We start from the raw sequence: 65,712 nt of genomic DNA, 5'->3' as shown, positions 1-65,712 counted from the left end.
AATTTTAGGTAAACCATCTGTCTAACAACATAATATGTAAGTTCTTTGTGTTTCTAGTCAGAAATAGAAATTGAATAGACCTACAACAAGTAAGGATATTAAATCAGTAATGAAAATTTCCAACACAAAAAGTCCGGAACAAGAGGCTTCAGTGGTGAATTATACCAAATGTTTAAAGATCGAAATGACAATCCTTCTCAAACTTAGGAAAAACAGTGAAGGAAGTACTCAAAAGGAAGAAAAAGTTGTGATCATCCTAAATTTCCACATGTGATTATTATAATTAATTTGAGCTCATGAGATCAATATATTTAGAGATGTACAAGTAATAAACAATCCATAAGATCCTAGGCAGAGAAATAGGTAAATATGGAGAATGATCTTTTAAAATAGTGATCTTGACCTTTTGTTTTTTAAATTGCCTTTAAGAAATTGTTGTAAGCCACAGACCCTCTGGGGGTGTGGGGGGGGGGGGAGTGATACATGAATGCACCTATATACAGACATACAAAATTCTGCATGCACTTTGACAAATACCAAATAAAAAAATTTGTGAAAAAGTGTACTCTATTTTAAGAAATGGGTATAATGCTATCCGAAAAATGAGATTCTTGGAAGTTTTAAAATGACAGTATTCTCATGATTGGAGGCACCACATTAAAGAGGAAAGGAAAAAGAATTTGGAGTCAGATACATTCGCAATCATTCTCTCTGAATGTAGGCACCTGACCATTCTGTTTCTTTCTATCTAAATTAGAAAAAAATAATACCTATCTGTCGCAGACTTCATAATGTTCTGGCAGTTCCCCTTGAATCTCTCTCACATTTTCTGGCATCCTTTCCCCAGTTTCCAACTCCTTTTGTTTCTGGTAACCAGCTCCATCACCACCACCTGAGGCACCTGAGGCCCCTGACACCCTGCTGTGGAGGACCCACCCTTGGCTACCAGACCACCTTTGTCCATAGGCAGAGAGAGTCGAAGAGCCTCAGTGTTTATAGACAACCTGGGTAGCCCCTAGCCAATGACTGATGATCAGGGAGCACATGGTGGATAAATCTGAGTAGCAATTTATAACCCAGGCCTCTTCTGTGGGATCAGGATGAAGCATTCTCTGCCAGACAATTCTTGAAATCCCATCGTTCTTTGATTTCTTCTCCTCTGCCATGCTAGCCCCACTCCTTTACCTTCCTCTGCTTGAAACACTTTTTCATAAGTCATTTTTGTAAATGACTACTTGACTCATGTTCTGTTGACATAAGACATCATATTATAGGGTTCATGTGAGAACTAAATAATATATTACTAAAGACAAACCTCATCCAGTGCCTGGAACAGTAAGCTCTCAGTAGAGATATCTAATATTTTTATTCTGGAAATTTATATTTCTTTCCATGATAATAGGCCAGGAAAGAAATGCTCTCTCTTTCATTGCAGAATGATTCTGAAACATCTTTCTTCTTGCCTAGATAGAATATTTCTGGGCTTAGAATGATCTGGAGTGATCATACACTATGAAACTTTCTTTTGTAAAAACTCATGTCTCTTCTAGTTGTTTTTTTCTGTTCACTACTATTACTTTGTAAATATAAAAAGCAGTTCTTTTATTCTGTTTTCAAGTAATAAAGTTCATACTGTTGCTGCTTTCAAATAAAAGTAAGTTCAGTTATGAACTAACAACAAAGCCCAAAAATATGTGAAGCAAATACTGATTTTGACAAAGGTGCAAAGACCACACAATGGGGAAAGCACAGCCTTTTCAACAAACATTGCTGAAATATTTGGATATCTACATGCAAAAGAAATCCCTTCCACATGAATTTAAAACTCTCCTTCACATTCTAGGCAAAAATTACCTCAACATGGATCAAATAATTAAATACAGGAGCTATAACTAACAATTCTTAGCGTTAAACCTAGGTGTATATCTTCATTACCTTGTATTAGGCAAATATAACACCAAAATCACAGGCAACAAATGAAGAAACAGATAAATTGAACTCCATTAAATGTCTGCATTAAAGGACACTATTGAGAAAGTGAAAGACAACACACAGCAACGCAGAATATTTGAAGATCATCTATCTGATAAACGTCTAGTACTCAGAATATAAAAAGAATTCTTGTAAATTGTAGTAAAAAGCAATAACCCAATTTAAATTTAGGCAAAGGGTTTAAATATTCATTTCTCCAAAGAAGATATATAAATGCCCAGTAAGCACATGAAAAGATGCTCATAGTTTGCATTAGGGAAATGGAAATCAAAACCACAATGAGACAGCACTTCACTCCCATTAGGATGACTATAATTTTACCAAAAGAAAAAGAAGTGTTGGTAAAGATGTGGAGATACTTGAATCCTCAAACATTGCTGGTAGGAATATAAAATGGTGCAGCCACTAGGAAAAAAAGTTTGGCAGTTTCTCAAAAAATTAAACACAGAGTTACTGTGTGACCCAGTAATTCTACTCCTAGGTTTATACCCAAGAGAATTGAAAACATATATATTCACACAAAAACCTGTCTCATTTGTTCACATAAATGTTTATAGCAGCATTATGCATAATACTAAAAGTGGATACAACCCAAATGTCTATTGACTGTTGAATAGATCAATACAATTTGATAGATTCCTAAAAAGGAATACTATTCAACCATAAACAATGAAGAACTAAGACATGCTATGATATAGATGAACCTTGAAAACATTCTGCTAAATGAATGAAACCAAATATAAATGCCATATATTGCATGATTCCATTTATTTTATTTTATTTCTTTTGACTAAGTATATGTTCATTGCTTTTTTATTGAAGTATAGTTGATATACAATATTTTACTGGTTTCAAGTACACAACACAGTGCTTCAACAGATATCCATATTATTCAATCTTCATCCCAACTATTGTAGTTACTATCTGTCAACATAAATAGATGTTACAGAACCATTGGTGAAATTTTGCATGCTAACTCACATTATGACTGAGATTTTTGTGCCTCTAGATTCCCCTCACCCTCCCAACCCATCCACCCTAACCCCTCCCAGTAATAAAACAGTAATCTAGTTTCATTCCCCCATGGTAACCACTAGTCACCTCTCAGTGTCTATGAATCTATTTTGTTCATTTTGTTTTGTTTTGTTTTTAGATTCCACAAATAAGTGAAATCATATGGTATTTGTCTTTCTCTGCCTGGATTTTTTACTTAGCATAATGCCTTCTAGGTCTATCCATGTTGTTGCAAATGGCAGGTTCTTTCTTTTTTATGGCTGAATAATATTCCATTGTGTGTGTGTGTGTGTGTATGTGTGTATGTTCCACCTATTCTTTAGCCATCCATCTGCTGATGGACACTTTGCTTCCATATCTTGGCTATCATAAATAATGTGGCAATAAACATAGGAGTGCATATATCCTTTTGAATCAGGGATTTTGTTTTCTTTGGGAAAATTCCAAGAAGTGGAATTAATGAGTTATAAGGTATTACTATTTTTAATTTTTTGAGGAACCTCCATACTGCTTTCCACAGTGGCTGTACCAACTTACATTCCCACCAACCATGTAGGAGAATCTCCTTTTCTCCACATCCTCACCAGCATTTGTTATTTCTTGTCTTTTGGTTAGTGGCCATTCTAACTGATGAGAGGTGATTGTTTATTGTGGTTTTGATTTACATTTCTTTCATTATTAACTATGTGGAACATCTTTTCATGTGTCTCTTGACCATCTGTATTTCTTCTTTGGAGAAATGTCTATTCAGGTCCTCCACCCATTTTTTAATCAGGTTGTTTTTTTGGTGTTGAGTTATAAGAGTTATTTATGTATTTTGGATGTTAACTCCTTATTGGATAAATCCTTTACTAATATATTCTCCCACACTGTAGGCTGCCTGTCTGTTCTGCTAATGATGTCCTTTGCTGTACAGATGCTTTTTAATTTGATGTAGTTCCACTTGTTCATTTTTTTAATTTTGTTTCCCTTGCCCAAGGAGATATGTCCAGAAAAAAATTGTTCATGGATGTGTTCAAGAGATTTTTGCCTATGCTTTCTTCTAAGAGTTTATTGTTTCATGTCTAATGTTTAGGTCTTTGATCCATGTCAAATGTATTTTTGTGTATGGAGTCAGATAGTAATGCAGTTTCATTCCTTGCACGTACCTGTCCAATTTTCCCAACATCTAAAAATTACTGAAGAGACTGTCTTTTCCCATCATATACTTACAGCTCCTTTATCCTATATTAATTGACCATATATGTATGGGTTTATTTCTGGACTCTCTATTCTGTTCCATTGATCTATGGGTCTGTTCTTATGTCAGTACCATACTGTTTTGATTACTGTAGCTTTACAGTATAACTTGAATTCAGTGAGTGTAATACCCCCAGCTTTGTTCTTTCTCAGGATTGCTTTGGCTATTTGGGTTTTTTTGTGGTTCTATATGAATTTTAGGATTATTTGCTCTAGTTCATTAAAACATGTCATTGATACTTTGATAGGGATTTCATTGAATCTTTAAATTGTTTTGGGCAGGATAGCCATTTTGAAAATATTAATTCTTCCTATCTATGAACATGGGATAGATTTATATTTATTTTTGTCTTCTTTATTTTTTTCTCATCAGTGTCTTACAGTTTTCAGAGTACAGGTATTTCACCTCTTTGGCAAGGTTTATTCCTAGGTATTTTGTTCTTCTGATGCAATTGTAAATGAAGTTGTTCTCCTGATTTTTTGCTAGCTCAGTGTTAGTATATAGTCATACAACAGATTTCTGTGTATTAATTTTTTATCCTGCAAATTTTCTGAATCCAGTTATTGTTTGAATAGTTTTTTGGTGGAGTCTTTAGGGCGTTTAATATGTAGTATCATTTCTTATGCAAATAATGACAGTTTAACTTCTTCCTTTCCAAGTTGGATGCCTTTTATCTTGTCTGATTGCTATGGCTAGGACCACCAATACTGTGTTGAATAAAAGTAGAGTGGACAACCTTGTCTTACTCTTGACCATACAGGAAAAACATTAGCTTTTTGCCATTGAGTATAGTCCATCTATATGAAATGCTCCAAATAAACAAACCCATTGAGACAGAAAGTAGATTAGTGATTGCCAGAGGTTCAAGGTAGGGTATAATGGGGAATGACTGTTTAATTAATATGGAATTTCTTTTTTGAGTAATGAAATGTTCTGGAATCTGTGGTAATGGTGGTGAAACATTGTAAATATACTAAAAACCATTGAATTGTACACTCCAAAATGTGTAAAATGGTGAATATTATCTCAAAAATATATTTTTTAATAAAACAGTTCAGGTTATAAAAATACAACAATCTGCTACTTTGTTACCTGATAAGAATACTACTTTTTCAGATTTTACTATAATGTTAATTTAACAAAGTTTGGACAAACTTCTCAGACTTATTTTTAAAATATGAGCTATCTGTTTTTGCTATTGTCCTATAAATTCCTGCTAATTATGTCTCTATTCTTTCTTCAATTTAATTTCTTTCCTTCTTTTTTTTGTAGGATGAGAAAGGGAGATTGAAGAGGAGAAGAGCCAAGAAATGGCTAAAAATGAGGGAATAAATTTTAAAAAGAGAAACATTAAACATACCCTGTTGTTCAATGCTTAGAGCCAGATTAATGGCTCATGTCTCCACGTGGGCAGAATACCCAGGAAAGGGTAGCTATAGCTAGATTACATCTGGGCAGTGATCAGGGCCAGGAAAGGGAGTGTGCATTCAGAAATGAGGTGAGTGGCATGTAGTAATGTTACTGGAAGAAACAATCAGCATTGCCTATTGACCACTGGACAGGTTTTATAAGGAATGGAAAAGTTATCTCCCAGATTACAATCTTTAGGAGCTATCAAGAAAGATAAGAATCAGTTTCTATCTATAATAATTGCTTAGCTAGTGGCTCTGACCCCTTGCCAGAACTCAGTATAGTCATTAAACACAGTTACCAGACAATTTCATGAGTAAGAGCCACCTCTACTATGAAAGTTAGACATGTGTTACATGTGTTTTAAGTTCAGAACAGGAACTTCACCTTGAATTGAAGCCCAGAGCTAATAAGTCAGCCTTGAAACACAAGTGTCTCTATAAGGAGATTGCTGCTAAAATCTGTTCAAGTTTCTAGACATTTCAGTAGATTTTCCAATAATGAGATGTCCTTCTAGTCTTGTAACTCTCCATTCTATAAACCCAGGTGAGTGACTGATACTAATATGTTTATTTGTTGTTCAAGATAGTTTTTAGAAAGTTAAAAATGCCAGGATAAAGAGTTCATAGGTCATATTCTCTTCAATTTTTTCTAGATGAAAATTATTTCAAAATAAAATTTTAAAAGCTGAGTAAGTTTTTTACCTTTAGTAAAAGTTGACCTATAGTTGTTTGTAAACAGAAGATATTTACATAGTTCTAAGGGTACATATGTACACATAAAATACATTAAAGCTAGGGGAAAATTTTTTATTACAATGTTACTATTAAAACAGAGAAAGTATGCTTATATTTTTTTAATATTCACTTTTCTAGTTAAAATTCTACTTTTTATTGAAAGTTACTTTGTTCAACCTTAACATCCAGTGGCTCCAGTAACCTTTGCCCTTCAGGTAAAACTAACTGCTTACCTCTCTCTCCATTTCCAATAGAAGATAGTTTAATAGACTTTTTTTAGATTAATCTAAAACTAATTGTATATTTGCAATAGTGAAGAAAGAAAATAGATTTGGTTAGTCTGTGTGCAAAAGTAAATAATATACTGCTTTATGTGTATTTGAGAACTGCTTTTTATATAGTTTTATAATAAATGCATACAATAAATAGCAAAAATATGACTTATAAATCAAATTAAATATGAGATGTATTTATCAAACAGCAACTGATACATAGTAGATACCTATTAAATATTTGTTACAAAAATGAGTGGAAAGTGGTGGCAACCCTCCATCCTCTCCTTCATTCAACCAAAAATAATTTACCATCACCTGGGGATCTAAGCATAAATAACACATGATTCCCCTCCTTTCAGTACTTTCTAACTCTAATAAAACAGCTCCATAAAGTTTCTGGCTACAGGGGGGGATGTAATTTTCACAGGCATACCTCTCTTTCTACCCTCACACCCAGAGAATTCTTTAGTTGCTTCTTCAAAATGAGGTGTCCACACAGAGTGTAAGCAGAAAAAGATATTCCAAGTATGAACCCTAAACCCGCTAAACAAATTAAATATGTTTGAGGGCTAAACAAATTCTTCTTTATTTTTGAACTTTTTAATTACAGTATTAAATTTACCAAAAATTTTCCCAGTGGCCTTGGGGTTGAGGTACCTATTATTCCAGATAATAACTTATGTAACAGATATGCTACTTTACTAAGCATTAAATTTCAAAACATAATGTGTAGCCTATAAGGTGAAGACAATAAACTGCCTCATGTCATATCAGTGCCCATTTGGGAGAAATGAGCAAAATTAGAGTGCCTTTCATTTCTAATAGTACAACAAGGCAGATAATTGAAATTAGAAGACATATTGCAAGTATAAATTTCTAGTCATGTTTTCTACTTCTATGGATAATATAGAGAAAATTACATCATCCAAAATTTAAGACATGCAAGATTTATTGTAAATTTGTCCTTAACTTTTTATAATCTATAGCTGGCTCCAAACATGCTTTTCTTCTCAGTGTACTTCTGTCTACTTCTGTCTATCAGTGCTTAGCTGTGAAATGGTTCCTTTACTTAGAATACTTGTTCCATGAATATTGAAGATCATAGCTTTTATTATTTTTCTCAGCCTTCCAATTTTTTGTATTTTATAAAACTGGCATGTAAGTTTGCTGATTATAATCACTTTGCTGTATATAATAATTTGACTAATAATCATTAGTAATTTTGGTAATTGGGTGAATATTGTTTTTAAATATAATACTGAAATCAGTAACTCTTGTCAGAAGTCATGTAACTTCCTGAAGCTAAGATTAGTTTTGCTTAAATCACTGTTTTGTAACTTATCACTGAGTTCAATGGGTAACTATACCTACTAACTACAGGCTGTGGTTCTAAGATCATGTGAACAATGAATTTATTCCTCATGCCTCACTCTGTTTGAAAGCTTTAAAATCCAATATATCATCTTTACTGAACAATTTATCAATTGGAGGAGTTGAGTAAATGCTACTCTTTCCATAACATATTGCTCTGGGTGCCCATAGAGGGTAAGTAATGACAGAATAGCATCATAAATACGTAAACATTAGGTCAAGAGGAAAGATAGTTGATTATATCTAGTGCAAGGATTAAAACTGTACTTCTTGAAGTTGGACCATCTGAATCAGAATTACCCAAAGTACAGGTGAAATATGCAGGTACCCTCCTCAGAACCAGAGAATCACTGCATAAAATGGATTATATCAATACAGGTCACATATCATAAATTTCTCACATCAGACAAGGAAAATTGGCTTTAGAAGCTGTGAGGGTGGATAATGTGTCCCAGCCTAAGCCACAGTCTAAAATCTCAGGGTTGTAGTAAAGTATGCTTTCAGGCAGATGATGACTGAGCACTGGCTCATTCAGACAGGCAGTGTGGAGGAGAGAGTTCGAGGAAGAAGGAGGGCAGTTGAGGAGTGACAAGGCAACCACAATCTTTCAGTAGCCTCAATAGTGTTTTCCTGACTTTTCATACCATGGCACAGCAGAAAATGATAATGATATATCCAGCATGCTGGGGTAAACAATAAGTCTGAACAGAAGGAGACCAGAGACTTTGAACAAAAGAGGCAGGCAGTCTATGTCATCCCCATGGGGACACCCTGTTAGGAAAATGTTCCAGGAAACATGCATCACTCTCTCTGTGAGGGTGTTCATCACTAATGCGTTTAGCAAGGCCTGGCCATGGATTCTGTCTTCTCTACTTTGAAGAACAGGGAAGCTAACACCAAGAAGTCTCTGGGCCATTTCTCTAGGTCCCTGTAAAGGGCATGGGATAGTTTCTTCATTTTCATAGTCAATTAATGAATAATATTAAGTGGATATAGTATTACATGTAGAATATTTTACTTAATTACTGCTTATTTTTACATTTGAGTGAAATAAATAATTTAATAATTATTGTATTAGAAAACAGGTACAATTTACACATCTTGTTTTTTCAGTGAAATTTCAAGAGATTATTGTTATTCATAAAATAACAAAATATAGTTTGATATAAAATAAGAAAATGCAAAATTATGTAGAAAGGTGATAAAACCCATTTTTATCCATAGATGAAAATAGTTTGCTGATCATGTGGGCAAAAATAAAACAAAAACTAATGCATCTCAGTTTAAAAAAATAAATGAAGGTGGGGAGGAGAAATAAGAGAGAAGTCAAAAAGCGGCTTTTATAAGACCAAAAATGGCTAAAAACATCACATGATTACTATTTCAAATAAAAATGCTTTTTGACCATTTTCCCAAATTCTGTAGTACTAAATATGTGAGTTGGCATATATTATAAATCAAACTATGCTGTATTTTAGCAATATATCTTTCAACATTAATTGGATGCATTAAAATAAAATATGTAACTTTGAAAATAATAGATCAACTTAAAAAAATTTAATGGCACACAGTACTAAAAGTAAACTATACTAACATTTCCACTAATATGGAAAGCAAATAATTACATATGATTACGTATTTTGGGTTGATCTATCTGTAATTTTGTTTGCTCATGTATCCAGAAATCCAGCTCATTGACAAGGAGGGCAACATAAAATCAGATGTAAAACTGAAATGCATATTAACCCTATTCATAAACGGACAGTAAATTGGAACTAAGCTTCAGTTTTATGAACTAAATAAATAACCACTTCATCCTTATAGGATAGCTATTATACCTACTAATTTATAAGTTAAATCACATCAAAAAGGTCATTAATTATCTCTTTCTAACTATGGAGTAAATTTGAAGGGAGACATGAAATACATAAAAGTTAATTGGTCCCTCCAGAGATAGTAAGTCAATTATCTAGGTCATTATATGACTTGCTGGTGGACCATATAAGGCAAATTAAACTAATGGAAAATTCTCCTACAATAAGTTTCCATTAAATAATCTATGGATTGTTAGCTGCCTTCAACATTCACTTAGCATTAGAAATAAGAGGATCTAGGAAGACTATTAAAAAAAGGAAATTGCAATCGGTGAGACAGGAAGTGATTAAGGTAAAATGAAGGATTTTATTAGAGTCAGGACCATGGTAAAGATTATTTCAATTCTGACCTTGTTGTGGTGTATTAATAATTACAGGCCTACAGAGAGAAAAAGCAATCCCATGGTGCCAACAGTAAGCATATGTTGGACTGCTGATTATTTTATCATTGCTTCAATGGGAATTAATCCAAATTTTAAGCTAGAAAATTTGGTATACTCATGAAAAATTGTGGAAATATGAATGCATGTCATAGATAATGAAAATCTAAGTTTAACTGAAAAGATTGTAAAGTGATGTTTTTTAAATTCACGATCTTCCAGTTTTATTGATTCATTACACCAAAGAATGGAAGGATATGATGTCTTCACTGCTTCATTCAGTGAGCAGTGGGCATGAAGTACTCCTCATATGGTAGTTTTGTAGAAAACCTTGTAGAAAATGAGGCCCTCTCCCTGTCAAGGATGTACGTTAACTCCTGCGGTGGGAGGACACATCCAGGCTTGCTAAGGAAGCAGGCTGCCTAGTCTCACACAACAAAACGATCTCTGCACAGCAGATTGATGACATCCAAAGAGAACTGAAACTCAAACTTTTCTGTGTGCAGTCCTGAGGTACAGCAGGGAAATAAAAATGGTGAAACTATGGAAAATGAAGGAAAAGGGAATGGAAAAAAACAGAAGCTAAGTGTTTGCCATATTTGAGTGAAAATTAAAGACCCAGAGAAAATAACCAAGATAAATGAGTAGAATTTAGCATAATTGGAAAAAAAATGTGTGGTGGAATAACAGCACATTGAATCCTCTGAGCTAGAACAGAGGTGTAAATTCCTCAGGAATGAAACAATAAATGTAAAACATTTATCCATATCCATATCATTAATGGTATATAACACTGCTCAGGACTGGTACTCAATATTCATTATAGAAATCAATTAACTTACTGCATTTTAATAATAACACATCATATATGAATCACTTGATATTATGTACTGGGTACTGTAGTAAGTACTTTTGTGTTATATCATTTTATCCTTACTGATTCTATGAGGTAGGTGCAAATATGACTTTACACAGGTGAGGAAACTGAGACTCAAAATATGTAAGTGACTTGCCCAAGGTCTTGTGATTAGTACATGGGAAATAGGAATTCAACCCAGAACTACTTGATTTAAAGGTTCTTTAAATCAATGGTCTTAACCAGTACAAAACCAAGCTTGTCAGACCTACCAGCACAAGGACCCAGTCTTTCTCAACATGCTTAGGTTTTCAGCCTTACCAACCCACATCCCTAAGCCCCCTTTTCATAGCAAATATTTTATAATATTCTCTTGACTATGCCAAAAAGGAATGCATGGATAGCTACACACATATATTTAATCAGTGTAATAAACTGGCTCTAATATAAAAACTAAAAAAAGGTAGTTAATAATAAATAATATACATTTTAATAGATATAAGCTCAGGCATGACTACACTAATACAGTGTATTAAGAAATCTGACATTTACATCTAAACATAATCACTATGAATGGAACAGTAATACAGGCAGAATAACATTAATGTGGGTTTTCTGGTAACTAAATTACAGGAGAGGTACTGCTATTGGTGATGTGATTTTCTGAAATGGTTAGCAACTATTGTTAGAGTTTTATACAAAATGTAGTGGTTATATTAACATTAAACAAAGTATAATTCAGGACAAGGCATATTATCAGGGATAAACAGAGACATTTCATGTTCATAAAGGGGGCAATTCTTTAAAATCTAATAGGTATGCATCTAATTACAAAGTTTCAAAATTCATGAAGTAAGAGCTTAGAGAAGAGAAGAAAGCGTCTACAATCATAGTTAGAGATTTTGACATTCATCTCTTAATAATTGGTAGAACAATTAAACAAAAAATTGGTAAGGATATAAAAGATCTGGTCTAAATGTTATTCACAATTCATAATACTCAACAACTCTATACACATTTTTTAAAGTGCATGTAGAACATTTACCAAAATGTTGAGTTATTAAGAAACAAATTGCAGTGTATTTCAAAAGGTTGAAATCTTACAGAACATGTTCTTTGAATGGAATTAAACTAAAAATTGTTAACAGTAGGATTTCTAGAAAATCCTCATATATTTGGAAATTAAATAACATACTCCTAAGTAACACATGGCTCAAAGGAAAAAAACCACATGAGAAAAAATATTCTGAAGTGAATGATTCTTAAAAACATGATCTATCAAAGTTTGACTGTGATCAAAATTTGTGATATTTAGCTAATGCAGTATTTACAGGAGAACAGTTTTAAATGCCTACAATAGTAAAGAAAAAAGGTTTAAAAATCAGAGATTAAGTTTCCATCTTAAGAAATTATCTAAAGAAAAGAAAATTAAAACCAAGTAAATAGAAGGAAAAGTATAATAAAGGTATGAAGAAAAAAATCATTTCAATAAAAATAAAATTAAAAAATGTTCAAAAAGCTGATTCTTCTAAAAGAATAGTAAAATTTATAACTCCCCAGCAAGAAGGCTTAAAATGAGAATGAGATAAAACACAAATGATCGATATCAAGTATAAAACAGAAATACCTCTAAATATAGCAAAATGATAATAAGGCAATATTTATGAACTTCTGCCCAACAAATTAAAAAAACTGTAAGAAATGGACATGTTTCTCCCAAAACACAAACTCATGAACACAGATTCAACAAGGAATAGAAAATCAGAAGATGCCTATTTTATTTTTAAAAATTGAAATCACAGTCAAAAACTTTTCTATAAAGGAAACTTGAGATCTGAATGTTTTCATTATTGAATCCAACAATATATTAAAAGGATGATACATTATGACAAAGGACTTTTATCCCAGGAATGCAAGGATACTTTGACATTCTAAAATCAATCAATATAAATTCACTACAGAATAAGAAAAACAAACATCTCAATAAAGGCATTTGACATAATCCAGCACCCACTCATGTAAAAGTGCTCAGCAAACTATGAAAAGATGTAATTTAACTGGGCCCAAAAAGGAAAACTATTGGAGAAATAATGAATGGAAATAGTTGAGACAATACTTTGTCTATTGTCTCACAAAGGGAATTGCATTGCTAAGATTCCTTTTCAGTTGGGTTTACTATCAGTCACAAGGAGGAGGAGGAGGAGGACAAAAATGGTGATTGCATTCTATTTGTAAAACTGTTAGTTCCCAGGATTCAAAGGGTTGCTTAGAATATCCCAGCTCAAAAACATACAGCAGGGAAGATGTCTGCCCATTCAGGTAATTCAGGTGAGCTCATGTTTTATATATGTTTTCTCCCTACAACTAAGCTAAACTTACTTCTAGAAGACCCATATCAGCTTGGATAACAAGACCTTATGAATTCAAAGCTAACTCATTTACTCAAATATTCAACAAATATCTACTGAATACTGAGTATGTTCTAGGCACTTGGGATTCATCAGACAAAAAAAGATCTTGCTCTTGAGGAGTTTGTATTCTAGTCAAGAAGACGATTCAATAAAATTATGAAGAAGTAAATTAAAAATAGGTTAAAGGAGCAGAAGTATGCAAAAAAGTCAAAACAGGATAAATGGAATCAAGAGCGCCGTGGGTGGGTGGAGGGGAATAATTGATAGCAGTAAATACGGTCATCAGGATAGGCTTCACTGAGAGGCCTCATGGAGGCGGGGATGCTTGAGCAAACACTTAAGGGAAGTGAGGGAGTTAGCTCAGTGGCTGTGTGGAAGGGCATTATTCCTGCTGGAGGAAACTGCTAGAGCCATTAGCGGGAACATGGCGAATTTTTTCCAGGACAGCAGAAGGCCAGTGTGGTAGTCGGTGAGTGAGTGAGGGAACAAGAGCAGAGCACTAAGTCAGAGAAGTCCTAGGGACAGGATCACATGAAGCCCCGAGGGTCAGAGTAAGAACTTTGGGTTTACCCACTGCAGTTCTGGGCAGAGAAGAGACATGATCTCTCTTACCTTTCAGTGTTCCCTCTGGCTACTGTGTTGAGAATGGGCTGCAGGGGAATATTCGGTTATCTATTGCTGGCTTAAAATGTACCCCAAAATGTAGTGTTTTAAAACAACCACCATTTCATTATACCACCGCTCGATTTCATGAGTCAGATATTCAGGGAAGGCTTAGCTGGGCAATTCTTCTGTTCCATGTGGCATCAACTAAGGTCACTTAGTGATATTTTGGTAGTGGAAGGGCTGCCCTCGAAAGTCCAAGATGGCTTCAAGCACATCCCTTGTGATTTGGAAGATTGAGTTGAGACTATCACCTGAAGTACCTGCCCACGGCCTTGCCAACATGGAGGTCTCAGGGTAGTTAGATTCTGACGTAGAGCCACAGGGCTCCCAACCTGTTTCAAGGATCAGAAAGTGGGAAAGACCCACTTCTTAAGACTTGGGCCTGGAGATTGGCATAATCTCACTACTGTGATATTATAGAAGTCAAAGAAATTGTAGCATCAGATAAAATTCAACAAGAGGGGACCTAGGTCTCTCATTTCTCAATGAAAGGAATGTCAAAGAATTTATGGCAAGCTCTGCTGTCTGTTCTCTGATCACAGATTATACTCCTCCCCCCCTTGTAAAATATCTCCTTCGCTCCTCAAGTCCCTAAATGCATCATTTCCTCATGGCACCAGGCTCAGGTTAAAGACCAGAATCTCATTGTCTAGATAAACACTTTCCCAGCCTCCAGCTTCCTCCAGCCTATGACACCTTTATTTAATCAGGGTAGGGAATCTGCTTTGACATCATGATGTATTTTTTCAATTCAACTTTATAAGGCAAATACTTCATGCTTGGTTGCCTCCCAGGCTTCATCTTTGTGTATTCTCCTTTATCACAAGTCCAACACTATCAACTGGAAGTCTTGGCTTTAAGACTATTGTTTCTGTTATGAATTTCTTTAAATCTGTTTTTTTAAGTCTATTCAAAAACTTAGTGTTGCCAGACAGGCTCTGGTGAAAAACTTGAGGTAGAGAGGCCATTTGGAGCTGTTGCAATATGGACCCAAGATCCTGCTTTGGACTATTAATGATTTGTTATTTTGATCAATGATAATGCTAAAAATGATTTCTTCTTCAGGTTATATTTACTCAATCCAAAACATAGTTAAATATTCTGCCATTTACCATATCATAAAGCTCTTGAAAAGGTTCTCTAATGCTAAGTAAACACTCAGTACATGTTAATCATTATTAGTAGTACAGTATAGCTTAAAAGCCAGGAATTTTCCATTCTTTCACTAATTGAATAATAATACCATTGTTCACAATCACCAGTAGGTGGGGATGTTGAACAGTATTTTTCTAGGTCATCACAAGTCTGTTCCCTTAAGCAGGCCTGTGAATAAACATCTGCGCATATTATATAATCTCTTTTTAATGAGAAATTTTTTCAAAAATTATGAATAACATTTAAGGGTTTCAAATTAACAATACAAATTATTGGATTTGGCCTAGAATGGGAAGTCTGGAGCTCCTGGAGGAAGGCCCTCTCACTGCACAGGAGCTTCCTCCAGGCTGTTTAGGGGGACTCTAAATCAGCACCGCCTCTCAGTTTTGGACTATGTGCTTTGAGAATGGATTACAAAATATAAATGGTGAATAAGTGCCTGTGTCTGACCTATATGCTGAAAATAAATACTAGAGCAGAGCCTGACTCTACTAATTCTCCTTTTATTGAAAACAGCTATTGATGAGTGCTAAATTAGGTGCTTTCCATACTTGGCAGTATTTAATCCTCTTGGCAGCCCTAGGAAGTCAGTATTATTAGTCCTATTAGAGAACTGAGAATTTAAGTTACTTGGCTAGATCATTCAACTATTAGGTGGTGGATACAGAATTTTAACTTAGCCGTGGTTGACGCTCAGGTTTTGCATTCTCATTTTGCTTAATAAGACATCAAAATTCACTTACTGATTTTTAAAAGACAAACTAACTTAAACATGTGCACTGTTGGAACCTCAAAATAAAGTATCTAACTGATGGTCTGTCTTGTTTTGTCCTGGGGGTCAATTCTGACTAGAGAACCTAAAGATGAAATGAAACTAACAAATAATATTCCCCAGCGACCAGCTAGGACATTCTCCTACAAATGGAGCTTCAGTCTCACCATGGGGTTTTGTTGGCATCTGTGGAAGCTGCTGAATCAGCAGCAAAAGAGCAATGTTTTCCTGACTTTCCTTAGACTTGTCATTCTGACCTAAATGGGACACTATTTTTCTCTGATATGCTTTAGGGGATGACAATGGAGAGGAGTTTGAAAGACAAGATACAGACATTGTTAGAAAACACTGCGAATTCATATGTATAGCAGAATTTATTAAGTACTCCTCAAATAAAAAAGAAAAAGGGACAAACCCCATTTTCAAATGGGCAAAACGCTTAGAACATGCACTTCATAAGAGATATCTCCAAATAGTTACATTTCTCTAGGATGAATAAAGGCTGAGAGGTGAGGGTGGGGATGGGGGTAGGGCATATCTGACTATTTACTTTGACCCAGTGTTTATTTAGATAGAAAATCCTTATATCAAAGGACAACTGTGAACATCTTAAGGAAGTTTGGGAAACATTGACCCAGGGCTTTTACTCTTTTTCTCTTCCTCTAGTAGCTCACATAAAATTCTCTTATCAGATTTTCCTAGCACCCAAGCTAGGATGTTATCAGATGCCTGTCTTTTACTAGGATTCTATCATTCACTGAATTTAAGTGTTTTGTTTTTCTCATGTCCCTTGGAAGATTTTCTCTCAAGTGGAGTAAAGTTTTTTGTTTATTTTGTAATCACAAGAATATGCTTTCATCATCTCTTGTTTACTAAGGCAAGTTACAGTGGTTTTAAACTAATCATGAAAGTGAAGTATGAAAATATACTAAGTGATAGTTAACAGTTCAAAAGTTGAAAAACATCAACTCTTATTCTTTTCCTGTTTTCCCTTTACTGTCTTTGAAACCTCATGGTGGGAACTCTTTGATCTTCAGTATTTTCCAATATGGACATATTCTGTTATTGTTAAGTAAACACAAAGACAGGACCGTGAAGTTCAAAGGAAATGTTTCAGGCCCACCTCATTAAAAATAATATTTACTATATGTAAGAGAAAAAGACAGTTTGCACTTTATCTTTTATCCCATTTTATTTGAATATCCTAGGATAAATATAATAGTACAATAATATTGAGAAATATTATATAGTTTTCTTGAACTTTTATCTACTTTGAATTCCAGTCTTTATAGCCAAGTAATTTGATTTGTTGAATCTTGCCTGGTATATCTGTGGATGGAAATTGAGAAAAGAAAAAAATATGAATTTTAATGCTGGCAATTTTTCCAAGTAATGATATCGGCAAATTTTGTTGCTCTACTTTTAAAATATATCCAGAATGTGATTACTTACCACTATTTGAACTGTTACCAGAACTTATCAGAGCCAGCATCATCTTGCCTGTTACTGCAACAGCTACCAGCTTGCCTGAACTCTGTTTTCAACAGACAAAATGATCCTTTAAAAATGTAAATCAGAACATATCACTCTAGTATACAAAACTTTCCAATAAATTCCATTTCAGAGTAAAAACCACTGTCCTCACAATGATTTTTCAAGGTCCTCATGATACATTTCTCCTGTTGTTTCTCAAATTCATCTCTTACTATGTCCCCCTTGCTCCCTTAATTCCAGACACACTGGCCTCCTTACTATTCTGTGTGCTCCTCCTCAAAACCCTGCACGCACTTCTACCTGGGTCACTCTTCCCTCCCACATCCACAAGCTTCTCTCTCTCACCTCTTTTAAATTTTTGGTCAAATGTCATCTTCTTAGCAAGGCCTTGACTAGCCGACTTGGCTGACCAAAATTCCAACTCAACTTTCAAATCTTCTATGCCCCAATTGCTTTACTGTTCTTTGTAAATTTCTCAATATCTTCTAATACATTATAAAACACATTTTGTGTAATTGTTTGTCTCCTCCATTAGAATGTATCTTTCATGAGGGATAGGTTTTTTCTTTATCCTATTCACTACTATTTCTCCAGCATCTAGAACAGTGCCAGAGACATAGCAGACAGTAAGTGTTCATTGAATATGACTATATTATAAGCATGGTTAAATATATCTCCTTCCTAAGAAAGGAAAGGATCTACAGGCAAATGAAAAGTAACTTGGAGTAATTGGTCCATAGTTGTCTGAGGCTTCTTTAGATAAAGCATGTATGTGTCTTGCTAATGGATTTCAGGCTCCGACAAGTTCACTATGGATTCAATGAGACTGAAAAATGACAATGGAATGTTATTGAAGTGAAAGGGTTTATACTCAACTTTATTCCCACAGTGGCAGGTCAATCACTAGAAGCGAGTCTGCATGCAGCAAGCCAGGTCTCTCTGCTCCGCAGCCATCTCAGTCTTTGTCCTTGGTGCTGCCACCACTCCAGCCTGTGATCTCCTGCAGCCTTAGAGCCCTGCAGCTGTGTAGCAGCCATGCCACCATGTTAGCCAGAGCACTGGGCAGAGCTCTTTATATAGAGTCAATAACAATGTATTCCCCACATGTGTGTAGTGAGATAGCCAACCAGGGTCAGGTGAGAAACCCGGCCATAGGAACCTTCACTTTATCCACAGCATGCCTCAAAATAGAATTGTGAGTATTAATAGTTTAAGCATTGACTTGCTACATAATAGGCTTACCTTTGTAGTACCTTGAGAAATTTGATAATATAGGCATTCCTTAGAGATATTGCTAGTTCATTTCCAGAACACTGCATAAGCGTATATCGCAATAAAGTGAGTTAAATGGATTTTTTTGGCTTTATAGTGCATATAAAAGTTATGTTTATACTATATTGCAGGCTATTAAGTGTGCAACAGCATTATCTTTACGAAAGCAAACTACATACCTTAATTAAAAAACATTGTATTGCTCAAAAATACTAACCATCATCTGAGCTTTCAGTGAGTCATACTCACTAACCACTCATCACAAATCACCCTAACAAACATAATAATGAAAAAGTTTGAAATTTGTGAGAATTACCAAATTGTGACACAAAGACTTGAAGTGAACAAAAGCTACTGTGAAAATGGCTCCAACAGGCTTGGCTGGTGTAGGGCTGCCACAGACCTTCAGTTTGTAAAAACACAGTATCTGTGAAGCACACAAAAGGGGAGCACAATAAAATGAGTGAGCCTGCAGTCTATCAGCACAAACCTATGATTCAACCTCATTTCTTATTTCCAACTCTCATTTCCTATTTACAGATTTAAAGAATTATATATATTTATTTCTATAGTGTTTTAGGAAAAATTTATGGATTCAAAAAGCTAAATGAAACTACTGATCAATTGACTCTAATCAACAAGTATTCTACACAGCAGTCATAAGTAAAATTATCTTTCTAAATTAGTTATCTGTTACCCTGCCTTTTTCAATCATAATACAAAATTTCTACCTGTTTGTCTTCAATAGCTCTCTTATCTCATTCTACAAGTAAACTTTGAAAAAAAACTGTCAACGATTGCTTGCCTTATAAAGCAGCCAGATCTGGAATAATTCACCAACATAGTCTAACCAAAGTTGTCTGACTTTGTCTGAGGGATTAAACCTGTTGATTGCTGGAATCTCAAGGGAGAAGACCTGATCTTGTCTCTTACACAATGTCTTATTTCCCACTCAAAACAGCCAATCTCTTATTTTTGCTTATTTTAATGTGAAACCTGTAAAGGCAAATACTCCTATTCCTGATCAATCCTGTAACCTTTTCATTGATAACCTGTTCATATGACAGTTTCTGAGTTTGTTGTCTAATTACTTATCATACTGATCGTTTACTTTGCCTCTTCCTTGCTGCTGAATTGAAACTAAGAGCTGTAATGTAGCACATATAAAAAATTATTTATCCCTAAAATACAGCCATGTGAAACCCACAGCATGAACTGTGAACCTGATGGAGTATGTTGAAAACAAATAACAAGTTGGGAGTGAACATTCTGTTGGGCCTACAGTCAACCAGGTGCTTACTCTATCACCTCATTCGGAGTGGAGCGCAGAGAATGAATAAATAGGGAAGCAGGTGCCACTGATTCCCCAAACAAATCTCCATTCTAATATCACAAACTGGAGAAAACCAACGTGAACTCAGAATTTCTGCCTTTAGTTTCCGAAGAGTCTTTGCCAATACCCAGCTTTCAGAATTCCTCCAGGAGCTGTGGACTCCTAAAGTGGCACCCACCCAGCTAAGAAGGCCAGTCTAAGCTGTAACCACCCATTTCTGCACTGTTCCAATGTACTCATTCATTTGTTCAATGAGTTATTGAGTCTACCATGGGGTAGGCTCTGTATAAGATACTGGCTATAATTTTCTGATAGCTTTAAAATATTATGGTAGAGATGGGGGTAAACAAACAACAGTGACAAATACCAATAAATGCTTTAAAGAAAATTAGTGATTTTTCTAAGGAAGTGACATTTAAGCTAAAATCAAATACAGAAAGGTTGAAAATACTCTGGTATCAACATCTGCAGAGTAAAAACAATTATTTTATACTTGTTCAACTTTGAGCCCATGTGGGGAAAACGGGAGTTCCTATGACCAGGATCCTCACCTGACCCTAAACTAAATGATGTAATTGGCCTCCTGCTAGCCTAAAGCTTCCACACCTGTAAGCAATGAGCTATTATTAACCAAGTCACTATATTAAAAGCTCTGCCCAGTGCTCTGGGTGAATGTAGAGATGGAGGTGAATTGTGGACCTGCAGACTGCTGGATGTAGACATGATTCTAGTGTTTGATTTACCACTGTGAGAATAAACCCTTTTACCCCAAGAATGTTCCATTGTCATTTCTCGGTCTCACCAAGTCCATGGTGAACTAGAAGGAATAGATTTATCACCAATGTAAGCATCTGTTGTATGCAGAATGTTTATTAGGGAATATGGGGATACAGGGACACAGTTTGTAAATTCCTGAAGAAAATTTATTTTATAAATTATGCATTATTTATTTACCATAGGAAAAAAGAGAACTAAGGGGTTGGACTATGTCTATACACATCAAAAATCTGATTGAAAAGTGAAGATTTCACTCAATCAACTTGTGTCAATAGCACTGGAGTAGTAATTTGGCAGATTAGTTTTACCACTAAGTTTACAATTTAGTTTAATCATAAAAATGGCTTTCAAGCATATGCAACTTGGTATACAAAGGACTGAAACCTCTTACTTTTTAAGAACTCCACTAAAAATAAAATATAATTTGCCATATTAGAGATTCAATTAATCTATAAAAAGAAGGTTGAGGCAATGATTGGATACAGGGGTAGTGCCCTTTAAATTTTTATTTCCTTGCCTGTTGTTTAATGATGAGATATAAAAATAGTTTCATAACTGGAACAGAAACAATAGAGCTAAGGAAGGTGATGAAATGCTACATTACTACTCTGTGAGACTATGAAACATAGATCTAAATATTAACCTAAAATTATAAAGTTCTCCCTTTAAGCAGGAGAGGGGGAATACATGCATACCCTCAAGTTACAACAAAATAATTATTATTAACAGTGGAATTTTTGTACAGTTGGTGGGGAAAAATATAAAGAGAATGGAATTAGCTTTGAAATGAACTGTTTAGTCCTCAAGTAATAAAATGCTATAGCTTGCTTCTGCTGCTTAATTTTACCAGAAAGCAACTACCCTTCATTTCACTTTTGTGGCATGTAAGTTAAGTAGGTGTAGTCTTATTAGGGTAATGATCTAGTTGTGCTGTACTCTGAGATGGCTGAGGAATGGTCTGTGGTAATAATCCTTTACTCATATAATCTTCTGACTGGTAGTATTAAATGTGATATGTATCAAGCAAATGATGAAGTTGTTGGTGGAAGGTAAGTAAGGATGATCTGAATTATCGGTGGGTAACAACAAAGGCAGGATCATTATCTCAGAACACATTCCTGCGTTTCCTGGGAAGCAAAACTTAAATCTAGTAGACAGTATTTCTCAACTTTTCTGGGAGTAATAGAAGCTTTTGATAATTTGGTAAAAGTACCAAATGCTCTCCCCAGAAAAATTCACATATGCATTTTCACTCAAAAATTTCATGCAATTTTAAGGGTTTCATAGACTTCCATGAAGTCCATCCATAGAGCTCCTAAGGTACCCTACATAGGATAACATCCCTTATGTCATACATTAAATTAATTACCTAGTGTTAAAACTATGTATTACATGAAAGATTCTAGAAGAGAAATTTCAGTTATGGACAGGAGTACAACAGAGAAGATAGTGTATTGTGGTGTAGAAATGTTACAGTGATAAATGACAACTCAATATGGTATCAACAGTGATAAAACACTGAGCAAGGTGGGCAAGTACAGGGAAACAGGGTTTACCTGATAAGGGAAAGCTTGCAAGAAGATGTAATATTGACTCAATTATTTTTAATCTTGTTAACATCTATTCTGATCTTACTGATAGATTTGAAATTCAACTAAATGAAGTAAATTACTTAGCTATGCAGCTAATTGAGTCCATTGGGGATTTAGGCCTTTGCCATGTAATTTTACCCCTAGCTGAAGCTTTGCTAAACTCTGATTTGGAATACAATATTGTATTTCTAGCACTCAGTAAACCATATGAATTGATATGTTGGGTTTTGCAAGTGAATGATGATTGTAATAGACAATAAAACAGGCCGACCACATCTAGTGGGTACTGTGTCCTGGATTACCTTACTGGCGCTAGCATCAACTGTAAGCTATTGATGACTTGTTAAAATCAAAATGAGCAATATATTTTTAATTTGTTAAATATGTCACTGAAACATATTTTTTAAAACAATGAATCATGAGATGCACAAAGACCTAAGAAACCCTATTCCAGCCAGCCTACAAAACCTTCCATCAGGTTGAAGAGGTGCTAGTTAAGCACACGAAAATTAGGAAGCAGTAAGAGGAGTAAGTAAACATGTAAGACACTAGCACAATAGGCGTCAGCGAAAAGTGCCTAGTATGGGAGTCATGGCTCAGCCCTTTGCTGTTATGTTCCTGAGACTATAACCTCTCCTGTTATGACCACTTGATATGGGTTCTTGTGAAAGAGAAGCACTACAAACATAAAAATGCATTCAAATTTAATGTTGATTGAATAGAGCGTAGTTTTGGTATTGTACTTTGAATACCTGCTTGCTTCAGCTGAATATATATTTATGCATGCAGCCCTGAAAGAAAAAAAACCTGAAGGAGACTGACAATGTGGACTCACGGGTCAGAGCTCATTCTTAAACTCTTGTTTATTTTCTGCTTGGGCTGTAGATATTGGCAAACACCTTCATAACATTGGTGTTGGCTGCTTCTCTCCTTTCAGGAGGCACTCTGACCTGTTCTGTCAGGCTGGCTCTGTGTGCAGGCAGAGTAGTCAGCTGCCTGTGAAGTGTGGTCCCAAGTTCCCCGGGACCCCCTGCCCTGCTGTTCCTCCCCAGCTCCTCTTGTTTAAATTGATTCCTTTGTTTAAATTGAAATTCCACTGTTTAAATTGATTCCTTTAATTTGGAAGATAGTTCTGTTTTTAAAACCTCATTGCAGATGCAAATGGCACTGAAAACAACTTTATGGCATCATCATTAGTATGAAATTTAAGGAAGTAGGAAAAAGGTGTGGAGTTGGGGAGAGTAGATGGGAAACTATGAAACTGTGGTAACAGGAGGGAAAACAAAAGTGCCAGGAGGTGAGAGGCCTAGATATTTGCTAGAGTTCAGAGGCTAGGTTCTGTGCCTCTGGTCCCAGAGTGCCACTGACCCAGTCTTCACTGCAGCCCTTTTACCATGGGGAGATTCTTCCCATCATTTGTGCTACCAACTAATAATGACAGCAGAAAGCATCCTTACCCACTGATTATCCATCCCTACTGTACTTGTCCAAGCAGGGCAGTGGCATCCTTATGAGAATTACCTGGGTAGTGTTATCACTTCTGTACTGTTTCCTCTGGATAATAACGAGATATCTCTTCACATAAATAAAGTAACAAAGAAATAAAGAATCCTGAAATCAAAAGTAAGAACAAGCTAGTGCCATCAGTAATTAATCTCTCAAAATTTCTTCAAGAGTATGAATCCTTAAGAAACAGTTGTACAAAGTTAAAAAAAAACCTTTTGTAATAGTAGCAGTTATTACTGTCATTTTTAGGTGTTTTTAAAAGCAGAAAATATGTGGTAACTGTAGATTCAAAATTATGGCTACAAGTTTTGTCCCTAGTCCAAAATTAAGTCTTGATAATAATCAAAACCACAGCAGTGAAACCGGCAGAATTCTGAAGTAATTAATACACTGTAGCTTCCTTCAAGCTTAACTAAGCAATGGATTTACATTAAAGGGAGACAATAACTAGCCAGTGCTACTATCGCACACATCATCATTTCTATCAGGCCTGCATTTAAGATCTTTGAGAAAGGGCTCTGCATGATGATTTAGCCAACTGTACAAAGCATTCCCAATTTAGGAATCAATAACTTTCAGTTCGGCTTCGGGAAGGAGAAGGAGGGAGCTGCCATGGTCTGAATGTTTGTGTCTTCCCAAAATTCATATGTTGAAATCTAACCCTAAAGATGATGGCATTAGGAGGTGAGCCCTCTGGGAAGTGATTATTAGGTCATGAGGGCAGAAACCTCCAGAACAGGATGAGTGCCCTTACAAAAACAGTCTCTAGAAAGCTATCTTGCCCCTTCCCCATTGTGAGGTTTATAACGACCTCTCACTAGAACTTTGAATCTTGGGCTACCTAACCTCCAGGACTATGAGAGATGAATGATTATTGATTATAGGCCACCCAGTCTATAACAACCCTAACAGACTAAGATGGGAGCTGATTATTGAGTGCTCTCTGGAACACAGGAACTTTACAAATTGATTGAGCTCAAGTCTCAAAACATACCTGTAAGATAGAAATAGGTTACCTAATTTATTAATGAGAAAATTATTGTTCAGAAAAGTTCATTAAATCATTCATGATCACCTGCTAAGGGCTGGGCCGAGCCACCCAGTCTGTCAGCTTCCAAAGTTTGAGTTCTTTATGCCACATGACACTGCATTTTATAGGACAAGGTCTTTCAAAACCTTTTGTTTTCCTACCTTCAGAGGACTCCTATGTAGAAAAAGATTTTCCAACTTAGATTATACTTCTTAAAATAAGAAAATGTGGTTTGTCTTCAAGTTTTTCCAGATAACAAAGACCTAAATATTGTTAAAATTACAACCTAAGACAAATCATCAGTATAACTTTTGTCACTGATTTTTCAAATAAAGGTCAGATCTGAACAGTATGATAACATGAAGTTTGTATATTCAAAATCACTTTGAGTTGTTTAATTCCTATTATATACTTTTTGCTGGACAATTTTTTGAATTTCTTATTCTTTAGTATATTTTTACCAAAATCATCTTTGAACTTGTAATTACAGAAGACCTTGGAGGTTATCTGAGAAAAGAACTAATTCATGAAAACATACATTTATCCAGTTGCACACACACACATACACAAATGAATAATAAGATGAAGATGGGTAAAATGCAATTGCTGAACATCTGAAGAGTCTTCAAACTCACATATATTAAACTTCCTGGACAACTGAAGTTAACCGGTCTGGGTCCTAAGAGGAAATCCTGCTACTGGTAAAAATGCTGAGACTTAAGGAAACATTTGACTGTAAGAGCTATGACTTCTCTGATGTTCAGTTGGCATAACCCCACATGTCAATGGGACTACAGCTAAATACTGTAATAGCCATTGTACTCTTATTTTCTGAAATTCTTTTAATGAGGCTGATACCCATCAAACAAACTGGGTGTATTGAATTTGCATCTTCTTTCCCAAGACATATTCCTTTTTAATACAATGTTTGGAAAAGATTTCAAAAAGGTAAAAACTTTAACTTTTTCTGAAGAGTACCTAAGTTACTGAGGTTTATGTATGCTCTGTTAAATTCTAAAAGATATCCAGAAAATCATGTTAGTTTAGATTCCTAAGCATTTAAGAAGATATAGCCTGACACTAGTTATAAATTTGTAAAACCTAATTCCACAAACAAGCATATAAATGTCAGTGATCTATGATAGACCTTTCTTATTCAATGCAAGGCACTGTATCAGGCAAGTTTCATCTCAATTTGAGTGTTATCCATCACCACAAAAGCTGCTTATTTTAAATGTGTAAACTGGAAGTGATAAATACCTAAACTTACCTGAATTTCAGTTTTTTAAATAGAGCTTTTATGGGAAAATTAAAGCAGGGAGCTATTTTTCTAAATAGTTAATAAACTACATTGAAGTTTTTGTGCCTTGAATATGATACCTTTGGAAATAAAAATTGTCCATTTCTGAAGTGGGAAAGCTTTCCTAAACTGCTCCCTCCTGAAGATTCTATGTCCCTCAGAAGAAATGCCAGCATGACTCAAAGCCCAGTGGAGTGAAAGAGTGCTGTCACACTGAGAACCTGTGTTTCTAATCCTATCAGCTTCTTCCTGGCATCACTGCGATCACATGTCACCAACAATGGAGTAGCAGAGTCTGATCTATTCCTATTGGAGAAAAATTGTTTGGACTATCATCAAGTACCTGAATACTGAGTGTTTTTGGCCCTTGACACTGTCCTATACCTTACATGGTGTTTATAGGTGAAATAGGATACATGTTGTTGGTACTCTGTGAACTTTTGGATTCCTAAGAACTTGCACAAAGTGAGCAAATGAGAGAGGAACATGGCACTATTGATTATACTGATTACCTACTTTACTACTACCCAGTCTTGCCAGACCCCTGATGATTTTGTGGCTGCCACCTCCCCGGGACACATCATGATTGGAGGTTTGTTTGCCATTCATGAGAAAGTGCTGTCCTTGGGAGTCTGTCCTAGACGACCAGAAATCCAGCAATGTGTCGGGTGAGTAAAGCCTCAAAGGCCACATTTAGACTTCAAGATTATACAGTGAGATTAGGGTATGCAACTGTTTACTTGTATTAATATCTGAATTTTAATATAATTTAAACTCATACATATACATTTTAAGATGTATATAGTTAGTATTGCAATCTTTCCTTAAAAGAGTGATATGTTAGCACTCTATAATCAACCTCTAAGTGCAGAGACAACAAATGCATTTCATTATATATTTATTTGGCCTTCTGCCTAAAAAGGAAAAAAATCCCTGAAGTCACTTGAGAAAGCCCAGTTAGAGCACTGTAGCCTGTCCACCAAAACATATTAGCACATTTATATTTCTATCAACCACAACATGTATTTTATTGTGCACATGGATCTATTATTTAATTCTTATATAAAATAAACTACATTTCAATTTTTCTCTACTTTAACATTTTTGTCAACATTGTATTCATTTCATTCTTAAAATAGTTTAATTCTTTCATGATAAATTTAAGACCTTAATTCAACTCAAAGTATTCTTCCTTAATGTGCACTTTACAGTGTGAAAGCCAGACTACAGAAAAGACATTAGAGCCAGTGTATTATGGAAAAGCAAAGCTGGGAGGAGGATGTTACAGATTTTATTTAAGGAGAGCAGGATATTTGAATTCTAACTATAGTTTGGAGACAAACTGATTTTGTAGACTTAGGTAAGTTTAAACTCTTTGCGTTATAGTTTCCAGTTTTCTCTTCTCTCATTTTCTTTAAAATAAGGGCCTGGATAACTTCTGTGGACACAAGTAGCATCACCTTCTGTTGTGATGGCAATGTGATCCCCATGCTTCCTTCTAACTTTAAAATCCTGATTTCTGTCTTGATATTTTTGTATGTAAGTTCAATCTATTTTGTTTTCCTCCCTTTTTTTCTTTCTTTATCATAAAGGGTCCACCAAGCGCTCTCAGAATAAAATGCTTTCAGATAAAATGTGATCTCACATCACACTAAGATTCCTTCCTGGCATTCCCCCAGAACCTGGACACTTTGAGCTACTGTAATCTTAATCATTGATTATCAGGAATGCCAATGAACAGTACACAATAATTAATGAAGATTTTCAGAACAGTAAACTGGTACCCAAAGAATGCATATTTGAAGTCCTAAATCCTAGGCCAATAATTAAGGATGGAAAACACTAAAAAAATCATTTGATCCTGAACAAGGAAATAGCTGTGACTTGAAACTAAAATAATTCATTTTATTTAGAAGGCTATTGGGCTTTTACCCAGAGCCTATTTTATATATAATTCTAAAAGTCTTACTAACCTGGCTTCCAACTATAATAGACTAGAATAAGAAAAGTAAAAGAAGGCTGAAAAGCAGATACTTGAACAGCAATAAAATGCTGACATCTAACAACAAAAAGAAACAAAAATCAGACACATATTCATACTTTAAAATACTAAACCGAGTATTCAAAATGTTCTCAAAATTAATCAAGCAAAGGTTAAATCCTGTTCCATAGACTCCATCTGAGAGACTGCAGGTTCCCACATACGCTTCCCAAACAAACTATTTTTAAATAAGTTAAGTTTAGACTTTCAAGAAGTAAGCATTACTGATCCAGAAATTGTCTATTATAAAGCAGAGATGCAAATAAAATGAAATATCATGTCTGTGAAAGACTTATGTTCTGATTTTAAACTAACTTGTTTCTCAACAGCTTTGAAATATCAAATTTTCTTCAAACTCTTGCCATGATACACAGCATTGAGATGATCAATAATTCAACACTATTATCTGGAGTCAAACTTGGGTATGAAATCTACGACACTTGTACAGACATTACACTGGCGATGGCGGCCACTCTAAGGTTTCTTTCTAAGTTGAACTGCTCCACAGAAATCATGGAGTTTAAGTGTGACTATTCCCACTACATGCCAAAGGTTAAGGCTGTCGTAGGTGCTGGCTACTCAGAAATAACCATGGCAGTCTCCAGGATGTTGAATTTACTGCTCATGCCACAGGTAGGTTTTGCTCTACCTTTGTACATTGCTTTTGATCATATACTTTATTATGAAAGGATCATGGTAGCCCAGGAAATTAGGGAGTTGCTTTTACTTTAACCTTTTTTTCTCTTCAGTCAAAGAAAGGAGGTACCCTATTATGCATAGTAGAGTGGAGAGGACACTAAGGGACCAGTCAGCCTTCAGTCTCCCTAGTTTCTGACAGTTTTCAGCATGATTTGGATAAGACAGAAACCTCTGAGGACCTCAACTACCTTGTTTTTGAAAAACAATCAGGTGTTATGTACAAAACTGAGGAGATGGTGAGGGGTAAGGAGGAATGGAGGTCAAGGAAGACTTCTTAAGGAGGTGACATATAGCCTGAAACTTGAATGAGAAGCAACAGCCAAAGGAAGATGGGAGAGGAGAGGAGAGTATCTATGCTGAGAGAGCAGTGCCTGAAAAGTTGGAACATCCGAAGCACAACAGAAAGGTCAATATGGCTAGATCAGGTGAGCAGAAAGGATCATAGTAAGAAGTGCGTTTGCAGAGGTAGGCAAGGTCTGGGTCATGGGGCATCTTGAAGCTGTGGAATGGTTTGCATTTTATTCTGAGTATGATGGGAAGGCTTTGAGCAGAGACTGTGGTACTACATATCTCCTTGTCATGCAAGCCAATAAACAGGAAATAAGCAAAAGGCCTCTGAAAGATAAGAACAGATACTAGAGCAGCCTGTACTGTCTGGCACATTATTCAAAGTCAAGGAAGTTCCCTTGGCTTTCATGTATATATAATATGTGTGCATAAGAATTCAAAACATAACTTCTGGAGCTACAGTAAGTAAGAGCATATACCCATCAAAGATTCTGAGAGTTCCATTTTATTATAGCCCAATGAAGTTGATAATGAAAGTTTAAGTCCAAAATGACAGAACAAAATAATTATTCCCCCAAATATCTGAGATAAGGCTTTTCTGTCACAATTTCCAGACCCTGTATAATGCTAGTTAGGTGATAAATAAGAAAAGTAGAACATTTTGAACAATGATTACTTGCAATAACAGTGTAATTTCTATGATAGACAACACCAAAGAAAAGGGAACTCTCCACAGGGGACACTGATTTTACAGAATCTCAAGTCTCACAGTGTAGGGAAGCATAGCAATAAAGGTATTAGGAAGGAAACTAAGACTTAGTCAATGTCCACCATGTGCTAATATTCATTTAAGTGTTTTCCTTTACTCTCCACAAGAATCCTATCATTTCACAGGTAAAGAAATGTTAACTAACTTTATTTGTTAGTTAACTAAGAAATTTATTGCAGTCAGGATTCTAACAGTTTGTCTGACTCCAAAGCCTTTCCAACTTACTATGTGGAGGCTGTAAATAGAAAAAAAAAAAATTCACTGAGCAAATGACATAGTGCAATTTCAGCTGTGGAAGGTTATCATTCTCCCTAGAATAAAATTACAGAAAACTTTGCATACATTAGGCAGGTCTCCCACAGCGCTGGTGCTTATTTGAGTAGATCAGGGGTCAGAAGACCATAGCATATGGATCAAATCTGGCTCTTGATCACTTCAGCCATCAAGCTAAGAATGATTTTTACATTTTGTAAAGGTTGTAATAGAAATAAATACAAAAAATATGACAAAGAAAATACGTAACCAAGAAAACTTAAAATATTTTTATCAGGTCCTTCAGAAAAAGTTTGCTGCTCCCTGGCGTAGATGATGAATTCATCTAGATGATTTATTTTACCTAGAATAAGCACCACCAAAGTTGTCAATTACACAAAGTTTTGAACATACTAGTTGTCCCAAAATTCATTTTGCTTATTTCTCCAGCTGCATTTTCCTGTACTTATCTCTAAGTATTTAAACAATATCCACTATTGGCCGTAGCCTAAAATAAAAGATAGATATAGAAGTGTAGATGGAGATACAAGAGAGAACCTGAATATTCAAAGGGCTTCTACTATGTACAAAACAAAATGATTGAAGTCCAATAATTCTAAACAGTTACCAGGTACTAAATATCGTGATTTAAGCTATTTTTAAAGTAGTGGAGTCCACTGAAGGGGAAGGATGGGTAAAGCTAGAGATTTTTAGGAAAAGATTATGGAAGTTCACAGGAATCATGGAGAAGAGCATCTACTATGAACCCCCCTGGAGCTCATCAACACCATAACTAAAAGATTCTGTCAATTTCCAGGTGAGTTACGAATCAACTGCAGAAATCCTAAGTGACAAAATCCGTTTTCCTTCATTTTTACGGACTGTGCCCAGTGACTTCTATCAAACTAAAGCAATGGCCCACCTGATTCAGAAATCTGGATGGAACTGGATTGGCATCATTGCCACGGATGATGACTATGGACGACTGGCACTCAACACCTTTGCAATTCAGACCACGGCAAATAATGTGTGCATAGCTTTCAAAGAAGTTCTCCCAGCCTTCCTCTCAGATAATACCATCGAAGTCAGGATTAATCAGACGCTTGAAAAAATCATAGCAGAAGCCCAGGTTAATGTCATTGTGGTATTTCTGAGGCAATTCCATGTTTTCAGTCTCTTCAGTAAAGCCATTGAAAGGAATATAAATAAGATCTGGATTGCTAGCGATAACTGGTCAACAGCCACCAAAATTACCACCATTCCTAATGTTAAAAGAATTGGCAAAGTTGTTGGGTTTACTTTTAAAAGAGGGAATATGTCCTCTTTCCATTCCTTTCTTCAAAATCTGCACATGTTTCCTGGTGATAATAACAAGCCCTTAAATGAATATGCAGCACTGTTGTCTGCCTGTGCATATGCCAAGGATAGTGATTTGAGCCAATGCATTTCCAACCATTCTCAGGGGACTTTAGCTGACAAGGCTGACAAGGATATAAAAAGGAACTTCTCTCTGAGAAATGACTTCCTGTGGGATTACACTGAGCCAGGACTTGTTCACAGTATTCAACTTGCAATGTTTGCTCTTGGCTATGCCATTCGGGATCTGTGCCAAGCTCGAGACTGTCAGAACCCCAGCGCCTTTCAACCATGGGAGGTACTGACTCACACTTCCAAGAAAATCCCCCTACCATCATTTCCTTCCTTGCTTAAAGTTGCAAACATTTATACTAACTGCTCTTAATTATTTTCGTTTTATAAGTAGACATCTTCAGTGTGTGAATAACCTGCATTTCTCTCATTAGCTCTTTGTCCTTGAGAGTGATAGTTGTTATTTTACCTTGACCTATTCCTCTGACCCACCAAAGTTGTGTTCTTTTATTTTCCACGATTCTATTGATAGTGTTATTTCCCTTGAGTTATGGATTTGTACCTAATCTTACAGTTTTTCAGTGCTTCATATGAATTCCCTCTTTTAGTGCTCTTAACAGAAGGCTATGTGTGTTTAATGATCCTTTTTATTATTTCTAAATATTATGGATGAGGAAACTAAAGCTAGAAAATACCAGAAACAACTCTTCTGACTCTGCCCTTTGCTTTTCATAGAGTCTATGATGGCTTGTAGTCGCAAAGCCTCCAGATGACTCTTACTGAGGGCACACCCTCTAGGACTCCAGTCTTCTTCAAATTAATGTTATGAGGTCAGTCATAACAATTCCTAGAATATCTCATGTTTAAAATTACATATGAATTGTGTGTAAAAGAAGATTTTCCCTTTTTTCTCTTTGTTTCATTTGTAGAAATTCAAACCAAAGCTTAGTAGCCCTATTTAAGTGAAAATTTTCCATTGTTTTTTTAAGTGCACATAAGCTAGGCATTTAAAAGCAAACTGCTGCCTCATATGATGATAAATTTTACTCATTATGAATACACATCTCAATAATGTGTATTCAAAGCCAAACTTGTCTACCCTGAGGCAGAATCATGTTCCAAAATTATATTTATTACAAACTTGTAAGGGAAAAGAAAGTAAAAGGGAATAAGACCCAATTCTTCTGATCAAATAAGTGAGTATCCAAGACAGCTTATTTCTACTTTTGTCATTTTTACTTTTATCACCCACAAACATAAGCTCCAAGGGCTAAGGAGATCAGGTTACATTTGGGTGGATCATGTGATGGTCATAGGATGTTTTAAATCACTTATTTTAAAACTAGTTTTCACCTTGTAAATGTACAGCAAAAAACAGAATGGAAAGATAAAGACTAGAGATTGGGAATTTTTTCATTAAAATTCTCTTTTAAAAATATATTTATATATCTAATAATTTTAAGATGCCTATTTGAAAGCACACTATTTATAATATAAACCTTTAATGAGGGAGTGGTAAAAACTATAAAATAAGTGGACACCATAATGAAATCACTACATAGAATCTGAGGAGTAAGAGATTGAGAAAGAGTAATGAAGGGAAAATACACTGTCATAGTGAATAAGATAAAAGGGAAGAGATATAAAAAGCCTCATAAGGAAAAAAAATGCAAATAGCAAGAGATATTTATCCACTGAAGATCTAGGAAAGAATTTTAAATCAAGAATAAGTCTCAAACATTCTGGGGAAAAGACTTGAGAAAGTATAATCTTAGCAAGATCTTCTAAAATGTTTAATTTAAACACTAGGACCCTGGGCTGTTCTTAATTCCCCTGGGAGACTGGTTGTCTAGAAACAAACATAAATAGTTTGGAAAGGAGGAATAGGGGAGTGACTTGTTCCTTTGATCACAATGTGAGTGAGCCACATCCAGATTCAGTAGGAAAAATAATGCAAGCAATTGCCTTTTTATGAAGAAATCTCCAGACATATTTAAAAGATCAGCTATATTTAGGGTCACTAATCAAAGATACATTCCAAAGATTGTTTTGTCCCTTGGCAAAATTCACTAATATTCAAATGATTCTTTCTGAATGATTTTAAATTCAAATAATTATAAAGAAGTTAGTTTTTCCTAATATTTGAAGATAATCCTTACTTTGGCTCTATGTTTGGTGGTCTGTGAGCAGTATTCAGAGGCAGCATAGTCATGCTTGTTAGATGGTTAATGTTCCTCTCTAATGCGCAAGAGGATACCACCTCTTTGTTGTGACCAGTGATTTTGGTTTTCATTTTTGTTTCCCTCTACTTCTGATCATATACAAGGTAGTAAGAGATGTATGTGGGTTGAGAGAATGGTCTAATAGAAGTCAAACTTTTCTTCCTACAAATATTTGTTGGATGTCTCAATGTCTAGGCATTGTGTTGAGTGTTGGAAATATTATGGAGAACAATATTCTCCCTAAAGGAGTCACCTGTCTAGTGCTAATTACAATGCAAGATGATGCATTGCAATGTTTCATATAAACATAAGAGGGCAGGGAATCATGATTAATCAGTATTGGCAATTCAGAGAACATTCTCCAAAGATCATAACATCGCTGATGAATATGAAGGATGGGTAAGAGTTAGCTAGGATAGAAATACTCCAGCAAAGTCCCAGAAAGGACAGAAAGCATGACATCTTGAGGGGTCAGAAAATAATGTCATAGGTCAGAGTCTTTTATGGAAACTATAGGCAAATAAAACTAGATGGAGTGGTGGCAGATTTATCATTAGGGCCTTATTAATCAGAACATCTCAAACTCTGATGTGCAGTTGAAGTGCCTGGAATCTTACTATTACAAAGATGCTAATTCAGTAGTTCTGGTGGGGGGGGTTGGGGGTGGTACCTGAAAAATCTGCACTTCTAACAGTCTGTCAGGTGTTAATGACACTGTGGGTATGGACCATCCTGTCAAGAGAAAGTCTGCAAACTCTGTTTAATGGTTTGGACTTGATGGCAAAGGGGTGCCAATTAAAGATATTTCTAGTAGGAGAGTAATGTGATCTGCTTTCAATCTGCTTTCCAGTGGGGAAATAGCATTTTCCACTGTAGTGTGTACTGACAGAGTCTTGTATTGACTAGACTAGAGTGAGAAAGACAATTTGGTAATCCAGGCCTAAGACAAGGTGCCTTGTACTACAGGCACTACAGGTGTGGTGATGAGGAAGGAGAGACCTGTGCGTGGATATGTAAGAGTGAGGTACAGGACATTCAGAGGTAGAATGGATATAAAATATGACAGAAAGAAGTAAAGATGTAAATGATTTGAGCAACTGGTACCATTTGTTGGGATAGAAACAGAAAAAATTGGAGGTCTTCAGAAACATTGATGAAGGTAGAAGAAATATTAAGCATTGCATTTTGGAGATGTTGAATTCGAGGAACTTATGAAACATTCAAGTGGCAATGGTGTCAAGAAGAGAGTGATTTTTGAGTGATAAGGAAAGTAATAGCTAATAATTTTTAAGGCCTACTATACTAGGCACTGACACTCATCATCTCTAATCTTTATAATATTATGGTAGGTCCAAAGATTCATGTTCTTTATACTCCATCCTGAACAAGTGGCAAGAAGTGTTACTGGTAATGGAAACTTGCAGCAGTTGAGAGGCGGAGGGGATCTCAGCAATAAAGGTCTGGTCCACGGTCAGTCACAGAGTGGTGAGACTATCCAGTATGCACTCCACTATGCCACAGAAAGGTTCACCAAATAAAAAGACAGGTTGAGCACCAGACAGAGATGTAAGGCTGCTTGCTCTGCTATTCTCTAATTTACTCGCATAGACACCTCATTTCACAAACACAGTTTAGTTATGAAGTTGCAGTGGACAGCAGAGCAGTTAGGGAAATGGAAAACAACATCGACCATAATAGCTTAACTGGTGTGGCCTCCTGCCCTTGTGTTCTCAGACAAAAGTGAATTATATAATCATGAAAATGCAAATCCTACTCTCTTAATTTTATAGTGCTGATTTATAGTGAATTTCAGAGTCTCAGTGAAAAATAAATTTAAAAAGCTTTAAATAGCTTAATAACTAGAGCTTTAATGTTCAAAATTTATCTCAATCTAGAGCAAATGTTCTTTTATTTAACAAGTAATGAATGCATTGTTTGCCTCCATCCTCTTTCTTGTAAACACAAGCATAGAATTGCACTTGTTTATTTATATTGTACAATGTTATTATTTACAGAATATACATGTGTCAGAACTTTACCCTGTCAAACCTAATTAAATGCAGGAAAAAACAGGTGGAAATTATAGCTCAAATGCAGGAATGGAAGAGGATATGCTTCCTAAAGAACTGAGTTACTGGGGCTTACATATGTACATTGCTTAAAGAAGGAGCAGCAGAAAAATCAGAGCGCAGGTAGAAGTGAGAACATTGAAGGTTGGCCCTTACTTACTTGTTTATTATTTTTGTTCCCTCCATATTTTTTCTTCCAGGCATTTGCTACAATAAGATTTTGTTGGTTAATTCCACCATGCTAGATCTAATATCCTGCTTCTTTAAAGTAATAATAATTAATTTATATTCATTAAAATAACTAAGAAATCTGTGGGGACATAGAATAAAATCAGTATACATGCCTAGAGGTGTTACTAAAATGACATTTGGTCATTGATGTAACTATCAAAACTAAAATATTTACCTAAAATATAACTTGAGTTTCTTATATTCCTTTGACCAAAAATATTCTGAAGGAAAGAAACACTCATTAAAGATTAACTGGGACTAGAATAAGAATATACCTTGAAATAGAATAATTTCTGCCTCATTCCATAGATTTTTGCACCCAGCAAAAGTCATATAGTGTTATAGATTTAGATGGGTGGGCACAATGTTCAGAGAGGGTATTTACTTCATCATGATTATATATCAAGTTAATGGTGGAGCCAGAATTGCAACATTTTTCTCACTCATAGTCCAGTGTTCTTCCTGGACAGCACAAACCCAACAGGGTTGCCTCGTTTGTCAGTTAAACATTCTCTGTCCTAGCTCTATAGCATACAAGTCCTCACTATACAGACTGGGTAACAAGAAAAACAATTTCTCAATGCATTTCTTTCCTCTCAAGCTAAAAAAATCATTTTAGGAATTAAATTGGAAATAGAATTTAGAGGTCACTTTGCTATACTCAATCAACTGAAACAGACTTGAAAACCATTGGAGATAATATAACCCACACCTCCCACAAAGTGATCAGCAAAGTAAGGACTTAAAGGACAGGCACGTGGAGGTGCCTCAAGCCCACCAACTAAATCTCTCTGAGGGGAAGCTCCTCAGCACATACCCCAAGAGCAGAGTGCTGCAGTTACTGGACTGCCTCCCAGTTTTGTATCTCTGTCCCCTCAGCCTTCATTTTGGGGATGGTGAATGAACATGATAACCACTGGCTTGGATTACCTACTCAGATGTGGCCAAGGAGCCAGGCCGACTGTGACTCCAGAAGGAAAGGACAAATTTTCTTGCCTTTCATAGCTTCAGACGGCATATTGATGATTGCTTTTGAGTGAGAAGGAAAAATACAGTGAGATTTTCAATTAATATATTTAGTGCAATAGAAAGACCCCATAGTGAAAGTCAGGATGTGTGTCCTCCAGTTTCACCCGTTGGCTGCAAGTGCTCATCTAAGAGAATAGGAAGGCTATGCCTGCTCAGCTTGCTTCACCCAGTTGTTTTGGAGAAAAGGAATATCACGGTTTAAGTATTAGCAAGCAATATGTGGATGTCAGGTGACTACTATTAACTGATTGACTTGAAGTATTTTTATTCATTTTTACAACACCCCAATTAGCTAATAACAGGCATTAACATAACTTTTATTAACACTTAATCTGTGCCAGATACTGGGCTAAACTCTTACATCCTTACGTTTACTTTTTATGACACCTCTATAAGGTAGATTTCACTTACCCAATTTTACAGATGGGGAAGCTGAGGCCTGGAAAGAAATCGTAACTGTCAAGATCATATCACTAATGAGATAGGGAACCCGAATTAGAGCCCAAGCATCTGTCCACGAGGTCTCATTCTGAAATTCTGCAATGTTGGAAAAATAAAGATGCTCAGATTTCAACTTTACAGCCAGACTAATTGTCCCCCATATACATTAACTTGGTTTCTCAAACTTAGAGCAAGAATAAAACAGAAATGAGGCAAGAATTCTCAAATATTTTCCAGATAGTTAAGAACCTTCTCAACTAGTTACCACATCCACTGACCCAGTCTTTTTTCTAATTGTTAACTGACACTCCATGAAAGGGAGTGTTATAACTGGAATGGATACACTTAAAATATTTCTGTTAGTGTTTGTTTCTGTTCTTGTTTTTTTCTAGTTACTTGATGTACTAAAAAATGTGACATTCACTGATGGAGGGAATTCATTTCATTTTGATGCCCATGGGGATATGAACACTGGCTATGATGTTGTGCTCTGGAAGGAGATCAATGGCCACATGACTGTCACTAAGATGGCACAGTATGACCTGAAGAATGATGTCTTCATTATCCCAGACCAAGAAACAAAAAATGAGTTCTGGAATCTTAAGGTAATTTTGTTGTAGACTTCATAGCATTCAAATCAATCAGCACCTCAATTGTAAGAGCCTTTGATGCCGCCAGGACCTCCAGTAATCCTACTGCCTGTTCACTGTCGCAAGTCCCCTCCTTAAATTTCATGGACAACTTGTATATCACTCCCTTGTATACACCCTCAATCCTCTTGCCCCTGCCCCCTGCTCCCTTCATCATGCTCATTCAACCACAGCCTAATCCTGGTTAAATTTCATCTCTTTATCTAATCAAAGTAGCTCCCATGTAGCTGATCATGGCCCAAAACAGAAACAAAAAACACCTTGCTGACTGTTCTCACTTAAAATTCATCATCTCTGACCTCCAGTGGACCTTTAATGCTGCTGGGCAATTAGACTTACTACTCTAGTCCATTCACTCACCCATTTCCTAGATGGCTATGCTTTCCTTTCTCTCTTCTGACTCCAGCACATCTTCACCATCTTCACTTTTAGTCAACACTGCTCCTATTTCACTAGCAAAACTGAAACAAACAGAAGAGAACTCCAGTGCTCCTGTGCTGCCGCATCTATGCCCATATCCCTGCCTTCCATCTGGTCCTGTGGATGGACTCTCTGGGCTCCTAGCCAAGGTCGGCTCTTCCACTTGACCCCTGATCCCAACCCCTTTCACTGACTCAAGGATATTGCTCTGGCAACTCTCCACTCTCTCCTGCCTCCTCAAGTATTTTTATTTTCTGCATTATCTAAATGATGATACAGGTATGCTGCTCTTCCTTTTGTCTGGAAGGAAGAGAAAGAGGAAGGGAGGGAAAGAGAGAGGGGAAAAAGGGACAGAAGGAAGGAAAAAAAAGAAAGAGAGAGAGAGAAAGAAAAAATTTTACTTGTTACCCACTTCCCCCTTTATATACTGATCATTCCTCTATTTCTCTTTACAGCAAAATTATTTGAAAAAGTTAAATATATTCAGGGGACTCAGTTTCTTTCCTCCCATAATTCTTTTGAATTCTTTCCAATCTATTAAAATTCTTCCTGTCTAGTTCACCAGTGTTAGTAAATCCAAACATAGTCTTACTTCACTTACCAGCCAATTACTCTCTCCTCCACGAAGTGCTTTCTTTATTTGCTTCCATGACCACACTCCCTTGATTTTCTCCCTGTCTCTGGCCACTGCTTCTCAGTCTCCTCTCTTGGTTCCTTGCCATTTCTACTACCTATAAGTACATCACCAGAGCTCAGAACTCCTCTTTTTTGTTTGCATTTTTCTTTAGCAATCTTATCCAGGGTTGTGCATTTAAATAATGTCATTATACAGAAGGCAGATGACTCCCAGATTTGTATCTTCTGAATTTCAACCCCGATAAATATACAAGTGCTTAAGTGACATCTCTACCTGTGTGTCTAATAGTCATTTTAACCAGTTATCTCCAAAACTGAGCTCCCAAATCTACCACCATCTCAATAAATAGCAACTCCTTTTACCTAGTTGCTCATGGAACAACCTGGTAGTGTCCTTGTCACTTCTTTTTCTATCATGTTTCATATACAATCTAGGTTCTACTTTCAAAATGGGTGCAGAATCTGATCACTTTTTGCTCTTCACTGCGTTGTTGCCACCCCACTCCAAGCTATGGCCAGGCACCTGTCACCCAGCTTAAGACAGTAGGTCTCTAACTGCTTTCTCTTTGCACTCTTGCCCACTTCAGTCTGCTCTTAAAATAGCAGCCAGAGCAATCCTCTGCTTTTAACCCTCCTTATACTTCCTGTTTCTTTCAGGGCAAAAGCCAATGTCGATAAAAGCCTTACATGACCTACCACTAGCGCCTCCCCATCCTCACCTCCTACTATCCTCCCTTTATGCTCCCCACTTCCAACAACCCTGCAGGACTTCTCCCTCTTCCATATGCACCGCCCCTTCTCTTAGCTCAGGGCCTTTCCACCTGCTGTTTCCTTCGCCTGGAATAATCTTCTCTGCTGTCCATGTGGTTCACTTTTCTTACTTCCCTTCTGTCTCTTCTAAAACATCGCCATCTCAGTAAGGCCTTCCCCAGTCACCTTATTTAAAATTGCAGTGTTAACCTAATACTATGCATACACCTCCTGTCTTTATTTTCCTCCTTAGTATTCCTCTCTGTTCATTTTGCTTATCTTGATCATTGTTCACTTGTTAACGAGAACTGAATGTCTCTGGCTATGGATTTTTCTGTTTCATTCCCTGCTGTGGCTCCAACAATCCCAACAGCTGGCACCTGGTAGGCACTCAAATAATATGTGTTGAATGAAAGAGTGAATATAGTAATGCTTTAAGCCACTGTCTTGGTTCTAATTTTCCCTGTCATAAGCTTCAGTAAAGCAAGGTATGTTATCCTTGAAAGATAGAAATGTGGCTATCCTGAGTTCTCAGACTTTGATCACCATCTTCATTATCAACACCACCCCTCACAACTGTATTGTGAACCCAGCACTCTGCCAAACACTGTAACACACTGGAGCTTTTAGACCATGTAGTGGCTCATTTTCTTATTGAATGTAGAGAAGATTCTCTATTATAATTTCTGCAAGAAGCAATGTTTTTGTTACCCAGTATTACCTCCAGACAATGTAGGGGAGACACTCCATGAGAGGGAGGTGACAGGACAACAAGCAACCAAGTGGAGCTTGTAGAGGCTGAATGGGAGGGGCTGACATGTCTTCCTTTCTGATGGAAACGCCCATAAATATCTCAAGGAGGTAGTAGAGACCCACTGACATCAGTTAGGTCAGATTTAAAGATCTAATCAATATGCACTTGTGCACTTGTGATATCAGCATTTCTGGTAAGCCATCAAAACCCATATATGGTCCAAAACCTCAGATAATCCTAAATGTACTGATGCCCAAAAATTATCAGTACTAGACTTCAGAATGCCTCTTGTGTGGAGGGGAGAGAAGGGAACATGTTGCTGGGAAGAAAGGTTTCACTTCTATTCCCCTCATAATGTCCAGCTTTATCTCATAGTTAAATCCTTTTGTGTCCTCTGAGCACTCCCTAGAAGTGTGGGCACTTCAGATTAAAAATTTTCCCTGGGGAATCCACAGTGCAGATATCCTGCCTGATGAAAACCCTGGTCAGCAATAGCTGTGTTGAGAAGGAAGCCAGAGCTTGCAGACAAATGGCTGCTGCATCTTGGCTGTTTTTCTCTCAGCCAGGTCATTTTCATCTCCCAGAGAGAAGACTACTTAGCTCAGCAGTCTGGCTGGGTTCCAGGCTCAGGAATGGCCATTAGATTCTAGAGAAAGCCTCATTTACCCACTCTGCTTTGGCTTCCCAAGAGTAAGAGTGAGACCATAAACATTTATTTTGCAAGATGTGTCATGTGAAAGGGACTAGGAATGAGAAAAATAACACAGCTGAAGCTAAAAGAATAAATAGCAAGCGATTGTAAGCAGGGAGTTCCATAAAAGCAGGATGCTGCGGGTGCGGTGCACTGTGACATGCAGAATTCTAACCTAAATTCTCAGGATGCTTTAAATATTATTTTCATATCTGGGGTTGTCTTTTTAACAAATACTTTAATGACATTAAATTCAAATGTTTCCATTATTCTGTTTTTTAAGATTGGAACAGATATGGCCCTTGGACAGCATGATTAATAACCTTCTAAAGAATATAAATACCCAATACTTTACTATTTTCTTATATCATTGAACTCAATATAACACAGGATTAGTAATTTCCAAACCATCATTTCGTTCCTTAATTCTACTACTACACATTTTTCCTTCTCATAGGGATGTTTTTGAAAGAGCCAAGTTCTATTTTTGCTAGCACACTATTCGTGTGACAAAAACTGTGTTCTTCCTAAAGCAGTTTCACTAAAATATTTTCTGTTTTTTAAACTTGTTCACATTCCTTCAGATAATGAAACAATTCTATTGTGCTATGAAAAAAAAGACCAAAGCACTATTTAATAAATATATTTTTTAATTAAGTCAAAGTTACTTAAGGATAAATCTTTTGAAATAATTTCTATTTAGAATTTCTTTTCACTTTGCAGCAAATTCAGTCTAAGTGCTCCAAAGAATGTAGCCCTGGGCAAATGAAGAAAACTATAAGAAGTCAACATATCTGCTGCTATGAATGTGTGAACTGTCCTGAAAATCACTACAGTAATCAGACAGGTAATTATGGTCAAAACATGTACAGTAAAAATGTACCACACCTGAACCATTTTTCTTTGGTTGATTTTTTTGGACATGAATCCTATTTTAGTTTACTTTTCCTTCTTCTTCTTTTTTTTTTAAGAAAGTCATGCTTCTGCTAGATTAAATTTCAGTGAATTTCATTTTTAACTTGCAATTTGTACTTTTATATCACCAGGCACACAATCAATACAAATACAGATGTAAAAGTAACTTTGCTTCCAAGGGAGATGTCACGCCCTCACCTGGACTTCCTTTCCAGCACCTCTTAAAATAATTAAAGTTCTCTGTTTGTCCTTGTATCCTCCACAGACACATGCCTGACTTGTAACGGGGCACAATAACTATACATAAATAAATGCAAAATTAACTAAACTGAATATGATAGAAACCCAGGGGTACCCAGAGGTGTGTGTGCACCCTAGAGTTCTCAGTATTCCTACCAAGAGGCAACAAGGAAGCCTAAAAAATAGAACCTCCAGTGAGATGAGAGGATAAACAATTGACAGAAATGAGATGCTACTGATGTTTTCCAAACCTGTCTTTAAGAATTTGACAAAATCAGAGCAAAATACACAAATTAAAGAACAATAGTAAGGTCAGCAGCCTTTGAGCCCTTAGAGGAGCAATCAGCCCTTCCTTTGGAATTAAGCCTGTGTGTGTGTTTTAAAAGCCTCATATTCCCTTGTTGATTATAGCATTCTAATCCATCTATAAAAGCTGAGAGCTACAGAGCCAGAATAGTTCCCAAATGCTTATTCTTTTTTCTTATTGGCTCCAAGGGCATCCCAATGTAAACATTCCAATATTCATGTTCTGTCACTATGTCACAAAAATGCCATTTATCCCAACCTGAAATGGGCTGTGCTCCTTTAATAATTATGTAACCGGGAGCAAGTTTTCCAGACAATTGGCATTTAGCACCTGTCTGCCATGTAGGTTAAATAAAAACACCAAGAGAGTCTGTAGCATTTATTTTCCCATAAAGATGTACAAGAATCTTTCAAAATACAGTCTGGGTTGTTTTTTGATTACCAGGGCAAGTTGCTTCCAAGAACAAGTGTAGAAGACTAAGGACAACTTACCTAAAGGATTTAGGGTAATCTGAAAAGGACATCATCTCCTATTCTTCTCTATGACTCCAGAGCACAGCTCTTGTAATGCAGACAAGGCCAATAAATGTTCACTGAGTGGATGAAATGGCAGACACTGGCAACTATGGTTAAGGGCAGGACAGAGAAGCATAGATCTTTGTAGACAAACAGGGTGTGGAAAGAGGAGGAGGCTGAAAAGGTAATGAAGTTTATAAACAGAAACACAACCTGACACAACCTAGTGAAGTGAACACAGACACTGCATAAAGCCAAATGGGCACTGTGGAGTATGATCACATGAACGCTCAGAGAGCACATTTTTGGAAGTAGTTGAGACCCCATATTTAGGAGCTGGGGCTGGGTAGCAAATCACACTCCCAGAAGCTCCCCTCTGATATCAACTATTCACAACACCCTACAGTCAGAATCAGCACAGATTATTTTCAAATTTATCACTGCCTCTGTGAGAGGCTCAATTTTACTCACCTGCTGGGGGAAAAAATAAACTTTAATTCTTTATCAATTGTCCATTGCTTATAGTCTTGTGTTATCTCACTTTTAGAGAGCTTTTAGAGTAACCGAACCATATTATCTGCTTTTAAAAGAACTACAACCTTATTAATAATAGCAGCTCTCACCATAATGAGTGTCTACTGTGTGTAATGCACCATACAAGCATTTTATATTTATTATCTCACTGAACGCAGAATCTCAGTGAGGCAGCATCTTTTTTTATTTTTTAAGAGATCAGAAAATAGGCTCAGAAATTTCAATTAGCTTGTTCAAGATTACAGGAATCATAAGTAATAGAGAAAGGACTTGAGATCTGATTCCAAAGCTGTTATTCATAACAGTGTCCCTGAACTGCCACCTATAATAGCAAGTTCATTAAAGGCTAGTATCTATCTTGAGTATATTAATTTCCTAAGACTCACAACCCAGTTGACTTTGTTTTTCTTTTTTTTTTTTCTTCCCCTCTTCCTCTGCCCTCACCTTCCTCTCTCACCTTCTTCAGGTTCTGTGCATGCTTTATGTTAGTAAGTGACCAGTGTGACAGTTTCTATCTCCCTTTTCTAGTCAGGACTGTTAGGGAGAAGGAGTCTCATTTGTAGCGTTGTGGACCGTCACCTGGATTAAATGTCTGCAATGTAACTGAATCTCCTCTGCCTTTTAGATATGGATTACTGCCTTCTATGCCACAACGAAACTCACTGGGCCCCCGTAAGGAGCACGATGTGCTTTGAAAAGGAAGTGGAGTATCTCAACTGGGATGACTCCTTGGCTATCCTGCTCCTGGCCCTTTCCCTCCTGGGAATAGTGTTTGTTCTGGCCATTGGCATAATATTTACACGAAACCTGAGCACTCCCGTTGTGAAATCATCTGGAGGACTGACGGTCTGCTATGTGATCCTCCTCTGCCATTTCCTCAACTTTGCCAGTACAGCCTTTTTCGTCGGAGAACCGCAGGACTTTACGTGTAAGACCAGGCAGACGCTATTTGGCGTGAGCTTTACTCTGTGCATCTCCTGCATTTTAATGAAGTCCCTGAAAATTTTGCTAGCCTTCAGCTTTGACCCCAAGTTGCAGAACTTCCTGAAGTGCCTTTATAAACCAATCCCCATCATCTTCACTTGCACGGGAATCCAAGTTGTCATTTGCACACTTTGGCTGATTTTTGCAGCACCTGCTGTGGAAGAGAACGTCTCCTTGCCCAGAGTCATTATCCTGGAATGTGAGGAAGGATCCATTCTGGCATTTGGCACCATGCTGGGCTATATTGCCATCCTGGCCTTTATTTGCTTCATATTTGCCTTCAAAGGCAGGAAGTTACCTGAGAATTACAACGAAGCCAAATTCATAACATTTGGCATGCTCATTTACTTCATAGCTTGGATCACATTCATCCCCATCTATGCTACCACATTTGGAAAATATTTGCCAGCTGTGGAGATTATTGTTATTTTAATATCTAACTATGGCATCCTGTGTTGCACATTCTTCCCCAAATGCTATGTTATTCTTTGTAAGCAAGAAACTAACACAAAATCTGCCTTTCTCAAGATGATTTACAGCTACTCTACCCACAGTGCAGACAGCCTCACCATGAGTCATGTTTCCCTGGCCTCCACTAGCAGCGGTATCACCAGGACCAATCCCTGCTCTGCTGGCAAGCCTGCAGCTTGGCAGAATAGTATGGAACTTCAGGCACAATCATTTGCATACATATGCAATGAAAATACTACAGGTGTATCTAAAACTTTGCATCGAAAAAGAATTTCAAGTATATGAATGAGTTCCAAGAGATGGCACATTCCAGAATAAAATATTTTTAGGATCTTTGCATTTCAGATGTGCATTTACTTTCTGAGCAAACATATCCTGTGTTTCTTCACTGCCACTATCTTCACCAAATTTTGGTTGAATACCCCCTCTGTCCAATTACCTGTTTAACAAGGAAAACAGAACCCTTAATTGGAAACTCCTTTCATTCTTTCTAGCCTCCATCTTCTCCATATTTACCTCCTGCTCTTAGTCACATAGTTAAAGGTCTCTTTTCTATTTAAAACTAGCCCATAATATATCATCCTTCGTCCATCCTCTAATGTCTCTTCTCAAACCTCTTTGTCTGGGTTCTCCTTCTCTCTTGAGCATTCTTACATTCCCACTTCCACTGCTCAGTTCAGTTGAATAAGCATTTCAATAGTTACCTTTTACCTGGTGATATGCTAAATGCACGTACAAGGATTAAGGTATCTTTTCTGATCCTAAGAAGCTCAAAATCCAGGAGAAGACAGTCACATATAGACCTCTTCAATTCAGTGTGGGGAATTCTATGATCATAATGTGCTTAGGGCACGGTAATACTAAGGTGAAGTGGCACTTAGCCACTCCGGAGGAAAATAGGAGGGGTTAAGGGAGACTGAATAAAGGATACAATGAGTAAGAGTTGACTAATTTAAAAAAAAAGGACAAAAGCCTATTCCAAATAAAGACAGAAAGCAGGAGCTGCAGCAGAAAGTGTGTCGAGAAGGTGTGTGCAGGGAAGTCCATTCATTTTGGTATTACTAGAGAGGAGTGGAGTCCTCTTTTGTATGTAGAGGTTATGTCAGAAATGAATGCCACAGACTAGAGTTCTTTTATAAGAAGCTTAGGTCTCTATCTTGTGGGTAGAAAGTGGACATCAAAGTATCCTGCAGAAATACCACAAGCTCAAAGTCAGGTTAGGAAAATCACCTGATACAGATAGGAGGAAGGAGTCTAGTTGAGAGAGGATTAGGATCTAAACCAGGTAATAGAAAGGAGGATATATATATTCAAGCTATAGAGGAGGTGGTAATTGTTTGAAATAGTTGCTGAAGGATGAGGTACAGGTTTCTAATTTGGTTTAATGGAGAGTGGTGCATAATATGGGAGATTGCTCAGAGTAGAAGATGGAATATTGAACTTGATGCCTGACATAATTTCAAGATATATAAAACATTCCTATGGATATAAGACTATGAGCTCTGGGGATAGGTCAAGTCTAGTGATAAGGACTTGGATGCCAAATTCAAATCATTCTCGTCTTTATAAAACAGATAAAAATACAAAATAATATTGTCTACAATCTTGACATTCTCTTTAGTTACCACTCTTTTTCTTCCTCCTCTTCACAACTGAATGTTTGAAGGAATGGTTCAATATTGACTTGTGACTTCTTAGTTCTGAGACCACTGAAATCTAGCTTCTAGTTGCACCATTCTGTTAGAGTTCAGAGAAAAGCTACCTATAACTTTACATCTGTCAACTTCAATGGTCATTTTTAAGCCTTCATCTCCCATGAATCTTAATGGCATTTGTAGTATAATTCCTCCTTGAAATTCTCCTTCTTCATTCCATCAATTATTTTCTAAAGCTTTCAAGTATTCAAAAAATTTTAATCTGTTTCAAAGATTCTTTTGGTTCTACTTTGACATCCCTGTCCATTCTGATTTGGTCTCTGCTGCTGGTGTCTTCCTCCACTTGAGTCTTAATTTGGGTGTTCCCCCGAGTATCACCCTCAGTCTAAATCTCTTCTCACAATACACTGTTGTACTACAATATCACCCATATTCATGTCTTACCTTTGACCCAGACAACTCCCAAAACCACATCTCTAGTACAAATCACTCTGTGATCAATGCTCCTGCTTGTCCCTCTAACACTTCAAAGTCAATATGCCTAAAATTCAATTCATTATTTCCTTTTATCCCCCCTTCCTGTTTTCCATTTGCCAGGATGTTGCCAGAGCCCTGGCATTCATCATGTTCAACCTTGATTCCACCATCTGCTTCACTCTTCTACACATTTAATTCATCATCTATCTTTTATTTTATAACTTCTGGATTTTTTCAAGACCTTGCCATGACCTCTATCCTTGTCATTACATCCTTATTCTAGGCTTTCACCACTTTTCTCGTGGACTGTTGTAATAGATTTCTAATTTGACACTGATCTCTCAACATTCTATTCTAAACATAAAGATCTCACCTAACTTTTCACTCATTTCTACTTGATATATTTCTATACTAAACACCTCTTTATGTTACTTAGGTGTTTTAAAACATGCAGTAAGTCAAAACTCCTTATCCTGATGCTCAGACTTTTCAAGTCCAGCACCAATGTCTACCCCTTCCTGCCTGGTACATTACCCTTGAGAAACGAGCAACTGCTGGTGATTGTCTATATCCACACCATGCTCTTTCATGCCTCAGGGCCTCTTCTTTCTACTTTGATGTCCTCTCCACCCACTGCCTTCCTTGAACATTCTAGCTCATACACCAGACACAATGTATGCATCTCCTTTTCTACCAAGCCTTCCTTTCTGCCTCTGATAGAGCACCTGTTACATTATTGCATTTGCTTGTTTTTATTTTAATTTATTAAATTACCATTTATGAAGTGCCTACTATGCTCCAAGCACAACTACATGCATGGAGAATATAAAAATTATGAAGGACAAGTTTTCTCCACTCAAACAGTTTACATTCTAGTGTTTTCACCATTTTTCAGTGAGGAGCCAAGTCTTAGTAACAGCTCTTTCCTCTTTATTACCATTACTATCATGACCAAAATTTAGGTCTTCAGGACTAAACACCGCTGTGATTGAAAGATTCCAAACTTGCCCAGCCCCTGGATTCCCCTTCTAATACACAGAATGCATCATCACGGATCAATCTTTCTCAAGTTCAAATATTATCATTCTTTTATTCATAAAAATTTAATAACCTCTTCTTGCCATCAGAATTAATTTCCCTATCTTGCTGAGAAAGAATTTCCACAGTCTTTCTACAACATGTTAGTAGCAGCAAAAATAAAGATATTAATCCCAGTTTTCTGCTTAGCCTAATTGTGTTGACATACAGTATGATGATAATATCTCATTAACTTGTTAAGGGTATAACATATTCTGATTTACATGAAATGTTAAGAAATGAATATTCTGTTTGTGATTTCACTGACTCATCTCTCTGTTGATATGAAAACAGTTTGACATGAGAGCAAAACTGTAAGAGAGCTTCCAGATTCTTGAGTGTGATCACACAAAACAGAAATCCTAGCACTGTTGTGCCAATAAAACAATAAAAGAAATAATGTGTCATAAGAGTTGTGAGTTTTACTACAATTTCATAGAGTTCATAGAGTTCAATTCCAGAAGGAAAAAAAATGCTACTCAACATAGGAAATTAAGGTCTGAGTTCCTTAAAGCCAAAGCTACAAGCTTTCCATCACGTAACACAAATAGCTAAGATAATGACCATTGTAATTATCACTTTTCTGTTAGTTTTTGAGGCTGTTAAATTCAAATGGGTGTAAATTAAATGATTACACTCAATTGGGCATAAATTAAATGATTTTGGAGTAAGGGGTTTCCATTTTTTATTGTAAAAGCATCTAGGGAGATTCTCAAGATGACAGCATGAGTAAGGTGGTGGAAATCTCCTTCCAAAACCATACATATTTTGAAAATATAGCAAATACAACTATTCCTTAAAGAGTGATCAGAAAATAGAGTACCCCAGCCAGGCTACATCTACATCTGTGAGAATTCAACATCAATGAAAAGGGTAAGACACAAAGCCGGGACCCGGAGGGACCAGAGCACTCCCTCCACCCCAGCTCACTGGCAAGAGGAAAAGAATCAGAGTGGGGAGGGAGTGGAAGCACAGGACTGCTAAATAACCAGAACTTCAGGTGCCCTACCTCCATGGGTGGCAACACAGCACCAAAGCACCTCATGGCAATAAGCAGCCAATTATCCCCCCACCCGGCACTGCAAGCAAACTGGCTGATCTGCCATTGCTGTGGTGCAACCAGGGAGCAGCCCCACCCACAGCAACCACACAGAGGCTTCTCCCAGTGCATGGCCAACTGGGTCAGACCCAGAGGCTGCCCCCTGCCTTCAGTCAACTGACATAGACAGCGGAAACCAGCACAGAGTCTGGAAGACACAAAGAGACTTTATTCTCTCAAAGAACATGCTCTACTCACCTGCAAACCCTGCCAGTGCCCAAGGCCATCCCAAGGGCTGCCCCACCCATGGCAGCTCAGGGAATTAATGCAGAGGCTGCCCCCTGCACGCAGCTGACCAGCCCAGGTAGAGGAAACTAGAGTGGAGTCCAGGAAACAAGTAGGTGTTCTGTTCTCACAGTGAACACGGGCTGATTACCTACAGTCATCCCGAGGGCTGCCCCACCCATGGCAGCTCATGGGAACGACTCAGAGGCTGATCCCTGTGTGCAGTTTCCTGGCACAGGTGCAGAGTCCCAAAAGCAGGAAAGAGTGCAGTTCTGGCGGAAGAACACATGCCACACACATGCAACCCCCACCAGTGCCCTAGATAATCCCAAGGGCTGCCCTGCACATGGCAGCTTGGGATTAATGCAGAAGCTGCTCCCTGTGTGCAGTTGACGGGCACAGGCAGTGGAGCTGGGCAAGGTGATCAGTAAGCAAGAAGGGACTTTGTTCTCCCAGCTGACACATGCACCACTCACTGGCAATCACTTCCATCACCATAAAAAGGCAGAAGAATCTTGTTCAGTCCAAAATTCCTCAAACACCAGACAGAAGGCCTAGTGAGACTGGAATCACCTATTTTCCTGAAAAAGAATTCAAAATGGAAGTTATAAGCATGTTGATGGAACTACAGAAAAATATGGAAGAGTGAAGGGATGAATTGCAGAGGGAGATAACAGAAATGAAACAAACAATGGAAGGATTTAAGAGAAGACTGGATGAGGTACAAGAGACTGTTAATGGAATAGAAATTAGAGAACAGGAATACAGAGAAGCTGAGGCAGAGAGAGATAAAAGGATCCCTAGGAATGAAAGAATATTAAGAGAACTGTGTGACGAATCCAATGGAACAATATTCGCATTATAGGGGTACCAGAAGAAGAAGAGAGAGAAAAAGGAATAGAAAGTGTCTTGAAGAAATAATTCCTGAAAACTTCCCCAATCTGGGGAAGGAAATAGTCTCTCAGACTATGGAAGTACACAGATCTACCAACACAAGGGACCCAAAGAGGACACATATAATAATAAAAATGACAAACATCAAAGACAATGCCAGACTGTAAAAAGCAGATATAGAGAGAAAAAAGATCACCTATAAAGGAAAATCCATCAGGTTATCATCAGACTTCTCAACAGAAACCTGACAGGCCAGAAGGGAATGGCATGATATAGTCAATGAAATGAAAAAGAAGGGCCTCGAACCAAGAATACTATATCCAGCAAGATTATCATTTAAATTTGAGGAGGGATTAAACAATTCCCAGATAAGCAAAAGTTGAGGAAATTTAAATCCCACAAACCATCTCTATACTGTATTTTAAAGGGACTGCTCTAGATGGAAGTACTCCTAAGGCTAAATAGATGTCACCAGAGAAAAGAACCCCACAGCAAACAAAGTAAACCAACCAAATACTAACTAAATACAAAATAAAATCAGCTACCCACAAAATCAGTCAAGGGAAACACAAAAGAGTACAGAATAAAAGACCTAAATATAAAGAGTGAAGGAGGAAGAAAAAGAAGAGAGAGATATAAAGAATCATCTGACTGTGTTTTTATAATAGCATAATAAGCGAGTTAAGTTAGACAGTTAGATAGTAAAGAAGCTGCCCTTGAACCTTTGGTAACCATGAATAGAAAGCCTGCAATGACAATAAGTACATATTTAAGGATAATCACCCTAAATGTAAATGGACTGAATGCACCAATCAAAAGACACAGACTAATAGAATGGATAAAAAAGCAAGACCGATTTATATGCTGCCTACAAGAGACTCACCTCAAACCCAAAGATATACACAGACTAAAAGTGAAGAAAAAGATTTCATGCAAACAATAGGGAGAAAAAAGCAAAAGTTGCTGTATTTGTATCAGACAAAATAGACTTCAAAACAAAGAAAGCAACAAGAGATAAAGAAGGACATTACATAACGGGAATGGGGTCAGTGCAACCATAGGATATAACCATTATAAATATCTATGCACACCACACAGGAGCACCAGCATATGTGAAACAAATACTAACAGAACTAAACAAGGAAAAAGAATGCAATGCATTCACTTTAGGGGACTTCAACACACCACTCACTCCAAAGGACAGATCCACCAGACAGAGAATAAGTAAGGACACAGAGGCACTGAACAACACAGTAGAACAGATGGACCTAATAGACATCTACAGAACCTTGTCCCCAAAAGCAGCAGGATACACATTCTTCTCAAGTGCACATGGAACATTTTCTAGAATAGACTACACTAGGCCACAAAAAAAGCTTCAGTAAATTAAAAAATATTGATATTCTATCTACCAGCTTCTCAGATCATGAAGGTATAAAACTAGAAATAAATTGTAAAACCAAAAGGATCACAAACACATGGAGGCTTAATAACATATCCTAAATAATCAATGTATCAATGACCAAATTAAAACAGAGATCAAGCAATATATGGAGACAAATTAAAACAACAGCACAATGCCCTAATTTCTGTGGGATTTAGTGAGGGCAGTTCCAAGAGGAAAGTATATAGGAATCCAGGCCTATGTAAAGAAGGAACAACAATCCCAAATGAATAATCTAAATTCACAATTATTCACAATTATTGAAAATGGAAAAAGAAAAACAAATCAGGCCCAAAGACAGCAGAAGGAGGGACATAATCAAGATCAGAGAAGGAATAAATAAAATTGAGAAGAATAAAACAATAGAAAAAAATCAATGAAACCAACAGCTGGTTCTTTGAGAAAATAAACAAAATAGATAAACCCCTAGCCAGACTTATCAAGAAAAAAAAGAGAATCTATACTCATAAACAGAATCAGAAATGAGAAAGGGAAAATCACTGTGGACATCACGGAAACACAAAGATTTATTAGAGAATACTATGAAAATCTATATGCTAACAAACTGGATAACCTAGAAGAAATGGAAAACTTTCTAGAAAAATACAACCTTCCAAGACTGACCAAGGAAGAAACAGAAAATCTAAACAGACCAATTACCAGTAACGAAATTGAATCGGTAATCAAAAAACTATCCAAGAACAAAACTCCCAGGTCAGATGGATTCACCGCTGAATTTTATCAGACATTTGGTGAAGACATAATTTCCATTCTCCGTAAAGTTTTCCAGAAAATAGAAGAGGAGGGAATACTCCCAAAATCATTCTATGAAGCCAGGATCACTCTAATACCAAAACCAGGCAAACCACAAAAAATAAAATTACAGACCAATATCCCTGATGAACATACATGCAAAAATACTCAACAAAGTATTAGCAAACCGAATTCAAAAATACATCAAGATGTTCATGCACCATGATCAAGTGGGATTCATCTCTGGGATGCAAGGATGGTACCAGATTCAAAAATCTATCAACATCATCCACCACATCACCAAAAAGAAAGACAAAAATCACACAATCATCTCCATAGATGCTGAAAAAGAATTTGACAAAATTCAACATCCATTCATGATAAAAAAGCTCAACAAAATGGGTATAAAGGGCAAGTATCTCAACATAATAAAGGCAATATATGACAAACCACAGCCAACATTGTACTTAGCAGTGAGTTGCTGAAAGCTTTTCCCCTAAGATCAGGAACAAGACAAAGATGCCCACTCTCTCCACTTTTATTCAACATAGTACTGGAGGTCCAAGACACGGCATTCACACAACAAAAAGAAATGAAAGGCATCCAGATTGGTAAGGAAGAAGTCAAACTGTCACTGTTTGCCGATGACATGATATTGTACATAACAAACCCTAAACAATCCACTCCAAAATTGATAGAACTAATATCTGAATTCAGCAAAGTTGCAGGATACAAAATTGATATACACAGAAATCTGTTGTATTCCTATACACTAAGGATGAACTAGCAGAGAAATGAGGAAAACAATTTCATTCACAATTGCATCAAAAAGAATAAAATACCTAGGAATAAACCTAACCAAGGAAGTGAAAGACGTATACCCTGAAAACTACAAGACACTCTTGAGCAAAATTAAAGAAATAACTAACAAATGGAAATTAATCGCATGCTTTTGAGAAGGAAGAATTAATATTGTCAAAATGGCCATCCTGCCTAAAGCAATCTACAGATTCAATGCAATCCCTATCAAAATACCAACAGCATTCTTCAACGAACTGGAACAAATAGTTCTAAACTTCATACAGAACCACAAAAGACCCCTAATAGCCAAAGCAATCCTGAGAAGGAAGAATAAAGCAGGGGGATCTTGCTTCCCAACTTCAAGCTCTACTACAAAGCCACAGTAATCAAGACAATTTGGATACTGGCACAAGAACAAACCCAAAGATCAGTGGAACAGAATAGAGTCCAGATATTAACCTAAGCATATATGGTCAATTAATATATGATAAAGCAGTCATGGATATACAATGAGGAAATGACAGCTTCTTCAACAGCTGGTGCTGGCAAAACTGGACAGCTACATGTAAGAGAATGAAACTCGATCATTGTCTAACCCCACACACAAAAGTAAACCCCAAATGGATGAAAGACCTGAATAAAAGTCATGAAACCATAAAACTCTTAGAAAAAAACATAGGCAAAAATCTCTTAGACATAAACATGAGCAACTTCTTCATGAACATATCTCCCCGAGCAAGGGAAACAAAAGCAAAAATGAACAAGTGGGACTATATGAAACTAAAAAGCTTCCACCATCAGTAGAACAAAAAGACATCCTACAGTATGGGAGAATATATTCATAAATGAAAGATCCGATAATGGGCTGACATCCAAAATATATAAAGAGCTCACACACCTCAACAAACAAAAAACAAATACTCCAATTAAAAAATGGACAGAGACACTTCTCCAAATAAGAAATTCAGATGGCCAACAGACACATGAAAAGATGCTCCACATCACTTATCATTGGAGAAATGCAAATTAAAACCACAATGAGATGTAACCTCACATGAGTTAGGATGGCCACCGTCCAAGAGACAAACAACAGCAAATACTGGTGAGGATGTGGAGAAAGGGAAACCCTCCTACGCTGCTGGTGGGAATGTAAATTAGTTCAACCATTGTGGAAAGCAGTATGGAGGTACATCAAAATGCTCAAAATAGACTTACCATTTGACCCAGGAATTGCACTCCTAGGAATTTACCCTAAGAATGCAGCAATCAAGTATGAGAAAGACCAATGCACCCCTATGTTTATCGCAGCACTATTTACAATAGCCAAGAATTGGAAGCAACCTAAATGTCCATCGATAGATGAATGGATAAAGAAGATGTGGTACATATACACAATGGAATACTACTCAGCCATAAGAAAAGGGCAAATCCTACCATTTGCAGCAACATGGATGGAGCTGGAGGGTATTATGCTCAGTGAAACAAGCCAAGCGGAGAAAGAGAAATACCAAATGATTTCGCTCATCTGTGGAGTATAAGAACAAAGGAAAAACTGAAGGAACAAAATAGCAGCAGAATCACAGAACTCAAGAATGGACTAACAGGTACCAAAGGGAAAGGGACTGGGGAGGATGGGTGGGTAGGGAGGGATAAGGGAGGGGGAGAAAAAGGGGGGTATTAAGATTAGCATGCATGGGGGGGTAGGAGAAAGGGGAGGGCTGTACAACACAGAGAAGACAAGTAGTGATTCTACAACATTTTGCTACGCTGAAGGACAGTGACTGTAAAGGGGTATATAGGGGGGACCTGGTATAGGGGAGAGCCTAGTAAACAAAATATTCGTCATGCAAGTGTAGATTAATGATAAAAAAAATGGCAGTTCCTGTATGGTGACCTCCAATGAGTTCTACACAATGATATAAAGGGCATATAAAAGTGTAGGCATAGGGTCTGTTTGTGTTTATACAGAGGATCAAAGCCTAATTTGGCTACCCCAAAAATGAACTAAGATACGATATGAAAAAGAAATTCCAACATCAGCACTCTCTGGAAGACTCATGCCAGAAGATGACCATCAAAAAACCCCAACAAAGATCCATGCAGTGCTACAGGTGTAGATGCACTCATCCCACCAGTTCCTGGACTTGCCATGGGAATGAAGAAGGAGATATCTAAGCTGGCCTGTGCATACAGCAAAACAACAAATTTGACTGGATCTAAACTGTTGGAACTCAACCAAGAATTAGGAGAAGTGCAAATTGTAGTGCTCCAAAATCTTAGAACTACAGACTATTTACTGTTAAAAGAACATATGGGATGTGAACAGTCCCCAGGAATGGGTTGTTTTAATTTGTCTGATTTCTCTCAGACTGTTCAAGTTCAGTTGGACAATATTCACCATATTATAGATAAGTTTTCACAAATGCCTAAGGTGCCTAACTGGTTTTCTTGGTTTCACTGGAGATGGCTGGTGATTACAGGTATGCTTTGGTTACGTAACTGTACTCCTATTATGTTAATGTGTGTGTGCAATTTAATTAGTAGTTTAAAACCTATACATGCTGAAGTTACTCTACAAGAAGGTATGTCAAAGAAATAATCAATCTTCCCAGGTTTTCGTCCACCTGCTACTTCTATAGCTTTTCTTCTTCCTTCCTAATTATAACCCTTAAGTAGAATTCGTGCCTCATATCGAATTTACCGAGTATCATAATTCTTCCAAGTGGTAAAGATACCTCAAGACAAATGCTGGGCATAGAAGCCACAGGGCATAAAATATGCAAAGAAATAAAAAGCTAACCTTTTCAAACAATAAGGCTTCTCTCTCACTTACCAACTTAACATTTCCCTGTATGGCCCCGGAAGATGACTGGTTAGCCAGAGACAGGTAAGATTCCTCAGGGGAGGAACAACCTAAGACAGGCACAGTCGCAGGGGGGCCATCAGGTGAGAAAATGGGGATCAACAGAGGTGAGGCTTAGAACCTTCCCCCCACCTCCCCGCCGTTCTAAGAGAAATCTTCTGCATACATGGATGTTTTATTGCCCTTGTCTACCTTGTCTAGCTTGGATTAACACATAATCTACAGGCACACACCTGATCATCTACATTTGCTCTCTTACAACACTAAACTATGTTTTCTACCTTTATCTTGTATCTACCTACCACTTCAGCATTTTATTAAAAATAATAATAATAAAGAGAGAAATGTGGTATCCACATACAAATCAAGTATAAAAATCAAATGAATATTCGTATTTGAACTGACTGTTTATAGTCCATAATGCATGATCAAAACCAAAAGCCTCTGTGATGACTGCCCTTGTAATGTTGACCATGTAACTTATTCACTATGTAAGAATTTGTTCTCCATGTAAGAACTTGTTTGTTATGCTTCAGAAGAGTGGAGACTGACGAAAATTAGGCTTGGGGTGGATTAATGATTGTGCATTGAGCATTGACCCCCCTATACAGAATTTTATTGTTGTTAACAACCATTTGATCAATAAATATGAGAGATGCCCTCACAAAAAAAAAAAAAGTACACACTTACAATTGTAAAATAAATAAGTAACCGGGATGTAATATATAGCATAAGGAATATAGTCAAAATATTGTAACAACTTGGTATGGTGATAGCTGGTACCTAGAATTATCATGTATATAAATGTTAAATCACTGTGTTGTACACCTGAAACTAATGTAATACTGTGTGTCAACTACCATTCAATAAAAAAAAACAAACCACAATGAGATGTAACCTCACATGAGTTAGGATGGCCACCATCCAAGAAACAAACAATAGCAAATATTGGTGAGTATGTGGAGAAAGGGGAACCCTCCTACACTGCTGGTGGGAATGTAAATTAGTTCAGCCATTGTGGAAAGCAGTATGGAGGTTCCTCAAAAAACTTAAAGTGGAATTTCACCAAGGAATTCTGCTCTTAGGAATTTACCCTAAGAATGGAGGAGTCCAGCTTGAAAAAGACATATGCATCCCTATATTTATCAAAGCACTATACAATAGCCAAGAAATGGAAGCAACCTAAGTGTCCATCAGTAGATGAATGGATAAAGAAGAGGTGGTACATATGCACAATGGAATATTATTAAGCCATAAGAAGAAAACAAATCCTGCCATTTGCAACAACATGGATGGAGCTAGAGGGTATGAGGCTTAGTGAAATAAGCCAGGCGGAAAAAGACAAGCATCAAATGATTTCACTCATCTGTGGAGTATAAGAACAAAGCAAAAACTGAAGGAACAAAGCATCAGCAGACTCACAGAGTCCAAGAATGGACTAACAGTTACGAAAGGGAAAGGAACTGGGGAGAATGGGTGGGAAGGGAGGGATAAGGAGGAAAAAGGGGCATTATGATTAGCATACATAATGTAGGGGATGGGCACAGGGAAGGCAGTGTAACACAGAGAAGACAAGTAGTGATTCTATAGCATCTTACTACACTGATGGACAGTGACTGTATTTGGGTATATGGTGGGGACTTGATAATGGGGGGAGTCTAGTAACCATAATGTTGCTCATGTAATTTACATGCCTATAAAAAAATAAAGGCAATATTTAAATCTTTTAAATAAATAATAAAAATAAGCAAAAAAAAAACAAAAAACCAAACCACACACACAAAAAAGGGCTTGTGACTCTATAGCCAACCAACAGTCCTTCATTATATAAGTAGTTGACTACTAACAAGTTGTTTTAATAAAACCCAAGTCATTACCCAAGTCATTATTCAGACAGAAACTTTCCTGTTGGTCAAGGCAAATTGACTGGGGTAGAGAGATGGGGGGCATTTAGTGTTCATAACAGGCTGACTCATAGTTATCTCCTTACCCAGCTGACAGAGACGTACATACTAAAATGACTTCTTACTAAAATGCAGGGGTATGGAAATAATGCACATTGTACCTTTTATTGGCAGGATGAAATCAGAAGCCAATCAGCTCAGGCTGTGAGGATTTTAAGAGCAAGGTCCAAGTATAATTGTTGTCTGTGCACTCTGGGTTTTGTACACGGCCTCCTCCAAAAATTGGTATTCAGTAAGTGTTTAATGAGTAACTTTAACGTTCTCACAAACATTCTTGATATCTTGGTCAGCACAGTAACTTACTGATTTTCTTCCCAACCTCCCCCTCTGATATTAGCACCTCCACAACTCTTGAGCTGTTTTTAAACCAAACCTTCCGATAGGCCCTTATTGTCATTGTCAGCAAAATAAGACTTCTAGAAAGTTAGAGTAGAAAACGATTCATTGCATAAGCCTCAAAACTTGGGTTGAAAGAAAATGGACAACAAACATGTGAAAAATTAACATGGGAGTGATTAAAATGCAACTTCCATTTTGACATTAAAGGAAAAGGAGTATGCTGTCCACCTGCTTCTTTCCCCTTTTTGCTGGCTGCTATGCAGAACAGGAACAGCCATGCAGGATCATGAGATGGAATCTGCAAGTTGAAGATGGTTATGCAAGAAGACTGAAGAAGTATAGTCCCCAACACACTGAAGCTGCTTTGTCGGCCCTGGATCGCTTTTGCTTAGAGAATATGTAAGAAAAGCAAAAAGCCTGATAAATTCATTTGTAGGCTGCCTGCCTTCCTTAATAGGTAGTCAACCACAAAAACAACATGAAGAGTTAGAAGACTGATCTTAGCAACTGGAGGCATTCACATCCAAGGGTCTCTTTTGGAAAATCTCCAGTGACTAAAATTTCTTACATTTCACAACTTCTTCTCTTAGATAATTTTTCTGATACCTGGCATATTTCCAGCCAAAACTAGATTATCGGAAAGTGAAATTTTGATAATTCTAGACCTAAAAACAAATTAGTCAAATATCATCTCATTTTTACAAATAGTCTTCCTTTCACATCCATGAATATGTGAATTTGATCTGTTTCTTGCCTGTTAGGCATAGAAGATGTGAATAGAAAATGTACAAGCTGAAAGTGTAAAATCTAGCGTGAAATTAATGAGTAGGTCTGTGTTAAAGAGTTTTTCCCATCTAAAGAGTTATCTGTTGTAAATACTTAGATAAACAGAAAACCTGGAGCCAAACTCTATAAAACTAATAGAATCCAGCATATTTAGAAAATTGTTTGCTATGTCTTACATGAGATTGAATAGATGTTAACACTGCTCATAAGAGGACACCCACCACTATGTTGGTAAAAAGCACAGGCAAAATGATGTGCTGATGGGTACAGTTTATTTATTTGAAACCACCTGTTTCCAAGATCCGAGTAAATCTTATAAAATAAAAATATATTTAATAAAATTATTAAAATAAATATTTAAAAATCAAATATTTATTAAAATAAATATTTAAAAAATCAAATATACAATGGAATAAGGCAGAAAACTGAAACTAAAGTCAATAACAGTGGTTGCTCTTGTTCTGATCTTAGCTCTCAGCATCACACAGACAAGAGAAGTGAACACAGTATCCTCAACAGACATAACCTACAGTAAAACAGGCATAACTTCCACTGAAGCATCCCTCTTCACAGCTCTGTAGGGATTGTCCACTGTATGTGCCACAGGGAAGTTTATCAGTCCTGGAGCACCACAGTGGTGGAAAGGTGTCTCACTCAGACTGAGCCATAAGAACGCTTGGTTCTCTGCGCCTGGAGACAAACAGAAGACTCCCCCAGATTTTGATTTGTAAACGACGGGGCTTCCAAACATCACCTTTCTTGTCACATGAAGGAACCCAGTGTGAGACAGGAGATAATGAAGTCCAAATGCAAGCCAAGAGGTGGAGAGGAAAAATGGAGAGAGGAAGGAGGAAGGCGGGGGTGAGAGGAAAGATGAAAAAGGCAGAGGGAGAGAATCATGTAACTACTTTATCCAGCTGTGTCTAAAGCTGAGCTATCCTTAGATATATCTCAGCTATAAGAAAGTAAAATTTTCCTTTTCTCTTCAGCTTATTTTTCTTGGATTTCTATTACTTGAAACTAAAGAACCATGACTTAAACACTTGTGTTCACATCGCTGATTACATTTTCCTATCTGTAAAATGACAGGTGTGGAGTAAATGTTATCTTAAACTTCCCTTCAGGTCTACAATTCAATTTTTCTAACTAGAGTGATAAGTGAACTCCTTCAGGACAGGAATGTTATCGGACCAATTTTGACATCCAGAATTTCTGGCATTTAGTAGGTTCTCAATAACTCTCGTAGTCAGTTGATAAAAAGGACTGGCACTCTCCATACCTATCCTTTTGTAAAGTGTTTACTGCTGTTATTTTTGCTTATTTCCCATGTGTATTCCCAATAAAGCAGCATCAGATATATGTTCACAGATTTCCATATCCTGGGAAGAGTTAAATAATGTAATTAAATTACTGAATGTGTTTAACCTCCAAATGAGAAATACACATCATTCTGCAAATCTGATTCCATAAGAAATTAATACTCCAACAGAGTTATTTACTTTTTTTATTAAAGTATAGTAGATACACAATCTTTTATTAGTTTCAAGTACACAAAACAGCAGTTCACCAGTTATACACAGTATTAAATCCTCACCCCAACTACTGCAGTTACTGTTGCCATAGAAAGATATTACAGACCATTGGATAAATTCTCCATGATGTAGCACAATAATGATTGAGAATATTTGTGCCTCTGCAGCCCTTTCCCTTTCCTTACCCACCCATGGTAACCACCGGTCACTTATTAGTGTTTATGAGTCTAATGCTATTTTGTTCATTTTGTTTGCTTTTGTTTTAGATTCCACAAATAAGTGAAATCATATGGTATTTGTCTTTCTCTGCCTGGCTTTTGTCACTTAGCATAATATCCTCTATGTCCATCCAATTTGTTGCAAGTGGCAGGATTTCTTTCTTTTTTATGGCTGACTGATATTCTATTGTGTATATGTACCACCTATTCTTTAGTCATTCATCTATTGATGGACACTTTGGTTGCTTCCATACCTTGGCTACTGTAAATAATGTAGCAATAACATAGAGGTACATCTTTATCTTTCCAAATCAGGGATTTTGTTTACTTTGGGTAAATTCCTAGAACTGGAATTACTGGCACTTAAGGTATTTCTATTTTTAGCTTTTTGCGGAATCTTCATACTGCTTTTCAAGTGGCTGCACCAACTTACATTTCCACCAACAGTGTAGGAGGGTTCTCTTCTCCACATCCTCAACAGCATTTGCTATTTCTTGTCTTTTGAATAAAGGCCATTCTAACTAGTGCAAGGTGAGATCTCATTGTGATCTAAATTTCCATTTCCCTGATGATTAGCAATGTGTGCCTGCTAACCATCTGTATTTCTTCTTTGGAGAAATGTCTATTCAGGTCCTCCATCCATTCTTTAATCAGCGTTTTTTGGTGTTGAGTCATAAGAGTTATTTATGTATTTTGGATGTAAACTCCTTATTGGATAAATTCTTTACTAATATATTCTCCCATACTGTAGGCTGCCTATTTGTTCTGTCTTTCCTGTACACTTGCTTTAAAGTTTGCTGCAGTCCCACTTGTTCATTTTTTTATTTTGTTTCCCTTGACCAAAGAGATGTGTTCAGAAAAAATTGCTCATGCTTGTGTTCAAGAGATTTTTGCCTATGTTTTCTTCTAAGAGGTTTATGATTTCATGTCCTATGTTAAGGCCTTTAATCTATTTTTAGTTACTTTTGTGTATGCAGTTAGACAATAATCCAGTATCATTCTCTTGCATGGAGTTAACCAGTTTTTACAACAGCAGTTATGGAAGAGATTGTCTTTTCTTCGTATATTCATGACTCCTTTGATAGATATGTGGGTTTATTTCTGGGTTCTGTATTTTACTCCATTGATCTATGGGTGTGTTTTTGTGCCAGTACCATACTATTTTGATGACTATAGTATCGTTTGAAGTCAGTGAGTGTATTAACTACATCTTTGCTCTTCTTTCTCAGGATTGCTTTGGCTCTTCAGGGTCTTTTGTGATTCCATATGAATTTTAGGATTATGTGCTCTAGTTCATTGAAAAACGCCATTGGTACTTTCATAAGGATTGCATTGAATCTGTAAATTGCTTTGGGAAGGATGGTCATTTTGAATATCAATTCTTCTTATCCATATGCATGAGATAGATTTCCATTTATTTTTGTCTTCTTTATTGTTTCTCATCAAGACTTATAGTTTTCAGAGTACAGGTCTTTCACTTCCTTGGTTGGGTTTATTCCTAGATATTTTATTCTTTTGGATGCAATTGTAAATGGAATTGTTTTCCTGATTTCTCTTTCTGCTAGTTTGGTGTTAGTATACAGGACCACAACAAATTTCTGTGGACTAATTTTGTATCCTGTGACACTGCTGAATCCAGTTATTAGTTTGAATAGTTTTTTGGTAGAAACTTTAGGGTCTTTCATATATAATACCATGTCAACTGCAAAGAGTAGCAAATTTACTACTTCCTTACCAATTTTGATGAATATTTGTATCTTTGTGTCATCTAATTGCCATGTCTAGGACCTCCAGTGCTATGTTGAACAAAAGTTGTAAGAGTACACATCCTTATATTGTTCCTGGTCTTGGAGGAAAAGCTTTGGGCCTTTGGCCATTGAGTATGATGTTAGCTCTGGATGTGTCAAATATAGTTTTTAATATGTTGAGATATATTCCCATTTTGTTGAGAGTTTTTATCATAAATGGATGCTTAATTTTGTCAAATGCTTTTTCAGCATTGATTGAAATAGTTATACAGATATTTTTTTATTTTGGTATCATTAATGTACAGTTACATGAGTAACACTGTGGTTACTAGACTCCCCCCATTATCAAGTCCCCACCACATACCCAATTACAGTCACTGTCCATCAGTGTAGTAAGAAGCTATAGAGTCACTACTTGTCTGTCTTCTCTGTGCTATACAGCCTTCCCTGTGACAGCCCCTATATTATGAGTGCTAATCATAATACCCCTTAATCCCCTTATCCTTCCCTTCCCACCCATCCTCCCCAGTCCCTTTCCCTTTGGTAACTGTTAGTCCATTCTTGGGTTCTGTGAGTCTACTGATACTTTGTTCCTTCAGTTTTTGCTTTGTTCTTATACTCCACATATGAGTGAAATCATTTGATGCTTGTCTTTCTCTGCCTGGCTTATTTCACTAAGTCTAATACCCTCTAGCTCCATCCATGTTGTTGCAAATGGTAGGGTTGTTTTCTTCTTATGCCTGAATAATATTCCATTGTGTATATGTACCACCTCTTCTTTATCCATTCATCTACTGATGGATACTTAGGTTGTTTCCATTTCTTGGGTATTGTAAATAGTGCTGCAATAAACATAAGGGTGCATATGTCTTTTTCAAACTGGACTCCTGCATTCTTAGGGTAAATTTCTAGGATTGGAATTCCTGGGTCAAATAGTATTTTTATTTTTAGTTTTTTGAGGAACCTCCATACTGCTTTCTGCAATGGTTGAACTAATTTACATTCCCACCAGCAGTGTAAGAGGGTTCCCCTTTCTCCACATCCTCACCAACATTTGTTGTTGTTTGTCTTTTGGATGGTGGCCATCCTAACTGGTGTGAGGTGATATTTCATTGTGGAATAATTTGCATTTCTCTGGTGATTAGCAATGTGGAGAATTTTTTCAGGTGTCTGTTGACCATCTGAATTTCTTCATTGGAGAAGTGTCTGTTCAGATCCTCTGCCTGTTTTTCATTGGATTATTTGGTTTTTGTTTGTTGAGGTGTGTAAGGTCTTTATATATTTTGGATGTCACCTCTTTATCGGATGTGTCATTTATGAATATATTTTCCCATACTGTAGGATGTTTTTTGTTCTATTGATGGTGTCCTTTTCTGTACAGAAACTTTCTAGCTTGATATAGTGCCACTTGTTCATTTTTTATTTTGTTTCCCTTTCCCAGGGAGATATGTTCATGAAGAAATTGCTCATGTTTATGTCCAAGAGATTTTTGCCTACATTTTCTTCTAAGAGTTTTATGGTTTCATGACTTACATTCAGGTCTTTGATCCATTTCGAATTTACTTATGTGTATGCGGTTAGACAATTATCCAGTTTCATTCTCTTGCATGTAGCTGTCCAGTTTTGCCAACACCAGCTGCCGAAGAAGCTGTCATTTCCCCATTGTATATCCATGACTCCTTTATCATATATTAATTGACCATATATGTTTGGGTTAATATCTGGACTCTCTATTCTGTTCCACTGGTCTGCATGTCTGTTCTTGTGCCAGTATCTAATTTGTCTTGATTACTGCAGCTTTGTAGTAGAGCTTGAAGTTGGGAAGCAAGATTCCCCCATGCTTTATTCTTCCTTCTCAGGATTTCTTTGGCTATTCGGGGTCTTTTGTGGTTCCATATGAATTTTAGAACTATTTGTTCCAGTTTGTTAAAGAATGCTGTTGGTATTTTGATAGGGATTGCATTGAATCTGTAGATTGCTTTAGGCAGGATGACCATTTTGACAATATTAATTCTTCCTACCCAGGAGCATGGGATGAGTTTCCATTTGTTACTGTATTCTGTAATATCTCTTAAGAGTGTCATGTAGTTTTCAGGGTATAGGT

General features: G+C 36.8%; 1 protein-coding gene and 1 long non-coding RNA gene across 4 annotated transcripts; one reads left to right on the top strand and one right to left on the bottom strand.

Moving 5' to 3' along the window:
- Window positions 1-17,337: 17,337 nt before the first annotated feature.
- On the bottom strand, window positions 17,338-50,372 carry LOC140845370 (uncharacterized). Of its 3 annotated transcripts, none has more exons than XR_012124175.1 (5): window positions 50,240-50,372; window positions 19,236-19,346; window positions 18,524-18,669; window positions 17,606-17,687; window positions 17,338-17,482 (listed from the first exon to the last, which is right to left on the bottom strand). It is a non-coding gene; the product is annotated as an uncharacterized lncRNA (long non-coding RNA). The 3 variants fall into 3 exon arrangements; XR_012124176.1 differs by lacking the exon at window positions 50,240-50,372 and adding an exon at window positions 43,721-43,831; XR_012124177.1 differs by lacking the exons at window positions 18,524-18,669; window positions 19,236-19,346 and having other exon boundaries at window positions 50,240-50,371.
- Window positions 25,581-46,124, top strand: GPRC6A (G protein-coupled receptor class C group 6 member A). Its single transcript, XM_017661863.3, has 6 exons — window positions 25,581-27,125; window positions 28,828-29,131; window positions 31,324-32,160; window positions 38,259-38,471; window positions 42,491-42,614; window positions 44,904-46,124. Exons 1-6 carry the CDS (start codon window positions 26,944-26,946, stop codon window positions 46,016-46,018), a joined length of 2,775 nt encoding a protein of 924 aa, XP_017517352.3. The 5' UTR covers window positions 25,581-26,943; the 3' UTR covers window positions 46,019-46,124.
- Window positions 50,373-65,712: the final 15,340 nt, after the last annotated feature.

The sequence above is a fragment of the Manis javanica genome, chromosome 13 (genome assembly GCF_040802235.1).
Source record: "Manis javanica isolate MJ-LG chromosome 13, MJ_LKY, whole genome shotgun sequence".
In the NCBI taxonomy this organism is placed as follows: domain Eukaryota; kingdom Metazoa; phylum Chordata; class Mammalia; order Pholidota; family Manidae; genus Manis; species Manis javanica.
The sequence above is the reverse complement of the archived record's forward strand: the minus strand, read 5'-3'. Positions and strand labels throughout refer to the sequence as shown.

Bases quoted from the DNA above. Each gene is read 5' to 3' on its own strand.
- GPRC6A (XM_017661863.3), top strand. From the start codon at position 26,944: ATGGCACTATTGATTATACTGATTACCTACTTTACTACTACCCAGTCT. The intron at 38,472-42,490 runs GTAATTTTGTTG...TTCACTTTGCAG, and splicing joins ATGAGTTCTGGAATCTTAAG to CAAATTCAGTCTAAGTGCTC. The intron at 42,615-44,903 runs GTAATTATGGTC...TCTGCCTTTTAG, and splicing joins TCACTACAGTAATCAGACAG to ATATGGATTACTGCCTTCTA.